At 43.3% G+C, this 60,948-nt stretch overlaps 1 protein-coding gene across 4 annotated transcripts; it reads right to left on the reverse strand.

The window, feature by feature from the left end:
- Positions 1-3,467: 3,467 nt before the first annotated feature.
- Positions 3,468-58,800, reverse strand: IRF2 (interferon regulatory factor 2). 4 transcript variants are annotated; one of them, XM_066632594.1, is made up of 9 exons: positions 58,640-58,800; positions 19,601-19,693; positions 18,656-18,755; positions 17,327-17,500; positions 16,787-16,833; positions 14,257-14,368; positions 12,975-13,139; positions 10,403-10,449; positions 3,468-6,714 (listed from the first exon to the last, which is right to left on the reverse strand). In XM_066632594.1, exons 2-9 carry the CDS (start codon positions 19,685-19,687, stop codon positions 6,397-6,399), a joined length of 1,050 nt encoding a protein of 349 aa, XP_066488691.1. In that variant the 5' UTR covers positions 19,688-19,693; positions 58,640-58,800; the 3' UTR covers positions 3,468-6,396. The 4 variants fall into 4 exon arrangements, with proteins under 4 accessions (XP_066488691.1, XP_066488692.1, XP_066488690.1 ...); XM_066632595.1 differs by lacking the exon at positions 58,640-58,800 and adding an exon at positions 58,457-58,524; XM_066632593.1 differs by lacking the exon at positions 58,640-58,800 and adding an exon at positions 58,024-58,393.
- Between the last annotated feature and the right edge of the window lie 2,148 nt (positions 58,801-60,948).

Below are 60,948 nucleotides of genomic sequence, written 5' to 3' on the forward strand. Positions count from 1 at the left end.
AATAGGACGCCACCAATTTTTACTATCCAAGAAAACTGCACCAGAACTGGGGCACCTTCCTAACTTGTTTCCAATAGAAAGGACAGTGCAAAACCAAAATACTGTGCAGAAAAATAGGTAAGATTCTTGTCTTTTTGGATTGACTTCTGTTGACCAAAAAAAAAAAGTATACCATTTGTTGAACTGTGTACAACACAGTTCTGTGTACAACACAGTATAACACTGTAACTGTTGGAATGATATCTAATTCTCAGTGATACATAAAACACACATTCATACACAGACTGAATATATTTTACTATTTAAATTCCGATTAATACCCAAGTTGAAAAAAGTAAAATCTGGGTTAAGTACCTGCTATTACAATCTCTCTTTTGTTGGTGCTACACAACAAACTTGGGATATGTTGTACTGTTATAGGGACTTAGGTTGTGCACCGGTAACAGGTTAAACAACAGGGAGCAGAGACTAGGAATGGAGAATTTTCACAGAGGGAAGTGGGGCTCCTCCAAGGATCAATTTTGGCAGTGGTTGTTTTTAACTTGTTCATAAATAATAATGGTTGGCAACCTTCAGTCTCGAAAGACTATGGTATAAGCCTACAGCACCCAGTATTCCCAGGCGGTCTCCCATCCAAGTCCTAACCAGGCCTGACCCTGCTTAGTTTCTATCTAGAGTATGAGATAAACAGCCAGGTAAGCAATTCTGCAGTTTACACCAACTTCAGCATAGTAAAAACAAAAGCATATTGTGAAGGGACTTCTCCAAACTGAACCAAATGGCAAATGTTAGTGGCTGCAATCCTATCCACACTTACCTAGGCGTAAGCCCCATTGACTATAATGAGACTTACTGCTGAGTAGACATGCATAGGCTTGGGCTCAGTGTGAAAGTAAATGTAAAGTGATACAGCTTAGGGCAAAAAATCTTAGCTTCACATATACACCAATAAGGTCTGAGCAGTCAGTGATGAACCAGGAAAGAGACTCTGGGGCTATGGTGAATTGCTCAATGAAAACACTGATTCAATTTGTGGCAGCTGCAAAGAAGGCAAATCCCATGCTACAATCATTAGGAAAGTGATTCAGAATAAGACTGCTAATATAACAGTCTATACAAATCTATGCTGCAGCCACATTTGGAATACCGTGTACCATTCCAGTTGCCACACTTCATGTAGGATATTTCAGGGCTTGAAAAGATGCAAGACAGAGCAACCAAAATGCTCAGAGATGCTGATGCGCTTTCCTTATGCATATAGACTTCCTCATGTAGACTCCCTTTTCCAGTCTACAATAGTTGACTTTTTTTAACTTGAAAAAAGACAATTAAGCCAGGTCATTATTGAGACATATAAAATCATGCATGCTGTGGAGAGAGAGAGAGAGAGGTCTTTCTCCCTCTTTCATACTGCTAAAGGTGGAGATCATCTCATCAAACTCATTGGCAGGAGATTTAGGGCAGACAAAATGGCGTGCATCTTTACAGAGCACATAATTAGTCTTTGGAAGATGCGGTGATGGCCACTAATTTGAAAAGGGATTGGACAAATTCATGAAGGACAGGTCAATCAGCATTTACCAGTCATGATGGCTATGTGCTATTTAGCAGCAGTATGTCTCTGAATACCAGTTACAGGGAGCAATGGTGGAAGAGCTTTATGCCTTTAGTTCCTGTTTGCAGGTTTCCTGGAGGCACAGTTGGTGGACCACTGTGGGAAATGGGACATTGACGTAGATGGGTTTTTGACCTGATTTTCTTATGTTCTTCAGTCAAAAGCACGCTGCTTAGACACCATCCCCAGAAATGGTATTACTATATCAACCAAAGTTGTTCCACAACCCATAAAAGGATAGATTTGTGGCAAAATAATAGCTTGTTCAGTCATTATCACTGGATGGACAAACAGTGCATGCTGGGGAGGGTAACTGAAGTGTGCTACCTCTGAGCCCTCATGCTTTGAAGCCTTGCATTAAGTACAGAGTTTGTCTGCTGCAATAAATGCTTTACCCAGAAATAAGACACACACACACACACACACACACACACCCTAATTTCTGCGCAGGATGCTCCGCCTTCACTATCCTGCGGGGAATGTCTCCCTAGCTATTGCATTTGTCACTGCAGAAAATGTACTTCCAGTAGGTGGGTGGAGGGCTCCACGTCAGCATGGGGCTTCTGTTGTTCCTCCAACCACACATTGTTTGTACACCAGATGATAGCACTTGAACAAAACTGTGACTTAAATGTGATCAATTTTTTAAATCCAAGAAGGGGTGGGGGCATGTTTTTTAGAGTAAGGAGGATGCAAGTGACTGCTCCCTTCCTGCGGTCTTTCCAAAGCAAGTGCCTCCCTTCCACCCATCATCATAGCTGGTGTCGGAGCTCAGTCAGAGAAAAGTGACTCGGGATCAGATTGCAGGAAAGCAAGCCATAGGTAAGGGGAAGCTGTAGCACACCCTCACCAATGCGCTCCTTTGCTCTAAAAATCAGGCCTTCTGTTTTATATGTGATTGGAATAGACCCAGGATTTAAAAGAGGGTATGTGTGTCTGCCACTTAGACATAATTGTTCTGTCTAAGACAGCTTTGACAGTTGCTAGTAATGGGAGTGTTTGTTTCCAGTGAGTAGGATAGTATTACACCCTAAGTCTTACTGAACACAATGAGCTTACTTCTGAGTAAACTAACACAATTTTTCAAACACCTCTAGTAATGGGTTGTTGGCATCCTTCAGTCTCGGAAGACTATGGTATCGTGCTCTGAATGGTGGTTCTGGAACAGAGTGTCCTCTCCAGTGCGCGAAGCCTGGGTGAAGTAGATATGGAGGATGGACTGTTTCCCATGCAGCAAATCCCCCCTCTCCACATCGCTGAAATGGTCCAATGGAAAGGCAGAGGCCAATACGGTTGGTTCCAGCGGCGTCGCAGGAGTTGCCAGAACGTGACTTCAGCCATGAACTGCCTCAGGGACTCCGGCTCCGGATTTTGCCTTGAGGTTGACTCCTGAAGCCTTTTCCATAACTGGATGTAGCCAGAAGGCAGTGGAGGTTTGGGATCAGAGTTTTCCTTCTCTCAGATGAGCTGCCTTCCCAGGCTATCGAGTCCCATCTACCCAGTGGCTGTTTAGTAGCTTCTTACGACAAGTACAGCCAAACTGAGGGCCTATTCTTATCCCCAGTCCCCAGGGGAAAGTAATGGGTTACAATGGGGCTAAAGAGGATCAGAAGCATGGAGAGATGGGCCTCTCCAAAATAATACTGGATAATAAGCACATGGAGTATGACTTTCAGAAAGGCAATTGACACATGGTATATAACAACAAAAGAGGAATAATATGCCTTGTTACACATATGTATGTATATGGCATTGGTTCCAAAATAATTGATTTCACATTTGAGCAATTCTGTATCTTTCAAAACCCTGCTGCAAAGAACAAATGGTATCAGAAGCCTTATCAATCCTTTATTTTCACACCGGGGGTGAGCAATATCCAAATTAAACTGATTGTGCACTTCTCATTCTGCCTGAAATTAAGGTGGAAAAAATTGGTATTTACGATGAATGTTAAAGCTATTATATTATGCAATTACAAAACAGCATTCAAAATGTTTTAGTTATTTGTATACTTATGTTTCCATGTTCTGCCACTAGCAACCAGCAAAGCAACTAGTTCTGAAGCAATTGCTTATCAGTATCCAGCAAGGTTTGTTAAAGGAGCACCTCCGGCCAGATGGGGATTAATACCACTGCTGTTTGAATAAGACTGGCAGATAGCTCAGACCATGCAGTCCCTGTTCAATATGACGTTTATAAAGTTGATGGCAAAAGAATGATCATTGCCACCAGGCCAGCAATCCTGACCACAACGGAATTTTAAGCAAACACTGGAACAGCAACTCCAATTTAGAACACTTACACAAATTTTAAATTGCCTTTGGGCCTCTTGTGCACTACTTATGTGATCATTGTGAATACAGAACAGAAAGCAGAGGCTGCATATCCAATGCAAAAGAGCATTCTGGTCAATACAGGCTTTACATTTGCATTAAAAATTGATATAGGTAAAAATACACTAAGCCTCATATTTGAAATGCCCATGAAGTACATTCACTTAGACTTTAGCCAGTAACAGTTTGCAGTTATACAGTACACTGAATTCTTAGGGGTTCAACTTACACTTATATCAGCCATCAGAAGCAAATGAGAGTAGGTCTAGCCTGCCCCTGTACTGAACCCCAGTTGTCTACCATTCAAAACAAAACACTGTTGTATCATTAGGAGAGCTGCAGGTATTTTCATAATGGCCCAATTCTAGCCGGCCAAGCTATAGAGCTGGCACAGGTCTGAGTAGACCAGTATGTTGGCACAGGCTTACCCCAGGGCAAGGGAACAAAGGTTCCCTTAACCCAAGGAGGCCATAACCCCTCTTGCAAGATGCAGCGAGCACCACATTGATGCTCCTGCATCACCACGCTGGAAGCTGTGCTGGATTGGACTGTGTTTGATTTTATTTATTGATTGTATCGTAATTGATGATTAATTGTCAGAGCCGCTTTGCAAACCATTTGAGAAATATACCACAAATACATTATACAGAGTCAGTCCAAACTTACTGTCTCGGATCACATAATTGATTCTGTATTAAGTTAACACAAATCAGAGTCTCCCTTGACTTGGGTTTCCTAATCAGCTTCAAAACCTGACTAATGGGTAGCCAGATAATACTAAAACAAAGATCCTAAACAATAGGATTACTTGTAAAAACCTTTATACTTTTTACTGTCTCTAACAAAGCATAAAATTAAGGCAGCTGTGGTGGCTGTTGGGGGTAGGAATAGCATCTTATTGCTATTTAGCTTTAAAATTGTTTTCTCTGTCTTAACCAAAGTTTTAAAACCCAAGTTCTAAAGGTAGTATGTGAAGGAACTCCATGTATGCACTGGACTGACTATGAAGTTCTAGATGAGAGTAAAACCTTGTAAAGCAATTTTGACACTGCATGCTCCATAGAGATGGATCACGTCCGACATTCTGGACTTGATCCACCTAAACTGAAGCATGATGAATTCTATTGTTTTCCAAATGCAAAGAGTGGAGCATGCAGTTAACTTTTTACAACAGGGTTTTAAAATATACTTAATTTTGGTTGGATTATATCCCTAAAGTCAAGCCTTCATTGCTTCCTGCTGCCTCCATCCTGTGTTGGCACCTGCATCCCAGTGTCTTTCATTTCATGCAAAATACACAGTACATTTCAGAATAAGGAAACTACTTTGAAAAAACAGAAATACAAGCATCACCTTTAACCTTCCATATACTCTGGAAGTCTTTTATCAGATTTCATTTTTTTAAAAACCCATAAATACAGACAAGGTGTTCATTTAAAAACTTAACTATATATAATATTTATTATCAATCCACAGGATAGTTTGATTGCTACATAAATTCATTAAAAGCTATTTCACCTTTACAAATTGTAAAAAAAAAGAAAAAAGAAAAAAATGTGCCACAAAGATGTAATAGTTGCTGACAACCAAGAAACTGAATTTTAAAATTATAAATTTGCTGTAGAAAAGATTTAAAAACCTGAAACAATTATATTCACTTTAGAATTTTACTTTGAATAAAATACTCACTGTATAAAAAAATAAAAAAGCTTGCTCTGGTTAGAATTAGAGTATTTTTTTTCTTTAAAACCTGGGAATTTGCATAATATATCTGTAATAGATTTTCTTCTTCTATTGTACCACACAGCTTTCAAGCATAGCAGATTAGACACATATAAGACAAGCACTCTTTAAAAAAATCTGTGAAATGTACATGGAAAGATTTTTACTTTCCCATTTAATTTATTTTTCCATAGTCCGAAGCCACATTAGCTAGAATAGCCTTGCGAAAAGTACAAAGTTGGGAGTGGGAAGAAGGGCTTTAAGTGTGCCATTAATTAGAACAAGTTAATGAAAGGCCTTTTTTGCAAGTGCGTTTTAATAAGGTGCAAAAGCAGACTGCAACATAGCTAGTACTGCGCTATGTACATATTCACAATGGATTCTGGGGCAAAAATCCAGCAAGTTCACATTTTCTCTTCTGTTCTGAGTCTTCGGTTCCATTGTGGCCTTGACTGCAACTCTATTTGTGGGATGTTGGTCCTCTTGATGAAACTCTGGAACCTACCATGGTGAGCCTTCTCTTCCTGGGCGGTAACCTTGGATCTCCATCTGGCTTCTTATCTACATTCTGATGGCTGGAGTCCTGAGTTTAAAATGCTCCAGTACTGGAGTTGGACATAGTTTTGTTCTATATCAAGGCTTTTCCCTTAGATTTGTTGAACGTACATTAGATGTGCTCCTCAAAGCCATGGTACAAGATCAGCTTAGAACATACCAGTTAATGGCTTAGCTGCTTTTGACCCTCGACTGAGTAATATCTGATGTTTTTTTGATGACACTTGCCCGGTTCTCGTGGTCTGGCCGGCTACTGTAACTGGTAGAAGCTGAACACACTATTTGTTGGAGAGGGAGATCTGGGAAAGGCGGCCATGAGCTGTTGTAAGGCAGAGGACAAGTTTCTTCTTTGATGGTGACCTGGAGGTCAGGCTTGTTAGAAGTCACAAAGGTAGCCATACCAGGAAGTGAGTAAGGGGGGTTTCTTGTCCCCAAATTGCTGTAGTATTGTTTGCCACCAATGTTTTCCTTTTGCCACTGAAGCTGACCCTGTAGAGAAGAGATGGTCAGTAACAGAGATTTTATGTAGTTTAAGTCAAAGCTCTAATAATATGGTTCAGTTCTCTGTTGCACAGCAGGTTGTGCAATCACATTTGCAGAGCTGCAGTCATCATACTAGTGAAAGTGCAGAAGAGGCAGAAAGAGGGACTCCTCCACAGGGTCACTTACAGCAGAACCTGGGGGAAATGACAGATTCCTCCCCGCCCCATATTCCAGTCTGCTTATTTTACTCCACAGACAGTGGGAGTCTACAGAAACTCTATCAACATTATCCTTGCATTTTCTGTTTCTCAATCATGTTAGAGTACACCAAAGAGCCAGTACATATGAAGTCAAACCTTGAGTACATACACATATTTTGGACACAGTCCAGCCAAAGTGAAGTACTTTGAACTAAAGGGGCATTAAAGTTAGGGGCAAATTGTTACATAAGGTGTTTTTTTTATATTGCTTTCTGTTACATTAAGGACAATGTACACATCTGATGCCAGGCAGCAATCAAGTCAACCATGCCTGCCCAAGCCAGGATTATGTTAATATAGAGACCATTTCATTGAAAACCTCTATACCTAAAATGCTCAGTATGAACTTTGGACACTGCTTGTCTTGAAACTCAGGTCAAGCCTCAAACCTCTTCCTGAATGATGTTTTCCTTCGAAGTCACAAACCCCGGGAGGAAGAAAGAAATCCTGTTTGTGCAACGTCCCGTCGCCATTGAATTATGCAACTCTTACAATGTAGAGCGTGTTTGCATGCTCCACTGAATGCAACCTCTCTATAATCTCTGCATCCTGCTTGCTAGTCTTTATCTCGATCTGTTTGGGCTGTCTCAACCTTTCCACGTACTCCCTGCAACCTGCCTGTTACCCACTGAGAAATGTACCTTGTGCATTTACATGTTGGCAGTCACACCTGCATTTTTACTGTTTTGTGGAGACATTCTGAATCAAGCCATTGAGCAACATGCACAACTTCCTCATGTAATTATGTGCCAGGATGATCATATCAGTATCCATCCAAACCTCTATTCACCTACCAGTTTACAGAGTTACACACTGATATAAGAGTCTCCAGAGTCCCCAGTAAGTTTCCAGTAATTAACCCCAGGGTTGCTTACAGGTAGCTTTCCAAAAACCCCTTAAATATTGGAGAATTTTGACCAGTAAATTTTTCTGCACTCTTTCTTAGTGCAACAACCCTCCGTGTATGTAGTGCTCAGTTGCTCTGAATTCCTGCAAGACTTTCCAAGCCACTTCAGAAACTCAGGTGGCTATAATTGAGCTTCAAACTTTTTCATCCAGACTTTTCTCTCTTTTCCCCACCACAGGGACTGGGACAAAACAGCAAGGATTCCCTTGTACACTTTCCATAAACATTATTTCCAATTTCTCCAGATGCACCTAATACATACCACATTTATATGCACCCACCACTGATAAGGAACATACTACACATTGGTTATTTTCTTTATTGATGTTTTGGTGAAAAGGGTATCTTTGGAGTATTATTTTAATACCCTTTTTTGTACAATAAATCCGTATTCCTTGAATGAAAGCAACTTTCCTCTTAGTCTCATCTTTTCAGGGAGTGGGGTTTTCTGACTGAACGTGACGTTGACTGAACCTAGTGAAAGATCCCTTTTATCAAACATAGCTGTGCATTTAATTATGGCTATATTCTCTCTCTCTCGCCCTCTGCAGCAAGGGTTAGGCCTACTGCACCTTCTAAAAGAGAGATGTTTATTAATAATTCCCCCTGACAGCTCTTTTGGTAACAAAATTACATGCAACCATGGAGTACCTGTGCTTAAAATGAAGGTTTGCCCTGATCACATGCAAAGCAGAAAAGGGTATGGGTGTGGACTGTCCCCTGGGATAATCTTTCTCCTTGCCAGGCTCTGATACCAGAAGCAAAACCAGCAGGCAGAAGAGTGGCAAGGAGAGAAAAATCCAGCACCTCTTGTTCAGTGTCCCCTTTTAATTTGTACCTCCTACTCTCTACCTCTCAATTTATGCACCTGCTACTGTTGTGTGTTGTTTAGCTAATATACATGTGCTTAGCAGTTTCCCATTGTGATAAATGGGAATAAAAAGTGCTTAATTTTGGTTGAATTATGTCCTCTTCTTTGCAGATACTCCAGTTCCAAAATCTCCTCACATTTTAGAATTAAAAACAAAAAATTAGCAACAGGAATTAGAGCGAAAATATGCTTTTAATCCTGATTTTCTCTCATGCAAGGCTGGACAAAAATACTTTTCATCTCAAAAGTATCACATGTACAAGAAGCTTTCCATCATGGTTAGGAGAGTTTCCTGCCATTGTGTTCAACCACAGGAAATCCAAAAGTGGCGGACTGTGAGCAAGATATGACAAACAGGCTGTAACTAATGCACACTTCCCACTGTAGTTTTTCTACCCACACACAGAGAAAGGTATGAACGAAAGCTGTGTATACAAGTTCCCAACTCTATTTTTAATTTCCCAATTAGGCTTTACTGCTAATTTTCACAGAGCAATGTAGCATTGTATACCCTTATCCTATGGACCAACTGAAATTGCAGTTAACACCATGACTGCTGAAATACGAGACTGGAAAAAAGCATATTGCATCAGAATAGCTTGCCCTGACTACCAGCTATGTTTTTGGCAGACATACATCATCTTCTATGGCTTTTATAGGTCAAAAAGCCTCATAGGTTTATGCACAAAGAAGCAGGAGAGGGCGCTGACCTGGCTTCCCTTGGAGTTCTACAACAAGCCCTGAGGAGCCTCCTGCATAGCAAGACTGAAAATAGCTGCTATAGTAGTAGGCTATTTCCTGGGCATTGACACTCTGACTCATTCAGCAATTATGTCACCTGCTGCCTCAGCACAGCCCAATTTGCAAGCCAGTTAGGCTAGGATTCTTGACTTTAGACTGACAGGAGCAATTCTAATGTTACTGTTATACGCGTAGCTGTCACCAAAAATAGTTTCCACAGGAGTTGTAGTAACCACTAGATTTCATTTCTCTTATGGGAAAGTAGCTACTGCAAAAGCTGCAGCAACGATTCCCAGGGATTATCTGAATACAAACACTGTCTGCTGTACTGTAGATGAGATATGAGAATGTCCCATCACTGCCGTATTTTTAGCATCAGCTCAGTGCTGCAAGCTGAAACAATTCTTACAACTGCTGGTTCCAAGAACACATTTATTTACTTACTACTTCTACGGTTCAGCAAAACTATTGTGAGTTACCTCACTAGCATCGCATCTTCTTGTCGACTTCTGGTTCTGGCATGAATACGTGCCATAAACTTTAAATGACTCACAAGTAGGGACCAAATGTTGCTGTTGCTACAGCTAAATGAAGCCCTTGCAATGTGGAAGCAATTTTTAGTGGTAACATTTGACTCAGCGTCTAAAGTCATGACACCTAAACTTCATATTCCAAAGTTTCGTTTACTTTATTGGCACTCCCCTGACATAAAGAGGTTTGGATAGAGAAGTCTCCAATCCTTGGGGCTGAATTTAACTACCCTTTGAAATTTGCTGTTCCCTAGTATCACACTGTAATTGGGTATCCATCTCAATATTGCCAGTATTTGAATTATAAAAGAAATCAGTGAAGCATATTTAGCAAAACAAAGAAAGGGAGGAAAACTTGTGAAATATTGTGCATGCCTTTGCTTACCTGCGCATTTTCTTCATCACTTGGGATGCTATCTGTTGTTTCGCTTTCTGTGAGGAAAAAATATGTCCAAAATTAACAGCAACATTACTTTTGAATTATTAGAACTTAGTAGGTCACATGTGTATCCAGGCGGTAGACAAGCCACACTTTAACAGCCCAATCCAATACTGCCCCAGTGCCAACTCTGTGACTGCAGTGCTGGCAGGGAGTGTTATAAACGTGCCATAAATCACATTTGCGCCACCCAACAAGTGAATGGCACTGATGGGGAGGCTTGCATCACCCCTTTGATGCTGCTACAGGAGCACCGGTCACCGGTGGAGAGAAGGTATGTACTGGGGCGGGGAGGGATGGACGGAGGGTGTTTGGGAGGATGGAGGGAGGGTGTTGGGGAGGAATTTCTGGGTGAGGGAGAGAGGAATGGGGGAGGGACCAATCCAGGAGGGGAGTGGACTGGCCCGGGGGTGGGTGGGACCCCTCTGCTGGATCCTATCTCCTATGTCAGGCTCAGAAGCCCAACACAGAGCTTCTCAAGTATGTGCAAGCAATTTAGCTGGCACAGATTTGAGTAGCCCCATTGACCAGGCTGGGGCGTTACTTGGGGTAAGGGGCCAAATATCCCCTCCCCCCGAGAAGAACTCCCTGCTTGAATCTAGCACTGGATCCAGTGGTAGTCATTTGGAGCCGACACTCCTGTGCTGGATAGGATTGGGCCATAAATGGTTGCAAAGTAAACAGGAATCTATCCTACAGTGAATGTTTTCTTTTTAAGTACATTTCATACAAGAACAGATTCCAAGGCAGCACTTCAAGGTTTACTGATAAACAGTTTGGTGGGAAACCACCTAGCAAATTAAATATCATGATGATTGATATCAGATGAATATACCATCATAACTGGAAGCAGGAGACAAGATTATATTAAAAGTCAGAAGCTGCTAAAGAAAAGCAGGTGTGAAACAGTGCCTGTCTGACAGCCAAAAGGAGATATTCTTGTCAGCTTCCTGCAGGAACAACAGCCCCCTTTCTCAAACAGCCCTGTATATACTACCTTAATCACATTACAGATCTCAGGGACCAAACAGCAAAGTCTGTGCACATTCCTTTGATACACCTCCAATGCTATCAACAGCCATACCCAAGAAGCAGTAAAACTTATCAAAGCAATTTGATCATGTTTATCTAGATTTCCAGGTTCAAGGACTTGTCATTTCTAAGTGATTGTATATTAGTGCACTGTTACTCAGTGTCCTCCCAGGACCATGCTTTTCTCTTTTGTATATTTACAGCTTATATCTTTCAGAAATTTCACTGCTATATGATGGGGCTTCATGTACAAGACTATATACTAGCCCATGATTCCTGGTGCTACAGCACCACCTCAAAGCACGAAAATCCCATTCTGAACTTCTCATGAAAGTTCTGCTCCCATGACTCATATGCCAAGCAGCTTTTAACAAACCACACATAACATGATCTTAGATGATGCGGTACATCATCTAAGTGACTTGCACTTAGGCTGGGATCCAAAGGGCTGCACATGGGACTGGTAGATGCATATTATGCCTTCTTAGCCCTCCTCCCAATACAGCCTAAGAAGCCACAGTTAAGGGGAGGGGACTTTCCCTTGAAAGTCACAGTTCTTAAATTTGTGACGTAACGGCATTGATATTTAAGAAACATAGCTTAGGAAACACACTGCTCAGGGTTCTTCACAAAAGATACAGAAACGAAACAACTTTAAGTAAAGCTTCTAGTGATCAAAGGCTTAGGGCATCTTTGTTCTTGTCTTACACAATGCTGTGATCAATGATGTATCCATTTTTGTTCATTCGCTGGACTATTTTTCCTCTAGAAACTTTTCCCCTATTTACACTTCATGTTGAAAAATCACCTTGTCCTATATGGGGGAGGAGAGGAGCTAGTATAGAACTAAAAGATAACTTTATGTCTTTTATGGGGCACTTAAACTGCACCTTATTGATTCCATCCATGTGTTTCCTCCACAGATAGGACTTATACCTCAGTGATAAGACACATGCTTTGCATTAAGAAAACTCTAATCTTCAATTTAAAAAAGGATCAGGCAGTAGGTGAAATGAAAGACCTCTACTTGACTTGAGAGCTACTGCCAGTCGCAATAGACAGAACTGGAGAGATGGACAAATGACCTGGCTCAAGAGAAGGCAGCTTAATAGTCTCTCTTCATGATAGTGTATTCTATGCAAGTATTATTTCTTCTCCAAATTGAATTGCACCTTGTACATTTTGTGTCTTCAAAATTTAGCAGTCAAATCAAAGCATTATATACCTAATAATTTTTTCATATACAGTGAGGTTTACTGAGCATATTTCTTCATACATTCAATTTAATTTTTATTCTTAAAAAGGTTAGCACTTTTTTTAGAAGGAAGAAAAACCCCATACTTCTCCAAACCCCTTTCCCCAAAGCACTAGGAAAATATTTGTAGACTGTCCAAAAACAGAAGAGAAAGGACCTGACAAAAAAGTTCAAATTCAGCATCTACTTAATTGGGGTCTCAACCTCCTTTGCCTATAGAATGTTACTTACCTTCACAGGAGGAGACTGGGGAGATCTGAAGTGGATATAGTTGACTCATACTGCTGGGCTGGTCATCACATTCTGTTGTCACTTCCACTACTTGGCAAACATCAGGAGGATTGGGAACAATCATATGATTCTCAGGATCACCCTCAAAGTGCGATTCTCCTACAACTTTGTATAACAAGAACATGGAAACATGAAAATTACTAGGCCTTTTAGCATTGTGATGCAGTAGCTTCCTTCCTAAAATGGATAAAGATCTAGTCTTAAAGCTGATGCATTATGCAGGAAGTCTGAGAGTGTAATCCTAAATCGTGCTTAAGCTGGTGCAATTTGCGATGGCTTCTGGGTGATGCGAATGTGCCATAAAGCATGTTCGCGCCACTGTGGGAATCAGGGAGACTGGCACAAGGACACGTACTGGCCTTCCTGTGCTGGAGCAAGGTAAGTGTGCACCAGTGACAGGCCAGGAATGCAGGGGTTTGGGAAGGATGGGGGGAGGGTGTTTCATGGGTGTTTGAGGCAGGGGAAGGGCTGGCAGATTGGTGGTCAGGCCAAGCCTGAAATGGGGGTGGGACTGGCCTCTGGCACTTAGGGCTGCTCTGATTTGCGCCAGAACCAAGCAGCCCAATTTGGTGGCTAGGGCAGTGCATGGGGTAAGGGGAAAAATTTTCCCTTACCCCAAGATATGCCACAGCCACCTCTGAGCCTGCCCTGGGTACAGCTCAGGTCAGCCAGTCAGCCTTTTCCAGCACAGGTTAGGATTGGGCTGCCACATATTCTGACTTCAAAAAGGTTTCATACTGTGACTAGTGATGACCATAGTATAGGTGGGCCCACATTATCCATGGGGGTTCTGATCCAGGATACTGAAACCTACAGATACGAAATCTGCAGATCTCAGAGGCCCTCAGAACAGCTGCTAAGGACTTTGAGAGGCCTTAGAAGGTCACTTCCAGCTTTGTTTGAAAGTGTCCATCTAATCTGAGAAATTTCTTTCTTGCTATGTGTTATAATACTATAGTTAAAATGGCCTTTTGGGTAGGACTTAGAAGTATTACACCTTTCTTAGTTAAATTGTTGCCTATGTTTCTGACATCTCCTGGTGACTTTTAATGGGATTGCTAATGAAACTAGACTATGATTAGGTCACCTCAAAATGGGATACACTGTTGCTATGGTAATTCTGTCATCTGATCAGAAATATAGTGAAACTGAACTTGACAACCAAAGGCTACTGTTGTAAGAGTTTACTAAGCACAAATAGGAACATGCTGGAACCACATACCTACAATGTTAATTGTACTGTCTTCAGATTTGATTGTGGAAGGTAAGCAGTAATCAGGAAACACCTGACATGTTCCATTACTTAGTACACTGAACGAATCATCTGATTCTTGCTAGACAGAAAACAGTGGAAGGATGTTAGCACTGTTGAGGGCATAGGAAGTATGTGAAAGCACTGCCTTGTTACATCTCATGGCCACATTCTCTCTTAATCCCATCTCTTACCCTTCTTAGTTATTATGGTGTGGCCAGAGTAAAGGCCCAATCCTTTCCAACTTTCCAGCACCGATGCAGCTGCAACACAACTCTGAGGAAACATTCCCTTACCTGGAGAAGGCCTCCATGTCCGCTCCCCACCAGCACAGGATGCAGCACACACCCCATTGGCATGGCTACATCAGCGCTAAAAAGTTGGATTGGGCCCTAAAACAGTTTGGCACTAGGAGTTTTACAAGATCACAGCTGAAACTGTAATCCATCTCAGCCCTCTTCATAAAAATTGCTTGCATATATAGAAAGCAATACGTGGCATTTATAACATGCCATCTAAGAAATGTTAATGCATGGCTTGTGATGAAAAATTTACACTGCAGGTTATGAGAGTGACGTACCACCTCAGAACATTTATTTTTATTAAATATTTATCACAGCTTACAAGTATGTTGAATACACAATTGCAATTTGGTACACAAAGGGTGCAATCCTAACCCCTTATGTCAGTGCTTTCCAGCACGGACTTAAGGGCAATGCAACTCCGAGGTAAGGAAACAAACATTGCCTTACTTTGAGGAGGTCTCCGTGACTGCCCCCCAACTGTAGGATGCAGCACATGTCCTACTGGCACTGCTATGCCAGTGCTGGAAAGCACTGACATAAGGGGTTAGGATTGCGCCCAAACTCACACACATTAAGCCTGCCCCATACAACCAAGTTCTTCTTAGGTATAGCAATGCTTCATTGCAAAAAACAAACAAAAACACATCTGATTTTGGGTCCACAAAATGTGTTTGCAGGGGCACAAGTTCTCCACTGAGAAACCTCCTTGCCCCTGAGAGCAAGAGATGCCAAAATAGAAAGGAGATGCTTTTAATCCCACAAACCTGCTGGTAAGAGTGTATAAGATTTTACAGTTCAGGTAAGGCATAAATATTCTTATTATGATGAATATTTATACCCCCTTAACAACAAAAAAGTCTGAAAGAAGTGGCTAGTGAGGATGTGAGAGAGCCTTCTGAGGGGTGGTGCCAAGACCGTGGAGTTCCCCAGGGAGGTCCAGCTGGCTCAGTCACTGCCTGTTTTTTAAATGTATCGTTCCAGCTAGTGTTTTACTGATTAACTTAATTTTTTTAATGCTCAGTTCTTGGGTTTGTCCTACATGCCATTTGTGTATTTGTTGCTTATTTTTGTGGCTTTGATTAATTTTGCTTGAATTAGTATGACAAATATTTATATAGCAGTTCCAACTAAAAGTCACAAAGCAGTTTACATTGCTAAATAAATAAAATAAACACAATGGTTCCCTCGCCTCAAAGGGTGCACACACACATACACACAAACTCTCTCTGTCTCTAAATCAAAAAAAGATGCAAAAGAGACACCAGCAACAGCCACTAGAAAAAACATAATGCTGTGATGAAGAGCCACCATTACGATTAAGAGGATACCACTTTAAAAGGTGCCTTTGGGGATGGATGAATAGAATATTTTCCACATTTTTATATTATGCTTCTTTCAAGGAGCTCAAGGTGGTATACATGGTTCTTTCTCTCCTGTCCTCAGAACAACCCTATGAGGTACGTGAGCCTGAGAGGATGAATAATAAATTGGAGATTCACAGTTCAATCTATCCAACACCAGTATAGTGTGGCTGTCAGACCCACACTGTTTCCAGCCTTTTATTGAAGCAAGCAGGAAGTAAATTTGTTCTCTTATCCCATGCAATGCCCCAGCCTGCTCAATGGGGCTACTCTGTTTGCACCAGATATTTAGCTGGCACAGAATCAAGTAGCCCGGTTTAGGTCTTTCAGACCTGGGAAAGGGGTTAGGATGCAGTGGAGGCCTGCTCCACTATCTTGCCATATTCCTGGCCCTGAAAGTCCCTTCCTTGCCCTCCCCTGCCCCAAAACACCCCTTTCCCCTCCAGAATGCCTTCCTGCCACCTTCCCTCCACTCCTCCGCCACACTAACCTGCCCTGGTGGCTGACAGACAGGATGCAGTGCCCGCAGGATGGTATAGGCCTTCCTGCCAGCACCGCATACTCATTGGGTGCTGGCAAGTGCTTTACGGTGCTTTTACAACAGCCTGCACTAGTGCTGCCTAACATTAGGATCAGTCTCTTACATAGCAAAAATAATGAGACAAATATTTGTTGTTCAAATTTACCCTAGTGTCCCTAATAAATTGGTTCCCTGCAGTATCTATATCTAAGTGCAAGGCGGTGATTATGTCATGGAAATATTTCCCATTACTTTTACAGAGTGACTAGAAAGCCGCAGATCTTAACATCCGCTCATAGAACATCAAAATATACCTTAATTTGTTTCATTTTGTCTTCCTTGTCTGACTTGGATCTCTTTCCTGTAAAAATGCAAGAAAAGTTTTTAATTACCATTTCCTGAATACACTGGCCAACTTTAATCACAGTATCAGTCAATCACCTCCAAATATCAGAAAGGCATTGTATTTCATATTGAGCATGACATCTGGAGTACTTTCCCATTCTATGCTCTCTATAGTACTTGAAAATAATGCTCCCTTTCTGTGACAGTTTGTTTTACTTTAGTATTTGACTTTTTATTATTATTAGTCTTTAGCTGTAATTATTAGGCATTATGTTTTAAACTTGTTTTTATTGCAGTCTCCCTTGGGTGCAACTAGAACTCAAACTAATCCATCAAACCTCATACCAACTGAGAAGGTTTGAAAGGTCTGAAATAGCCATCTGCCTGCAACTAAACCATTCTTTACACAATATGAGAAGCAGCCTGCAAATCAGCATGGATTTCCATGGTATCAAGTTTCATCACCAAATCAATTGCTACATCCACCCTTCTTCCTTCCTTCCATCTACCTTTCTTAGGCCTCTCAGATAATGGCAGCATCCGGTATACCCTGAAGGCATTGTCTCCTTTCTTCATGCTTTTGTCTTTGACTTCTTCAATATCAGGTAAAGAGTTCATAGCACATCGAAAGTTTGCCTTCCATGTCTTTGGATCTGCTTTATCAACCCCTGGCTGGTACTTTCCTAACAAAGAAGAAAATAAGATATTTATCAAACCAAGATTTCTTTTTTAGTTGAAAAGAACATTCTTGCCAAAGGCTTGATTTAAGTGAACAATACGTGGAATAAAATGCAACATTAAAACAAGAAAAATATTGAGAAAAGAGTACAAACTGAGGGAAATACTATAATAAAACAGGGTTGCCACTAAAATTTTATTTTTAATTTCCCTGACTTTCCCTGACCGACATTTGTCGATTTCCCTGACCACCATTCAAATATAACCACAAGTTAAAAAATGAATAGGTCATGTTGCATTAATCCAAGGCTTAAGGAAATGTTCCACTCTACAACTATACAAGTCTCAACTGCAAAAATATTTGTCAAAGTAAGAGATTTAATATCAGCTTCTTTCAACATTAACTGTAGCAACATCTGTTTTGCAATTGCACCAAAAATTACACCAAGATACAAACATATTGCGATGGACTGTTGACTTGATTTAATTCAGAGACAAACCCAATTAAGTTTTTTGTTATTCATTTATAAAATAAATCCTTCTCAATACTTATTTTGAAATATTATTAAATAGATCCTACCCATGCACTTGATTTAATGAAGAAACTTCAGTGTGAACCAAGCTGTACATTAGTCAAGCCAATCACCTATCTAAGTCAAGGCCAATAGGTCATGAATTGTGCCTGCAAAAGAATGGCAAAACTCTATCTACTGTGTTTTTTTTTTAATATTGGTGATATACAGTCCTAGAGGCTAATGTCAGTCAATAATTCTGGCTGCCATAATTTGAATAATATGTTTCCGAGTAGTCTTCAGCAGTAGCGCCATGTACAACATGTGGGTGAAATCATGTACAACCATTATTAAGGCAGGAATAATTGTAACAAAAGGAAGGCAAAGAATTTAAACCACCCTTTCACACTGATAGAGTTTACCAATTCACTTGACTGAAAAGCACAGCCCTGCATAGCCAAAGATTATGCATCTATGGCTCTGCTCCCTCCAATAAACAGGGAAAATCCGTATAGATGCAAGATCCACATGTGCTTCCATGGCACATGGCAGCAAGGTAATCACATAGAAAAGGAAAACATAAAATTATAGTTTTGAACGTGGAATATCCCACAGTATACATGCCAATCAGAAATAAGCTTCAGTTACCTGTGTGAATGGCCCAATTCCTAAATAAAGGAGCATCTCTTTCAACATCCCACCCATGGCGTGCAGCATGCATCCAAGGAATCTGAAAAATCTTCAATTCCTGGAAAGGAAAACAGGAAATTCCAACGTTTAACTATGATTGTCTTATAGCGAAATCCTAACCACTTGATGGGCCAGCGTAAGACACATCTGTGATAACTCCAGAGCTGGGGAGGCTGGTGTGAGGACAGGCACCACCCTCTCTGTGCCAGATCCAGGCTGGTAATGGGTGAATTAGCCCCAGCCTAGGCATGCTAACAGAGGGAATTGGGGAGGGTGGCAGGAGAGCGGCAAGGGGCATTTTGGGACAGGGGTAGGGTGGGCCAGTAGGCAGAATGATCCTGGGCAGGGGGTTGGGATCAGCCTCTGACGCTTAGGCCATATCCTAACCCTCCATCCTGAGCAGCCCGGTGTTACACCAGGCTGTTTGAATCTACACCACCAAATCTACCAGTGATTTTACTGGTGCAGTCCAACCAGACCCATACAGGTGGCTGCCATGCAAGATGGGAGCAGGTGGATCAGGCTCAGGAGGGGGGCAGAATCGGCAGTGCCAGAGCACACAGATCCTATCTCTCTTTCTGTCCTAAACCCCTTCCCGGGTCCAATCCATCTACATGGATCAACTCAGACTTGCACTAGCAATATTGCTGGTGCACATCCAAGCTGACCAACTGCTGCTGCTGAAGATTATCCTGGGGCAAGGGGACAAATATCCCCTTACCCTGAGAAAATCTCCAGCAGCCGAAATTCCCCCGCAGGATGCAGTGGACCTCATGCTGGCACCACAGAAACATCGATGCCGTTAGACTTGTGATTGCAAATCAAAATTATAAACTAGGGTGTGATCAACATGAACTGCATAACTGTCTGTATTACTCTTTTAAAAACACAGGCATACTTTACCTCATTTAACCATTTCAGGCCAGGTATTTTGTTTGAATATATTTGTTCTTCTAGCCACGGCCGCATTCGCATTCTCTCCACAGGCATTATTACCTTTGTAAAAGAGAAGCACTGATAAATTATCTCACAAATTAGATCTGTACACAACAAAAGAGAAAACGTAAATATTTAGCAGATCCTTTCTTTAAAAGCACATATGTGCAGACTTTATGGCAACGTTCAACATCAGATGGACAACTTTGACAACAAAGCTCCTGCTCATTCACAGAATGAACCTATCAAAGTTGACAGCAGCAATGCAAGTCTTCAAGGCTGAGCAGTGAATTAGGGAAACAAGCTGAAAGAAAAGACTATTATTTATTTTGTCTCTGTGGAAGTTGTACTTTCTTCAGTTTACCTTAGAACACTCTTCTGAAAAGCTGAACGGGTCTTCTTAAAAGTTTTCACCACAACATGAACTTTCTTTTTTGCTTACTGATTTATCATATTCCTGTTTTTAATTATGCATATTATTTTTTAATTAATTGTAAACCCCCTTAAGTTGCCTATAGGCAAAAAATAAAATGTCCCCCTCCCATGCTAGCTTTCCCTTGCAGTGGAGGACAGAATTGTCTCCAGCTGGGAAAGGTGAAATTGTAACCTGGATGCACCACCAAAAGAGGAAGTGACACCTCATAAAGTCAGCTGAGGAAGTTGTGTTGGGGCAGTGGCGTAGCTGGAGGGGGGCGGAACACCCGGTCTGGCAGGAAGCCTCAGTGTGGCGGGCAAGTGGCCCCTCCCTTTGGAGCCATTCCTAGTGGGGGGAGCAAAATGGAGCTGTATGGCTCTGTTTTGCTCCCCCCGCCGGGAATGGCTCCGAAGGGAGGGGCTGCTTGCCCACTGCGCTGAAGCTCCCTGCCAGACCGGGTGCTCTGCCCCCCCTCCAGCTATGCACACCACAGACATGTGGCAAAATGGTGGCTGCTCAGCTGCTCTTACCTCTAAGAGACCTCCAGCAACCAAAAATCAGCTGTGGGATGCAGTATAACCTGCACCAGTGCAGCTGCATCACTGTGTGGAGATTTTGTCATGATTGAGCTACCCAACACACACTTATGGTTCGGGCATAGTGCAATTTTTTTTTTCCAAATTCTTTTTAAGAAAGTGCAATATCTGGTGATTTGTAGTGCAATGGTAGTGGAATACAGCATAGGGTTAAGCAATATTTTCTGTATTAATTATGCTGCTCAAAGGTCATGTGTGCCTGTGCAATAAATTGAGCAGTATCTGATATGTGATGTGTTCCTGAGAGTACCTCAGATTCAAAATATCAATCTTCTTAATGCATAGTTATCTCCTTAATTTTACCTTTGAAAGCACTTTTGATATGAACAAGGTGTATGCAGTGATGATCAGGGGAAAATGTGGCAGAGGGGGAAAAAAGGGTGGTTAAAAAAGAAAATCCAAAAAGATGAGGACGAAAGAGTTACACTCTTTATAGTCCTTTAAAAACCTATTGAGTAAATAGAATCACAAAAAGATAGACTAAACCAAAAACCGAAGGAAAGAGATTTTAAAAATTGGAAGAGATAAAAATATAAAAGATTATCTAAACATGGGGGGGGGGGAACTAAATGACACACTGAAAATTATACAAGATAAGTTGGATAAATTAGAGGCAAAATACAAAGCACAGCCATCCTTGTGCTAGCTCCAAGTGTTGCAAGTGTGCCGTATAGCATGTTTCCAGCTACCTGTCAGCAGGCAGCAGCAGCCCAACGGCCTGCGCTGCATCCAGGAGCATTACCAGCTAGCACAAATAAGGTGGCGCAGGGGGAGAGAGGATGACAGGAGGGTGTTTTGGAGGCAGGAAGGGGTGCTTTTGGGTGGGTCAAGACAAGAACGAGGGCAGGATCAGCCAAACAGGCCTCTGCTGGACCCTAACCCCACTCCCGGCCTGCCCAGTGATACACTGGGCTTCCTGGATTTGCACCAGCTAAATAGCTGTCACAGATCTAAGAAGCCCCATAGGGCAGTGTTTCTCAAACTGTGCGTCGGGACCCACTAGGTGGGTCACAAGCCAATTTCAGGTGGGTCCCCATTCATTTCAATATTTTATTTTCAATATATTAGACTTGATGCTACCATGGAGTGTGACTGCATTTGGGGAAGTGTTACAGACCTGTACTTTTAACAAGCTACTATGTGTACGCTTTTAACAATGATAGTCAATGGGACTTACTTCTGGGTAAATGTGGGTAGGATTGCAGCCTAGGGTTGTTAAAAATGTTCCTACTTGATGATGTCACATGACATCACTTCCAGTGGGCCCTAACAGATTCTCATTTTTAAAAGTGGGTCCTGGTGCTACATGGGTGAGAACCAGTGCCACAGGAACAGCTGAGGCTTTACCCAGGATAAGGGGAAATAAATCACCCCCAGGAGACCTCCAGCTGTTTCCTGAGCTGCATTGGATAGAGCATAGGCCATGCTGATTGGAACTGGATTTGGAGAAATGTCAAGAGCCATGATTTCCACATATTTTAAAGGATCATAGAATCATAGAGTTGGAAGGGACCTAACAGGTCATCTTGTCCAACCCTAGTCAGGGTGACCAACTACAATGGAGGACAGAGTACCTATACTTTTAGCCATTGTATAGAAGAGGGAATTTTGACAGGTGCAGCTTTTTAAATCCTTCCATGTTCAACTGCACCTGCCAAAATTCCCTCTTCAATACAGTGGTTAAAGGTACAGGCACACTGTCCTCTATTGTATCTGGTCACCCTGACCCTAGTCCAACATCTAGTGTATTCAGATCCAGGTATATGTCCAAGATTCAGGTATATTTATGAGGATGCTCCAGATGTATGTTGGTAGTATAATTGCAACACTGCCAAGATTTTTTGTCACATCCTTTGGTCTTGGTCCTGCAATCCACCCTTATTGGGCAACCACATGGCAACTGAAGAGACAACAGATTATGGGTTCCCACTGGACCCTGTTTTACTGTGCTATCTGAAAACAGATCACTGATAAGTTGATGTTGAACTCTTGGTTAACCTATTGACAGAGGTCAGAATCTGTACAGCAAGTCAGTGGAAAGGTCCATCAGCACTATGTATAGAAGAGTGGTTTTGTAAAACATGGGGCACTGTGACTGCTACAAAGGTCAGTAATTACCCAAGGGCATGTGACCTGGTCCAAAGAATATGAGGAGAAATTGTAATATATAGTAATATATATAGTAATAATACATTTACTGCCCAATCCTATCCTTTCTCCCACCAAACTGCACCACAATGGTCTGCAATGTATGTTATGGGGGGCAGATAAGGAGGCTTGGAGGGAAAGGGAAGAAATTTTTCCCTTACCCTTTTCTAAGTCTCCCACTCACCAATGGGTCTCCTTGGACCTGCTGTTTTGCTGGTGCAGGTCCAAGGAGACAAAGAGGGTATCCTGGTTGCTATCAGAGGCAATAGCATCCTGCACAAGTTGCCCGTGCCGGGTGCCACTCACACCTGCCTCTGTCAAGCACTCACCCTCACCCACCCTGTTTCAGCCTTCTGCCAACCTAGCTGACTTGGCAGGCACTCCTATCTCCGCTATTGTTCACTGGACCTCTGCAGCCTCTCCGGCGACAGGTTGGAAATGTGCAGCTCTGTGCACTTTCAGTAGACCATTTACAATGACCATAAAGTGCTTCCAGCCACCAGAAAGCTAGTTCCAGCAGCCATTACAGCCCAATCCTAACATTCATTTCCTAACCTTAGGGTACGTTTCTGAACATAAGAACATAAGAACATAAGAACAGCCCCACTGGATCAGGCCATAGGCCCATCTAGTCCAGCTTCCTGTATCTCACAGCGGCCCACCAAATGCCCCAGGGAGCACACCAGATAACAAGAGACCTCGTCCTGGTGCTCTCCCCTACATCTGGCATTCTGACTTAACCCATTCCTAAAATCAGGAGGTTGCGCATACACATCATGGCTTGTACCCCATAATGGATTTTTCCTCCAGAAACTCGTCCAATCCACTTTTAAAGGCGTCTAGGCTAGACGCCAGCACCACATCCTGTGGCAAGGAGTTCCACAGACTGACCACGCGCTGAGTAAAGAAATATTTTCTTTTGTCTGTCCTAACCCGCCCAACACTCAATTTTAGTGGATGTCCCCTGGTTCTGGTATTATGTGAGAGTGTAAAGAGCATCTCCCTATCCACTCTGTCCATCCCCTGCATAATTTTGTATGTCTCAATCATGTCCCCCCTCAAGCGTCTCTTTTCTAGGCTGAAGAGGCCCAAACGCCGTAGCCTTTCCTCATAAGGAAGGTGCCCCAGCCCCGTAATCAGCTTAGTCGCTCTCTTTTGCACCTTCTCCATTTCCACTATGTCTTTTTTGAGATGCGGCGACCAGAACTGGACACAATACTCCAGGTGTGGCCTTACCATCGATTTGTACAACGGCATTATAATATTAGCCGTTTTGTTCTCAATACCCTTCCTAATGATCCCAAGCATAGAATTGGCCTTCTTCACTGCCGCCGCACATTGAGTCGACACTTTCATCGACCTGTCCACCACCACCCCAAGATCTCTCTCCTGATCTGTCACAGACAGCTCAGAACCCATCAGCCTATATCTAAAGTTTTGATTTTTTGCCCCAATGTGCATGACTTTACACTTACTGACATTGAAGCACATCTGCCATTTTGCTGCCCATTCTGCCAGTCTGGAGAGATCCTTCTGGAGCTCCTCACAATCACTTCTGGTCTTTACCACTCGGAAAAGTTTGGTGTCGTCTGCAAACTTAGCCACTTCACTGCTCAACCCTGTCTCCAGGTCATTTATGAAGAGGTTGAAAAGCACCGGTCCCAGGACAGATCCTTGGGGCACACCGCTTTTCACCTCTCTCCATTGTGAAAATTGCCCATTGACACCCACTCTCTGCTTCCTGGCCTCCAACCAGTTCTCAATCCAGTTCTCAATCTCAATTCTGCTTCCCCAATGGGTCTTCTTGGAGTTACACCAGTTATTTTGCTAGTGTAAGTCTGAAGAATGTAAGAGAGAGGGAACAGGTATAAGATCCTGGTGCAAGTTGCTACCGCCAGGATCTACCCCCTCCTCCTCCTGCTCTGCCTCTCGGTCTGCCTCCTCCCTACCCAGAAACTCTCATACACCTCCCCATCACCACCCTATTCCTCTGACCACCTATGCCCCATGCTTGCTTACCTGCACTCGCAGGGGTAGCCCCTAGCAGTAGCAGGCCGGCAACACGGTTTAGTGTCATTCAAAAATGGCTGTAGGCTGCGCACACAGCACACGGCCATAAGACCATATGACCTGTTCATTAGGATTGGGATGTAATTCCCAATTAGAGATGTAATTCAGCCATATGTGTTCTTTTCACTTTTTAGTTGAAAGAGTCAATACTATATTATTTTCCTCTTCTATGTTATTGTAAATAGAATTTATAAATTATTAATTAAAAAACAAATGTTCTAAAAGAAAAACATAGTTGATGAAAAGCTCAAATAATATATTTAACACAATATATTACAACAGTGACCAATGACCAAATCATACCATACAGTATATTACGAGCTTACAACGCAGTAAGTAAAGTGAAGCCAATGTAATTTTAGACAGCATATTCTTAATGTTAATGTTTTCATCTATCAGGAATGTGATAACCTCTAAATGGCTGTTATGTCATGCTTCAAGAAAGCAGCACAGTATTCTGACTGGTGATATCATGGCTAAATACAGAACAGAGTTCTGTAAGGCCAGATCTACAAATACAGGTGGGATACAAACAGGTGTGATTATAAGAGATTGGGCAGCCTCCTGGGAAGAAACTTAATGTTTTTTTCTTGTCCAGTCAATAAGATGCCAAAAGTAAACTCATAATACTTATTATGGCTCCCTTCTCTACCAACTATCCAAAGGGTCATGTTCTCCTCAGACAGAACTGGATGGCTTGCCTTGGCAATCAAGATCTGCTCACTTCCAATTAGCATGGGCCAAGGGTTCCAAAATGACTATTGCTTTTACATGGCTAGCATAAAAGCCATGGTGCTGACAATTGAGGCAATTTTTCAGGATGAAATGAGCACTAATGGCTGCTGTGGTGAGACAACAAATGTGTGAACTAGCACACTGTTATCAGTTACTTCTAACAAAATTATATAGTTATACAAAGAGCTATTTATTATACATTTGTATGAGCAAATTTATTAGTGCCGGCAAAGAACAACAAATTGATATATATATTTGAACTAAACAATGAACTGAAATGCAGACACTCTCCAAGAACTCCAACAAGCAGAATATTATCTGAGGATACTTAACTAAAAATAAGAAGCAACTTGCAAGACAGCAGACCAAATTCCACTGTTGGTCTAAGATGAACTCCACTATAGCAAGTCACAACCTTGCTTAAAGATAGAACAGAAGTGATGAGTTATGTTACCTGTTTATCTCCAAAAAGCCTGGGTCAGAGCTTCTCAAATACTACCATGGTAAATAAAGATTTAAAAAGCATTCTGGACTCACTCCCTAAACACGCATTAGTTAAATGGAGACTTACAATTTGTCACTTGCCTGGGCCAAGCAGCAACTTCACCCAGACAAGGACTTGAGTGACAGAACTACTCTGTAGGAAGAACAGAAAAGCCCCTGCAGCTGCCATGACACTGTGCATTGTTTAATACAATACAGAGATGTCATGTGCCACATTTTCCTTCACCCCTAATCTTAAGAGTCCCGGTAGCTAAAGGTAAATGAAAAGTACATGCATGAGGAAGTACTGTACAATAGTTCTGTGCTGTATTCAACACAGTTATGTTAGGCTGAGTCAATTAGCTGAGACAATCCTATAGTGACCAGAGAAGGAACATCAGCGGGACAGGGAGAATTAGCACAAGCAAATGTTGATTTCAGTAGGATGACAGCAGTGTTTGCTGCTGCCTTGCATAAAACCACAAAGGAAGGAAGAACAAGGCCTTATAGGTCTACAGTGTGCTTTAATATGAACGAAAGAAGTATCCTACCCTGGGGGAAATATAATTACCACTGTTGGCTGTGAGCAAAAATAATCTGATAGGTTCCTACATTTTAGAGACTGATAGCAAGGTAAATTAGCATGCTGTCTTTTGGCCCAGTCAAGAATCACCAGGCAACTGCCCATGTCTCCCGAAGAAGACAGCTTCATGGAGGATAACAACTGCTTTGTGGCAAGACTCAAAGTTGTATTTGTGAAGAGCTTGGGCCACCCCAGCTCCATTTGTGGCTTGCCCGCACAAGCCCCTGGGTTCTCCTGAGCCATCCAATCCTGCCTTTGAACACACACCAGAATTCGAATAAAAAGTTCTTTATTGTAACCAAGGTTAGTGACTTAAGCAGCTGCCACCCAATACGGTGGGCTCCTCAAGGGTAGCTGGAGATGTCAGTACATATATAGCTACAGAGAAAATAATAAACCTCACTAGTTCTACTCTACACATGCCTATATACACTTACATACTCCTTTCATCACCGTATTCAGAGAAGCAGAAATTTTCCTTGGCATTCACTAACCCCAGAGGGGACCAAGAGACCAGGCTTCGAGCAACTTTATCTTACCAACCGCCAATCAAAATTTTACAGTCTTGCTGAGTCATACTCATCCCACTTGTGCTGTTTGACCAATCATACACTCGGGTCCACTTTTGCCATCAATCCAATCAGAACCCCTGCACGTACTTCTCTTCCCTGGTGTGATCTCATCAATTGCACCTGTGTGTTTTCTCCGGGCCCTGGTGCTGCCCTTCTTCTTCCCAAGGCCATCTGGCCTTCTGAATTTCTTCTACTTTCCACTTCATAGTTAACGCTTCCTCCCCCTTCCTGCTGCTTCACACCTTTTCCACTCCATCACTCTGCCTAACTATGCAGTTCTAACTTCAAAGGCATAGCTTCCTTTCCCATGTTTACCCTCTATGTTAAGTACTCTTCCTCATTTACCTGTCCCATCACCCTCTTATATATTAAACAATCCCTTATAATTCCAATTCCCCTTAAAACTCCCTACACCTCCTTCACAGTATTGAAGTTCAGATTGTCCAAAACAGGGTTTTTCCATCTTTTAGGGTTTTGTTTTTGAGTGCCATTTTGTGCCAGTGATAGTACCACTGTCTCCAGAGATGGTTGCTGCATGGTACTGGATAGCTCACAGCTGTCACTCCTGTGGCACACATCTGCAGTTCTCACTGCCTCCTGGTCTCTCCTGAACTCTGCAACCTGTCCCCCAAATTGCATCTCTTTTGAAAAGCAAGTTTTAGGCTGCCACACAGCTGAACCTCACTGTCACCCAGTCACCTCCATTTCTGGGGTTGGGCCATGCAAGCAGTGCCATTGGGTTCCATGGCAGTGGTGGTGCTTCACAGACATGTGGAATAATTTACAAAGCCAAGTGTCCTTCGCCATACTATGAAGCATCAACAGCGATACTTGTATCACTGGGTGAAAAGCACCAGTTTAAAATTTGAAATGGACCTTTTGTAATAAAGTTTTCAAGCACTTTCAGAGTAGGATATGATACACAGCAGCACACATGTAACATGAGAGAGGAACCCCACACATGCAAATTTACAGAGTGAGTGAGTTGGGTAACAGAAACAGATACTTTTATTATCCCTTACAGAATTTCTTCCAGAATTATCTTCCTCTAGATCAGGGGTGCTCAAACTTTCAACTTTAGGGATGCTGGACCTTTAACAAGTGTATAGAAGGGAGAATTGCAGCAGGTGCAACTTGTCATCCTACAGATGACAAGCTGCACCTGCTGAAATTCTCGCTTCTATACACTTGTTAAAGGTCCAGCATCCCTAAAGTTGAAAGTTTGAGCACCCCTGCTCTAGATCAAGCAAAGCTATAGAGGATTATATGCAAAAGCCTACTGCACAATAGCCATCCTTTTACAAAGGGTCAGACGCCATGCCAGAATCCTTGCCCACAAGATCAACAAACCGCTGGCATACATGAGCTTCAGCAAAACCAGTCTTCTCACACGACTGCAAATACACTGCATGGAAGATATAGAATGCAGACCAAGAAACACAGCTTCTGTGTACAGTTTGAAAATGTAGGGCCTTTATCAACAAGTTGTGGAAGGCATATTTTTCCTTCAGTCTGTGAACAGTCTGTTCAGTTGGGATGACAGAGAAAAGACACAGCTCAGTATAAGTTGGTGTCACCCATTTCAAAGAGTCTCTCTAGAGAGAGAGAATCCTGAGGCAGATGAAGCATTCAACCCCAGCCCACCAAACAAGCGTTTTCATCACTATTGCATCCAAGAAAAGGGAGATAGCCCTGCTATGAAGCATGGGAGGGTAGGGAAAGTTCCAGGGAAGCAAAAGATCTTGTAGCAGCCAGAGCTCCTCTATTTTCAATCAGCTAGTTATGGTTTGACATTACTACCACTACCACTGGAATGTCCCTCCTCAAGGCAAAAATGCTATTATCTTTGCATTCACTTGACTGTGTGCAGGGAACTCTATATGTTCCCCCCAAAACAGGTGGCTGGTGTGATGTAGTCGTGGCAGGTAATACAGTAAGCTGGGGGATGAAGGCTGTACTCAAAAAAGTTGAAGAGACACTGGCTTACGCTATCTCTCAGACCCCTGCAGCACAATGGCAAAAGTGAGAAGCCACAGACTTCTACTGCTGCTGAATTTTAAACTCCAGGCTCTGAGTTAGGCATCGGGGCCAGGAAATATAACCAACAGCAGTTTGGTGCACGAGGTACAAATGTAAAAGCAGCTGAGTCCAGTCAACACTCTTAAACAACAGCACAGTTCCTCACAGTTTTTCAACATCTACCCGCCTGATACCTTAAGGCCTCTAAAGTAAGACTAACACATAAGGATTCTTTATATAGGAATGAAAATATTTTAAGTCTAGAGAGAGAAAACAGCCTTTTTCCCCAGGAGGTCCTCACTGAAAATTCAGACCCCTGTTCGAAAGCTGTGTTGCTTTCCTTCACAATCTTCACAAAAGTCCTACTGGAGACTTTCCACCACCAGGGATATCAAAATGGAATTTAAGTTTTTCTCTCAGGTCATTCCACAGAAAAAGGACATCGTTGTGTGTGAAAGTCAAGGAAAAAAAGGAATGAACTGGATATCATCTCAGAAAGCCAATAAAAGGAAAGAACTTTTTGAGAACTCACTCATCCCAGTTAAAATTATTTCTACCCTTGCAAAACTATCTAGCACAATCCTAACCAGGTCTACTCAGAAGTAAGTCCTATTTGGTTCAATGGGGCTTACTCTCAGGAAAGTGTGGTTAAGATTGCGGCCTATATATCACAGAGAAGAATTCTATCTGGGCTTTTGAGTAGACAAGGACATGGAGAGTATTGCAAGGGCAAGGAGAGTATTGATGTGGACACAAATAAACAATTTCCTCACATGCCTTCCAAGGTGACATGATGTGTCTTTCTGCACAACAGTGTTGGCTGTAAGGGTTTCTGGAATCACAGAATGATTTCACAATGATGAAATCATGGTTTACAGCTTAGATTTTCAGCAAGAATGATTTATAGCTTAGAGGTGAAGCCTGAAATTCATCGTGTAAAGCTTATTGTCATAGCAGTGAGTGATGGGAAAGACTGCACTTGCTGAATCTCTATCAGGCAGTTGTTCAAGACACACAGACCCTTAGTCAATTAGTTAACCCTCGTTATCTCTCAGAATAACTTTTCAGAATAACATATTCTCTAACAGAAGAAAGCACTGCTCCTGAATTTAATGGTAGGTTCATGCAAATAGCTATTAATTTAGTAAATACACTTTAACTCTGTTGAAGCCAATTCTGCCCAATGTTGCATACACACAACAGGGATCAAATGTGTACACCTGTGGGTTGGGCAGAAATGAGTTAGGGAGAGCTTCAAGGCAGGAAGTCTCTTGTTCAATTTTCCCTTCACCATGAAATCAATAGATCAGTGTTTCTCAGACTGTGGATTGGGACCACTAGGTGAGTTGTGAGCCAATTTCAGGTGGGTCCCCTTTCATTTCAATATTTTTAATATATTAGACTTGATGCTACCATGGTATGTGACTACATTTGGGGAAATGTTACACTTATGTACTTTTAACAGGCTACTATGTATATGCTTTTAACAATGATAGTAAATGGGACTTACTCCTGGGTAAGTGTGGGTAGGATTGCAGCCTAGGAGTGTTAAAAATTTTCTTGCTTGATGTCACTTTTGGTCATGACATCACTTCTGCTGGGTCCTGACAAGTTCTCATTCTAAAAAGTGGGTCCCAATGCTAAAAGTTCGAGAACCACTGCAACAGATGGCTTTTAGCAAGCCACTAATTATCTCAGACTCACTCCCACCCCATGTATGTGCATATTTACACACACACACACACACACACACACACACACACACACAGAGAGAGAGAGAGAGAGAGAGAGAGAGAGAGACTCTTTTTGTTTTTGCAAAACTTTTTGTTTGAGATGGGCATTAGGGGAGATGGGCATTAAGGGTGGGAAGATCCAATATACCAGGGCTTTTCAAACTGGGGCGTCACGACGCCCCAGCCTGTGGGCCCTGGCCACTTTCACCTTAAGGGGCAGGGGTAGCCTGGAGGCAGGGAAGAGGCAGTGGTGCGATCCTCAGGATCATGCCGCTCTGGTGGCTATATGGGCTTGGATCCACATACCTGAGCCTCCTGCAGCCTCCCAGGGGTGCGGGGAGACCTGCGCGACCTTCTGCAGGGCTCCTTGCACTTTGAAAGCAAAAGTGAAACTATTGCGTCCCAGCTCCATTAAAGCAGAAGTGGAGCGCGATCGCTCCACTTTCACTTCTGAAGCTGCAGGGAGCCCTGCAGAAGGTTGCGCAGGGCTCCCCACACCCCCGGGAGGCTGCAGGAGGCTTTTTCTTACTCAATACCCCCAAACACACACACACACACACACACAAGACCAAAACAAACACAATATTAAATAGGAGTCCATTAACTTGCCTATTTCTCCTTTCAGCTGCACACAAAACCTCTCCAGTGATTCAGTAGCATACAAAGAAATGTCCTCCATCAATATCCCTGAATGACCCAAACCAAACCATAGCATGCTTAAGGCAACCAAAGCTACACAAAGAAAGTGTGGCTTTAAAATTAATCATTCAGCAATAGTATAGTCCCATAAAACACCTTCCAACTATACAATTTTTCTAACAGAAAACCAGGCATTAATGTGGCCAGTTTTGTGCCAAAACTCTACCTCAGGTTTCTTCCTGCTAACCCACAAGCCAAAGCCCACATGCTTTGTTTGTTCCTGAACCTACTGGCAGGGTCAAATAGCAGCTCTGCTGCTCCAGTATAAAGAGAGTTTATACAATCAGCAGTGTCAGATGACAGAGGGAGAACTGCACAGCAGCTCAAGCCCATTGTGTAGCACCTTGTGAATTAGCAGCTTTCGTGAACTCTCTCAGATACATGAAGTATATGGTTCTGGTGTGACAAGTAGACAAAAAGAGGTACCAAGAAAAATGTAAACAGTAGGGACAGAAAAGTCACAAAATGCAAGGTATTGCCATAGTTCAGTGACATTTCTACACAGGGTCTAAATGTAAATAAAATAAGAACATGACTCAATCACAACTGGTAACAACAAGACCCAGTCACTGGTAATAATACTATCGAGTTACACTATGCTAATTTAACTCCTGTAGTGAGAAAGGAGCCTAATCAAGAGCCCAATCCTAAACAGTGTGCGCTGGCTCACTGCCAGCATGCACTGTCACAAAAGTGCCATAAAGCACGTTTGCGAGCCCTCATCTCTGGCCCAGTAGCAGAGCTAGCACTGATGGAAAGCTGGTACTCTGCCGCTCGGCAGTCACACGAACTACCAGGCAGTGGAGAGGTAGGTGGGGGCACAGGGGGAGATGGGAAGGAGGCATTCCAGGGCTAGGGGAGGTGGGGAAGGCTGGGAGGGGGTGGGGAGGAGGCATGCCGGGGGAGGAGGGTGGGACTGGTGGAGCTCAGCTCCACCAGATCCTGAGCTCCGTGTCAGGCCCTGCGGCCCTATACAGAGCTCTCAGATTCTGCAGCAGCTCCAAAGCTACTGTAGAATTGAGTAGCCCCATTGCAGGGCTACCTCCTTTACTTGGGGAAAGGGGTCAAATGTCTGCGGTGGCGGCTGTCTGGGCTTGCTGGTTGCAGCCTTTCTTCCTTCCGCGGCAGCCCCATGTTCCAGGCAGCTCAGGACTGGCCTGTCCATCTAAGCTGAACAGAATCAGATTTGTTAATAAATTCTAGTTCAATAGTTTCACACTGAAGTCTGACTCTGAAGAGTTTTTACTGAAGCACAAAGCCATTGAGATCAACTGCAAAACACCCTAGAAGACAAAAGTGTTCTCCCATTTGTTTCTGACTGCTGCAATTTTAATATCAGATTTATGCCTATTTATTCTCTTGCATGCAGACTGAAGAAAATAGCATAAGGACACTGTTGACAGATGAAGACCATTGATGAATGTGCTCCTGATTTTACTAGTTCCTGCAACAGTGTTGGCTCAATGGATTCACGGTGAGAATTCACTTCTGGTTTCTTGCATATAATAAGAGCCCTGCTTGAAGAAGCCAGAGGCTCATCTAGTCCAGTACCCTGTTTCCCACAACCACAGTGGCTAGCCAGATGCCACCAGGACATCCACGAAGAGGAAATAAAGTCATACTCCTCGTTTGCCATTGCTCTTCTGCAACTAGTTTTGACACACTGGGCTGCTGTGAACTTGAAGGTAATACACAGATATGATGACTAGTAGCCACTGATAGACTTGTCTTCCATGAATCTGTCAAATCAAAGACAAATTTAAAGATTTTTTAAAGTCCTCAAAGTCAGTGATCAATATTACATTTTGTGGTAGTTAATCCCATAGATTAGCAATTTTCAGTCTTTTTCATCTCAAGACACTCTAAGAAGGTACTAAAATTGTCAAGTCATGCCATTTTTTATTTTTTTTTACAGTTGGCAAGCACACTGCACTGCTGGCTGGAGGCTCACATCCCCCAATGGCCCTGCTAATATATGAACCCACCCAAACACTTGCAGACCATTTGACAGAATTGTTGAAAACCACTGCTATAGATAAATTATGTGTTATGTGAAAAAATATTTTCTTTCTAAGTCTTCTATTTGTATCTCAGGTGGTCTGCTGCAGGTTGCCTAGAAGTCCCTAATGTGGAAATTTTCAGAGGAGAGATTTTGAGGCAGAGGTGCAGTGTGTGATCTCACACATTTCTTCCAAGATAGTTAACACATATGCCTTATGAAACCATGAATCACTTTATGGTCTTGCAACTTACCAAATCAACAGTTTCTTCAGCTTTCAAACTAATTTCCAGCACAGCTTTAACACTATAAATTGCACTTGCCATTGTAGTCATCATTACCCAGGAATGCAGAATTTCAGGTAATGACTCAAAACAAAGTCATCAACAAAGTTAGTGGGGAATTTTTCTTAAGTCAGGCATAAACAAAAAGTCTTTCACTACATGGCACTTAAAAAGCCCAACAGTCAGAATTCTGCACAGTCAAGCTTGTTTTCAGAAATTCAGCCACCACTGTCATGGGTCACTAATTAAAGTGACCAAGCATGCTGTTGCAAAGTATGCTAAACAAATGACCCCATAGCTTTCCTTCCAAAATCACAAATAAAATACATAATTTTAAAATCTTGTTTCATGTTATGTCTTATGAAAAGTGGCTTTGTAATTATTTTGTGCATCTCTCTGTGCTAGCAGAACATTCCTATAAAACTCCATTGAACGGTAACTCCTTGAAATAGTCCTACTTTTGACTCTACAAATATTCCTCATAACTTTAACTGAATGTATACCAAACAGAGATAGCGTTTTTGATGGACATAAGACTTTTATAATTAGTCCTTTGCAGCTTTTGGTTTTCTGCTTAGAATTTTAGACAAATCCTGAATTGCATGCTGGAGTATCTTCGAAATACCTCACAGATTCCACCACCATGGAGGCTTCTTTGACAGCAACCAAAGACAGGCGACTGGTCACTCTCTCAGTGGAGACTCCCAGTCTGTGAAACTCCATGTCCCATGAGATGTCTTCTCTGCCTGTCTTTTGGCACTGCCCACCATACCCCTTTGTCTGAACAGGCCTTCACTCACTTATTGCAAGTACTCTGTCTTGTCGTGGCATGGTTTTAGTTGGTCTCTATTCCTGCCTTTGTCTTATGTATTGTGATTAATTACTGAGCTGCTATTTTATCATTTTATTATGTTATTGCAAGCTGCCTTGACTTCTAAAATAAATAAATAAATAAATAAATAAACACACACACACACACACACACACACACACACACACAGGTTTGCTTAAAAGAAAAGTGCATTATAGAAACAAAAACCAGACTATTGAAGTATTACCTATCAGAGTGTTGAGTTACCTTCCCCCATTTTTCAGCAATTTTTTAAACAGGCAACAGAGCTATGTTTTGATGTCATAATTAAATACTTACATTAAAAATTAGCATGAGAATACACAGTAAGAAGGGCACGGGGTACTATTCTGTATAGCAGATCTGCATCTATTCAAGTGAAATAAAAGATCCCAGTATCAGGAGTTGATTTTATATCCAAATTTGTTCTACCACTATGAATGTCATTTTAAAAAATCAAAAAGAGAGATGCAGTTGCCAATTCTTTACACCCTCAAGGCAAGACGTTGTTAGCTAGTAATCCTTATGAAATACAGAAAGTGTAACTTCTGGAACGGAACATCGTCAGAATAAAAAACAAGACAAAAACTGAAACTAGTGCAGAGAATAAATTAGAAATGAAACTGGAGTAGGTATCTTGCTCAGAATAGTTTCAATTTATGTCAGCAGCTGGGAAAAATATTTAAAGCAGAACCACAGAAGAAACCGAAGAACACTTAAAAAAAATTTGTACTCCTTATGTTAACTTTGTCATTTTTGCCGTTTTCTCTCAGGACAGTCAACCTCCACATTTCATTACTAAAACCTGTTGTCCTTATTTTTAGGTAGGACAGATGGGCTAATTGGAAAATTTTCAGTGATATACTAAGGTAGAAGATTCACAACTGGAAATATATATATTACAACAGGTTAGAGCAGCGATTTTCAACATTTATCATCTCATGGCATACGAAGAAGGCACTAAAATTGTCAAGGCACACCGTCAGTTTTTTTACAATTGACAAGGAATATCACACTGCCGGCTGGGGGTTCATACCCCCAATGGCCCTACTAAGATATAACTCTCCCCCAAACTACCAGTCAGCAGACCAGTCATGGTACATCAGTATGCTGAGGCACAGTAGTTGAAAATGATTGGGTTAGGGGCTTCAACATAAGGATGAGAAACATTTTTTGGATTGTCAATACATTATCGAATGTTAATCAGTAGCTGCACTTCCCAGCTACATCTCATATGCTTAGGTCTGGTTCATTTCCACTGAATCTAGGGTCACATTCATTTGGAAACCCGTCACAGATATAGCCATGGATTCTTCCTAGTAAGAATCCAAGTAACTGAAGCTGAAGGTTTTTCAGATGTCAATGATCATGTGAATCATGTGAAACACAGGTCACGGGTCAGGATGTAGATTCACCTCCTTGCACTGCAATCTTTGCGCATGAACTGGAAGTTGTTCATGACTTTGTGTACCTTGGCTGAATGATCTCCGACATTCCTTCCCTCGATACCAAGCTAAACAAACGCATTGGCAAAGCAACTACCACGTTTTCCAGACTCATAAAGGGAGTATGGTCCAACAAGAAGCTGACAGAACATACCAAAATCCTGGTCTACAGAGCTTGCGTCGTGAGTACACTTCTGTACTGCAATGAGTCATGGACTCTTCGCACACAACAGGAGAGGAAGCTGAACGCTTTCCACATGTGCTGCCTCCGACGCTTCATCAGTATCACCTGGCAGCACAAAGTTCCAAACAACATAGTCCTGGAACAAGCTGGAATCCCTAGCATGTATGCACTGCTGAAACAGAGACTCCTGCATTGGCTTGGTCATGTCGTGAGAATGGGCAATGGTCGGATCCCAAAGGATCTCCTCTATGGAGAACTCGTGCAGGGAAAGTGCCCGATAGGTAAACCACAGCTGTGTTACAAGGATATCTGTAAAAGGGATCTGAAGGCCTTAGGAATGGATCTCAACAGGTGGGAAACCTTGGCTTGGAGGCAGGCTGTGCAGCATGGCCTTTCTCAGTTTGAAAAGATACTTGGCCAACAGACTGAGGCAAAGAGGCAAAGAAGGAAGGCCCACAGCCAGGGAGACAGATCAGGGACAGACTACACTTGCTCCTAGTGTGGAAGGGATTGTCACTCCCGAATCGGCCTTTTCAGTCACTCTAGACGCTGTTCCAGAGCCACTATTCAGAGCGCAATACCATAGTCTTCCAAGACTGAAGTTTGCCAACAAACATGTTAACTGTTCTCCATATAAACATGTATCTCAGAACAGGCAGCTGCATCACATGGAGTCCCAGTTGATCACATGACAATCTTCTGGAACGTTTGAACCAACTCTAATAGTTCCAGCAAAAGTTTTCCTGTAGTGACAACTTCAAAGGAAGTAGGTGAGCCATCTACTCCTCATTCCCATGCAAGGAAAATCTCACTAGCTTTAGCAGCAGTGGCTTACTCCTGAGACATTTCCTATCAGCTCCTGAAGTGGGTCCCATTGGGATTTGCCCAACAAAGCTGACCCAGTTTCTAGTTTTGACAGACCTGTGGAAATTGCCTGCAACTGTCCTGGATTTCAAACAAAAAACAACCCAGAATTACTGTCCAGACAAGCCTCCTTGCTCCTCAAGAACAGCAATTTTCAAACTTTTTCATGTCATGGAACACTGAGAAGGTGCTCAAATTGTCAAGGCACACCACCAATTTTTTGACAGCTGACAAGGTACACTGCACTGCCAGCCGGAGGCTCACATCCCCCAATAGCCCACAGCACACCTCAGGTCATTCACGACACACCAATGTAAGTTCACCAGGCCAATACTGTCCTCCCTCTGGATCCTTAACAAAACATTTTTATTCCAACAAGTGTTCAAAGGGGAGGTAGAAGTCAGACAGCTTCGTGAACTGAATGGTAGCATTATGTTCATTGCAGTGTGCTGTTTTGTACTTCTAATAGGTTGTAAATATTGACGTAATTGTGGTCTCATAATTTGTTAATTATTTGTTTTTACTAGCTTTCAAGCTGGTGGGGGGTTGTGTGACAGAATATAAACACATACACACACAAACACACATTTACTTCCTCTGAGTAACCTACGTGTAAAATGCTCCTACTGTATCTGCCTTTCAGCTGCCACCATATCCATATGCATGTCCGCCCTTCTCATCAGCAGTTCGTCCATCTGCAGGTTTGACTCAACGTGGATAGCCACCTGGTACAGGAAGGACTCTGCTGATCTGCTAAAAAAAATGTGCCCCTTAAAATTGTGGTTTAAAAACTGCTTTTCTTACCATGTAGTCTCAGTAAGCAGTCTCAGGTTATTAGAACTGCTATTTCCAGGTTGTGCAGAGATCGTGTACCCCTCCCTTTGGCCCTTGGTTGCCCCAGAATGCAATGTGGAAGTGTTTGATCACTTTCATGTTGCATTCTTCTGCATGCCAGGGCCAAGAGAGGGGATCACTTGCCTTGGCATGACCTAAAAATAGCTGTTCTAATCCCCATAAACTGCCTGTCTGCCATTCTGCTGCTCCACTATGATAAGAAAAGCTGTTTTAAAACCACAATTTAAAGGGACACCTTTTTTGTGAATTTGACCATCTGTGGTTTGCTGCATCTGTGATAGTTCATGGCCAAATGCTTCCCACTTATAGTTGAGTGGTTAGTGGCAAATGGAACGGTACAGTGGACAACTTCCAAACTGTTACTGAAAGATGAGAATAACCTGCCATCATTTTAAACACTAACAGCAAAAATATTTCAGTGTACTAACACATTTCCAACTCAAGAAATAGGCTCAAGAAACTGTCTTTAAACATCTCCTATAGATCTCCCAAATCATTTTACAGCTTGCTGGGTGTATCTCAGCTCAGTTGCTCTACAAATGGGAAAAACTCATGTTTGCCCTGATGTAGTCTACATCTGACTTGATGCAGTGAAGGCAATTGGGGGCAGAGACAGAAAGGATACGTCCAAGAAGGAGGTTGAAGTGTGTTCACAGAGGTACAATAAATGACCTGCATGAGTTTTCCTAATTTAGACAAACCTCTAGAGTTCTCATCGCTAAATGTGGATCAGCTTTCTTCCTCTGACATTCACATTAGCACTCCAGAGACTGCTTGTTTCATCATGTTTCTGTTACAATCCTAATACCGTATGTTGCTTTTTTAAGTAGAAAAATTAAAATCAGTATCTTTTCTGAACGCTGAATTTCCATTCTAACCCAAAGCAAGAGCAAATGAAGAATGGAAACAAAAGTTACCAAGTTCAAAACAAAATACAACAACAAAGCAGTGCATGTCATATTGCTCACATAATATGATAAGAATTGCTTATAGGGGATTCAGAGCCCAATTCTGTGTTAACTGCGCCAGCCCTCAGCCAGTGCTGAGTGTTGCAAATGTGCCAAAAGCCATGCCTGTGACACTCAGCACCTGGTCAGTGCTGGTGCCACCTCAGCGCCAGTCCACACTGAGCCAGCACAAGCTAGAGGCTCACCACCCAGAGCAAGGGGCAAGCTCTGGGCGGCAAAAAGGTTGGGGTGAGTTGTTCCTGGGTGGAGGGAGGTGGGGCAGAGCTCTGCCGGATTCATAATCCCGCATTGGGCCTCCCAGCCCAACACAGGGTCTTTCCATTGTGTGCTGGCAAAATAGCTGGTGCAGGCTTGATAGCCCCATTGTGGGGTTTGGGCCTTTCCCACAGGGGAAGGGGACCTTGAGAAGACTCCAGCAGCTGCATAGGATGCTGCAGTAGCTATTCCTCTGTGCGCTGGGCAGCTCAGGATTGGGCTGTCAGATCATAAACACGTAAACCACGTAAACCGACCAATTTCGCCCTATCTCTGTCCACAGAGTACTGTATTGACAAAAAACCAAGCTTTTTGCCTTTGGTATCTTTGCAAAAGTCATACTGTTCTCAGCTTCAAACGTGCAGGGTGCAGTCCTAATTTCTCAGCAAATGCAGCTCTCCCAGTGAACGAACAGGTTGAGCCAAAATGTGAATAGAGGAAAACAACTTTGTTATTGCAGAGACAAAGTAAGAAAGATCAGGCTAGTGCCAAATGTTACCAGACTTTCCAAATGACTTCCTGCAGGCACTCAGATACAAAGAGAGAAGTGCTAGTCTATAAAGAGCTATTTATACCACTTTATGAAGTCTATAAAAAACTATTGCTACTCTTCTTGTCCAGAAAAGGATGAACTAAGGACACATGGGCTGTTGCCTAGTACTTTCCTACTGCTTCCAAGGGAGCAAGAGAATTCTGTTCTAGAACATTATTATAAAAACAAATTTTACCCAACCTTTCTCCTTTTGGGGGAGTCAAGGTGACATATACTATCAATTAATTAAAAACACAAACTATATAAAAACACAGTAAAAACAAGCAGCAGCAAACTAAACAAAATGACGAGGAGAATAAAGCAAGTTGAGGAAACATTTGTTTGAATAGTCAACTCTTCAGCCTCTGGCAAAACACCAGTGGGGAGGGGGTAACACACTGGAGGGCAAGATACTCTGCATTTGGGAGGCTGCCATTTGGGAGATTATGCATTTGGGAGAACCAAGAAGGTTCTCTTGTTCATCACCGCCAACTGAAACACAGAGGTCAGTGGAAACCGCAAAAGGGCCTCCCTTACTGTCTTGACAGGTAGATTCATATGGAAGAAGGCAGTCCTTCAGGATCATGGCCTCAAGTTGTGTAGTAATAACTAAAAAGTAATAACACCTTGAGTGATCCCTGGGAACAAAATGGTAACCCACACAGCTGAAAGAGTAACAAGAAGGCATGATCAAATCATCATGTACCAGTAAACACCCTAGCAGCTGCGTTTTGAACCAGTGGAACTTTCCAAAGAGCCTTCAAAGGCAGGCCTACATGGAGCATGTTAAAGTATTGTACTACAATTGTGAGGTGACTGATGCATGGGTCACTGTGACCAAGTATGTCTGACACAGAAATAGGTATGCTTGGTGCAGCAGCCAAAGCTGGGCAAAAGCACTTCAGGTCAGTCACCACCCCACCACCCAGATATGCAAAAGTAAAGCCAAGTTCAGGAGCACTCCCAAACTGCAGGTGTGTGCCTTCAAGGGGAGAGCATCCAAACCAGAACCGATTCATACCCTATTGTCACATCAGCAGGTCTCATGCCCAGAAGGACCCCTGTTTTGTCCAGATTTAATTTTAGTTTGTTCACCCACACCAAACCCTTCACTGACTCCAAACATTGGTGAAGTGAGCCCCATCAAGAAAAACTAACAAATCCTCTGAGAGGGCAGGTCACTCCACATTTAACTATGTATCCAGGTATGTGAACAAAAATGACAACTCTTGATAATGCAACACTTGTTGGAAAGGGTTTATGGTATAACTTGTTAAAAAGAGTATTCCTTCTTTATCATGGACTTCTGGAGGACTACTGAGCATCATACTATAGTACTGGCTTTCATCAAACAGAATACTTTAATACGTCATACCCAAAGCCAAAAGGGCTCTGAAAAATTCCCATTGTTACTTCCACATATAACAGAATTAAAGATTAGCTTGTATATCTGAAGTATTACAAAAGATATCTTTACAAAATCTTATGTGCATTAAATTATGAGTACCAAAACCACTATGAACACTACAACAAGCTCAATTCAGTAAAAGCATAAATGTACTAGTTTTGAGAGATTTATATTGAGTTGCATTCATGTGTTTCAAAAGATTGTCAGAGTGAGCTTCTTCCTCTAAAGGAAAAAAAATGTTCAGTTTAGTTCAAAATTCACAGAAATACATTTTCATGTGTTGAATTGACAAAAACACACAATACACTGACAGCTCATACTTTTGTTACATATGGACCCTCTGATATCACAACCTAGTTTGCACTTGAACAGGAATACCCAGATACAAAATATATTCATAGTATGGAGTGCAGTTTATACTTTTATACAGATTATACTGGCCAGCTCTGCCATCATGTAATTAGAATGTGAGCATCCTGTAAGAACACATTCCCCTCCAGCTACAGAAGGGCACAGCCCTAAGTTTTGCAGGGCACCTCAACATGGCATTAAAGCTGCCCCTGCCACTCCCCTTCGCTGTCAGATACTATTGCCTGACTGTTGGGGAGAGGGTCTGAACTGTCAAGTGCAATTTAAATACTATGTAGTATTTAAATCATGCATGGAGGGACAGTTCAGACAAAACGTCACCTCACAGGATTACGCAATGGTGCTTGATTGTGTTTGGAGGAGGTGTAGGATGTGAGAGCTCATATCATAAAAGTATGGAGAGAGGACTGGTCAGACAAACATCATTCTAACTGGCCCGTTGTCAAATATGGTGTACATATGTTTCACAGTTTTCCCTTTTAAATCCACATAAGCGGAACAGTAGAGATAAATGCTTTCTTAAAAGAGCATGGCCTCTTCCCCAGTAAGTAACATTATATAAAGGAGAGAGACATGTTTTCATTTCTGAATAGGAAGCTGGAAAAAAAGCACACAATATGTTTTAATTGCATTAACCTGTGGAAAGTTTCAGGGGACCTGGGTAGAAGCTTCACAGGATCCAATTGTCCTTGCTATACACATCCAGCTTTGTTTATGTAAAACTGTAATCAGAAGCCACCACTATTTGCACAGTGCACTAAAAGTATGCAGTAATATTTGATTAAAAGAGTTTGTTTTATGACCTGGGTGTGATCGTTCTAGCAATCCTGTTCAAACCTAACCTTGCCTGTTCTGAAAACGGTCAGTTGGCTCTGGGCTACAGACATGCCCCTCTTTACAACAGCTGTGCCAACACAGGTAGACAGAAATCAAAACCAAGGTATCTTTTCAAACTGAAGTGCCCCCCCCCCAAAAGTCTTCATCTTTAAGGAACTGGAATATTCCCAAACATGAAGCTTTTATGGTTGAATGCGTCTATATTGTTGTAATTGTTCATATGTGCTCTTCTGTTAAGTCTTGCTGTAATGCTGAGTTTCCAAAGAGGAGTATTCTGGCTGTCCCAGATTTATTTTGAACAACCTAAAAACTATAATGAAAACATACAATTCTCTGAAATTGCACAAAAAATGTCAAGAAGCTGTGAAAAGGATATTACAATTACTTGCTTATTGCAAACACACAAAGTTCAAGTCACAAGGAAATTTAGTAGAAATGGGTGCCTTTTCCTTCTAATTAAAATTTTGCATAAAAGGAAGTATTGATTAATACTTGGCCAAATGTGGCAATGAAAATGTATGAAGCAAGCATCGTTACTATCAGAGCAACAGTGCTTGCTTCATCCATTTAATACTCAACTATTTTAACCATTACCAGAAAAGGTTTCTTTCTTAATGTTAAGATGCTCAAAAATGTACATAGTAGTCCACCAACCAGGAAACTCAGGAGTTCTTCTGCAAAGAACAGTTTTTAGCCTGAAGCACAACTTACTAAAATACCTAAATGCTTTAGCTTCATTTGTCTTTTTTATCATAAGCTTATACTTTCACTTTAACAGTTTTGCTTGCATGTCTGCCTGCAATACCAAAGTCATGTTGTTATACATGGAAAAGCAACCCCTTACATTATAAATGGAAAGGCAACCCCATTTCCCTAGCCAGGTTCACTAGGTAATATGACCTGGCTGAAAAAAACAAGTTCTTGATCCCAAATACTCTTAACATGTTTGTTAGACCAAGGGCATCAGCAAGCCCTGTTCACAGTTACCCAAAAACAAATATTTGGGGAAGTACACAAATTATCTGTCTCTTGCTGTGTCATTCCACAGTATAGCAAAGGTAGAGAATACCTTCCACTCCTATATGCCACTACCCTAATATACAATGCAAGTTCTTCTTCAGTTCTTAGTTGGTGCTTGGAGAGCTGGTTATCCTCTCAGACAATACGCTGTGGTAGGTGCTGCTGGGATCCATGTGTCATCTATTATTATTATTAACAGTATTTATATACCGCTTTTCAACTAAAAGTTCACAAAGCGGTTTACAGAGAAAAATTAAATAACTAATGGCTTCATGACGCATTTCCACTCTTGATGATTGTTGGCAATATTTCTTAGCATGTCAATTTTCAAACACTGGTTCCTTAGGTCTTCCTCAATGTGTCTGAGCTACCTTTTCTTCGGTGCTATCCTTTGAACCCTCTAAGGTTGCTCTCACCAGAGGAGCTTGTGTGGCAGCTGACTGGTGTTCATTCTGCAGATGTGGCCAAACCACTGCAGTCTGTGTTTTTGGATTTGCTCTTCAAAAGATGGTCGATGATTGCACCTTATCCGAATAGTCTCATTACAATGGCAATCACAAAAAGAGACACCCAGGATCTGTCTCAAGCATCTCATTTGGAAGACCTTTCACTTCAAGTCTAATCTGAGCGAAGTTCATGTTTCCAATACATATAGAAGATTTGGCAAGATCAGTGTTCAGAAAAGACAAATTTTGGTCTGATGGAAATACTGACCTTCTTCCAGAGGCACCATTCGAATGAGGCAAATGCTGTTGCTGCCTGCCCAATGCTGTTGGCCAATCCATCAGTGATGGATGCCAATTTTTTTCCTGTACCAGTGATCCCAGGTATTTGAATTCTTGAACCTGCTTGATTTGGACTCCATCGAGATGAACATTGGTCTGTGATCCATCTGTGGTCATAGCTTTGGTCTTATCCACATTGATTCTTAAATCAAGGCAATATGAGCATTGTGGTAAATGATGTTGGTGGCTTCTGCATCTGTGTTGACAAATATGGCACTATTGTCTGCAAACATCAAGTTGGTCAGGGAGTTGTTTTTGTCATCCTGACCTCAGCGCCTATCCTCAAATGGCTTTCTTATAATGGCATCAATCATGACATTGAAAAGCAGGGGAGAAACAACATCACCCTGGCAGTCTCCAGTTTGGATGGGAAATTGGTTGGATAGTTTGTTTAGGATATGCATGCTGCTAATTGAGCCACTGTATCATGCTTGGGGAAACTGGATGATCTTTAGTAGCACATGCTCATTTGGTAACACCAAATTCTCCAATGACAATGCAGGTTAATGGATATGAAGAAGTTACCAATTAACTGCTCTGTCATAAAGTTGACTAGACTACCAAACAGCAACACAGGATAAGATGCATTAACTGTAATGTGGACACAATGAAACAAAGCATGATGTTAGGCTAACATTACAGCAATATTCCAAAGGCATGGCAGGGAGATGCACCTGTGTAACTGCTTGAATATGAAAGTATGCATTCAAGCTGCAATGTACCATCTTTTAATATTAAGATGTCAGCACCCCATTAAAAAAACTCAGGCCCCTAGCACAGCCCTTGTCCCAGGTGTGATGTCAGTTTTTTGGAACATACACATTTGCCCATGTTTAAAGTCTGCAAGTTGTATACAACTTACATCCATGCATAGACAAAGGGCTGTGTCCCCGTCTTTTGCTTTCAGGCTCAAAAATGACTTGTGAGTTCCCATACTGCCTCTCATAGGGTTTAGGCTGAGCCCCAGCAGTGGTGCAAGGGTATGAACAGCCTGCTCATACCAGTATTAAGACCCTTACACCCAATCTTGCACATCACTGACTTGCAAAGATGCAATGCCAAACTCTAGCGCTCTAACAATGAGCCTCCTTCTCCCATCATGCATGGCAGCTACCTCCTCTTTTTATTGGTTTCAGACAAAGTGCAGTCTCCATTCCATCTGAACTGGCAAACTGAGGTTTGCTCCAATCAGGAAAAGGAGGAGGAGATCACCAGCACAAGGAAAGGAGGAAAAGCATGAGTTCTTCAGGGTTCTTCAAAAGCCTATTTGCTCAGCACCAAACCACGGTTTCTCCCATTACTTCTCAACCAAGCCAGGCTTCATTCTGCATTCATAGAATCAGGACACAAAATACCAGATACAAGGTTACAAGATTACAAAGTTCTACAAGTAACAAGGTTCTATAAGTAGCAAGGTTAACAAATATTACAATGTTCCAGGCAATTTTAAAAGTGCAAATCACAGGCTCTCCACCAGTTCCACTGACTTTGATGGAGCTGTATTGAAGCAAGTTGTTTGTGAATGAGGACTGGTAAACTTGAAGTATTGCCAGTGAAAACATCATTGGTACCACCATCACAGACAGACTGGAGAAAGACAGAAGTCCAGGACTGTGCTTTACAGAACCAACACTATAAGCTTAATCTTGCATGTCATATACCGTTTGAAGTGGCAGTTCGAAGCCACAAAGGGGAATTTTGTTTGACAAGGTGTGCCGGACTTCCCCATGATTAAGCAGCTGTATTATGAGCTCAGTTTATTTTACATTTATAGCATTTCATTGTTGCTTTGTGTTCTGCCATTGGGGATTTCTGTATACGTACATTGCCTCATTTTTGTGGGAGTTGGGGGCTATTTGGACAATAAAGGCTGCAGTTATGCTCAGTAAGATCAGAAGTACAGGGTGGAACATTGCACACTTCTTTTCTTAAAGATCTGTAGCCCTTTGGTGAGAACATAAAATCAAGCCCATCTAGTATTAATCAGAGGCATTGCATTCTGAGCTTACAGCATGCTTTAAAATCTTAAAACACAAAAAAGTCAACACAATTTTGCGACACAGGGCACTAGTAATACTCACTTACTGGGTGGAATAAGAGACGGAAAATGAGGATGTTGCAAAGCCACGATCCTAATAATTCATATGTAGAATAAAGTCTATTTGAAATCACTTGAATTTAACTTCCAAGTAAAATTGTTAGAGCCAAAGTTCTCTTGCTTCAACGGAAGGGAAACTGCAGATACTATTCACTGGAAGACGAATCTTCCCTGTACAGTTCCCCCCTTCTTATGCCGTGATTACATTCCAGAGCCAGCAAGTAAACCTAAAATGGCATACACTCAAAATTACTTTCAAAATCCCTTAAATTGGAAAAATAGGTACTGTCTCTTTAAAAATTACAAGAGACGGGGGGGGGGAACTGAGACAGTCTAAGGCAGTGATTTTCAACCTTTTTCATCCCATGGCATGCTGACAAGGTGCTACAATGGCCAAGGCACACACACAGTTTTTTTTCCATTGACAAAGCACACCATCCTGCTGTAGGGGACTCAAATCTCCCAATGACCCCAGTAATAAATGTCCCTCCCCAAAGTCTTGCGGTGCACCTGCAAACCATCTGTGGCACACCAGTGTGCCACGGCACAGTGGTTAAAAGTTGGTGGTCTAAGGGAACAGCATTATCCAATCTTATGCTCAACTCTCAGGCATGTATTTAGTAAGCAGAAGGACAGGTAGAATCACCTGCACTATTTAAGCTTTTGCTTTTTCTCTGTTTTTTGGGTGGGGATTGCTGAGTGCATTTACTTTAATTCACATAAGTCAACTGTAATAAGACAAGGGGCAAATATATAAGCACAAGATTCAAGTTTACTTACTAATAAGTTGCAAGAAAGCATTAGGACTGCTTGTATCCCATGGAGCTGAAACCAAGCATAGAATCTGACAGCCAAATCTCAAAACACATAGATGAACAGGCCTTGCTGAGGGAAAATCAGCATGGCTTCTGTAAGGGTAAGTCTTGCCTCACAAACCTTATAGAATTCTTTGAAAAGGTCAACAGGCATGTGGATGTGGGAGAACCCATAGACATTATATATCTGGACTTTCAGAAGGTGTTCGACACGGTCCCTCGCCAAAGGCTACTAAAAAAACTCCACAGTCAGGGAATTAGAGGACAGGTCCTCTCATGGATTGAGAACTAGTTGAAGGCCAGGAAACAGAGAGTGGGTGTCAATGGGCAATTTTCACAATGAAGAGAAGTGAAAAGCGGTGTGCCCCAAGGATCTGTCCTGGGACCTGTGCTTTTCAACCTCTTCATAAATGACCTGGAGACAGGGTTGAGCAGTGAAGTGGCAAAGTTTGCAGACGACACCAAACTTTTCCGAGTGGTGAAGACCAGAAGTGATTGTGAGGAGCTCCAGAAGGATCTCTCCAGACTGGCAGAATGGGCAGCAAAATGGCAGATGCGCTTCAATGTCAGTAAGTGTAAAGTCATGCACATTGGGGCAAAAAATCAAAACTTTATAGGCTGATGGGTTCTGAGCTGTCTGTGAAGATCAGATCTTGGGGTGGTGGTGGACAGGTCGATGAAAGTGTCAACCCAATGTGCGGCGGCAGTAAAGAAGGCCAATTCTATGCTTGGGATCATTAGGAAAGGTATTGAGAACAAAACAGCTAATATTATAATGCCATTGTACAACTCTATAGTAAGGCCACACCTGGAGTATTGTGTCCAGTTCTGGTCACCGCATCTCAAAAAAGACATAGTAGAAATGGAAAAGGTGCAAAAGAAAGCGACTAAGATGATTACTGGGCTGGGACACTTTCCTTATGAGGAAAGGCTATGGCGTTTGGGCCTCTAGAAAAGAGGCGCCTGAGGGGGGACATGATTGAGACATACAAAATTATGCAGGGGATGGACAGAGTGGATAGGGAGATGCTCTTTACACTCTCACAGAACACCAGAACCAGGAGACATCCACTAAAATTGAGTGTTGGGCGGGTTAGAACAGACAAAAAAAATATTTCTTTACTCAGCGTGTGGTTGGTCTGTGGAACTCCTTGCCACAGGATGTGGTGATGGTGACTGGCCTGGATGCCTTCAAAAGGGGATTGGACAAGTTTCTGGAGGAAAAATCCATTACGGGGTACAAGCCATGATGTGTATGCGCAACCTCCTGATTTTAGAAATGGGTTATGTCAGAATGCCAGATGCAAGGGAGGGCACCAGGATGAGGTCTCTTGTTATCTGGTGTGCTCCCTGGGGCATTTGGTGGGCCGCTGTGAGATACAGGAAGCTGGACTAGATGGGCCTATGGCCTGATCCAGTGGGGCTGTTCTTATGTTCTTAAATCTAAAAAGTTAGAATACAGCATTCCCCACAAATCCGTGGAAACTGTATCCAGTTTCATTTATCTGCAGTTCATAAACTCCCCTCCCCGTCATGCTCATGACTCACCTCTCTTCATTTGTCAAGGCTTTAAAAAACGCAGCTTTTTTGCTTTGCTACTGAACGCTGTGAAAACAAAAAGCAAATACTGAGAACACTAGATGTAGAGCTGCTAAACTAACACCAGTGAAGGCAACATAGCAGTAGTGTTGCAAGCAGGGGGCGGGGGCAGTGTGCCCCAGGGGGATGATGCGTGAGCCACCTGAGCCCCTGTCAAGTTGAGCATCATTTGGTGATGGATGGGTGCTCCCACCCAGCCACCCCCGAGGCTCTGAACAGCTCTGAACAGCTAGAAGTGGCCACCCTAGAAGCAATTCAGTGGTGTGGGCAATGATTCAATGACATCATCATGTCACGGCTGAACCACTTCTAGGTGCTACACAGCACTTCTGGTGAGTACATGGGGTGTCAAGCAGTGCAGAGGGGTGACACCCCCCCCAGCAGCAGCCAATCTTGTGATGTCACTGCAACAGAGAGAGCTAACAGGAAGTAGTGTCTAGAGTTCTCTGTCTGCTTCCTCTGCGGTCTGCTTCCTGTTCATTCACTCTCTTTTGCCTCCTAGAGCATTAGATTAGCAGATCTTCATGTTCTCAGTGTTTGCTTTCATTTTCACAGCATCCTGTAGGCAAAGTAGTTTGTCTTATGGCCTGAAAGATGGAAAAAAGGAGGTAGGCACCCACACAAAAATACAAAAAGAGAAAAGGAAACATCTAAGGTGCACAAGAAGATTTTGCCCTATGTGTTTCAGTAGTTTTGCCAGGAGTACTACAACTACACAAAAATAAAATCAATATAACTCCATTTACATAATGAAGCTACTTGAAGAACTGTCATTCCCCACGGACATCCATCTATCTCTGAGACCACCTGGAGAGGCTCTCCCACAAGTGCCATAAATAATGGAGGCTCAACTAATGGGAATGCATAGGTGGGCCTATTGTGTTGCTGTGCCTGCTTTATGGTGCTCCCTGTTAGAGGAGATCTATATAGCCTCCTCCAACTTTGGTCGTCTGTCATAAGAATGGGAAATGATTTGTAATTTGCAAAGAACTTTGTTTGGCCTAATTGTGTCCTGAATGCATTCTTATTACTTACTTTGCTGTAGCTGGTTTTACTGTTGGTCGCTGCTTGTTTTAACGTCATCATTTTGCCATGTGTGTGTTTTTTTTTCATTATTGTGGGCCACTTTGATTCCCTCCCCTGCAGGAAAATAGTGACCTATGAATACCTGCATAAATAAATAAAATCACTGATAAAGCCTGTGTAGAAAATCTGACGAACGCATGGTGCAAAGTAGCATCATCATAATCACATTATAATTCCCTCTCTATGGAACTCATTGCCCAGGAGATTCATTGTTCTGCTTCCCTTTTTCACTTCATTGCTCTCTGAAAATGCACCTATTACATTTTACCTGAAAATGTACCTATTACATCCAAGTTTTCCTGGATTAAGTTTAGTTTCTACTTTTGCTCTCACTCTTGCGTTGTTTTATATAATTTTTTCTCTTTGTTTAATGCCTGCTTTTAATGTTTCATTGTATTTTTAAATAATTGTTAGCTGCCTCGAGTCTCTCTGAGAGTTAGGTGCAATATAAATTTTCCAAAATAAATATACGGTAGTACCCAGGATGCCATGGCAAGCACTACAACTTCCTCCCACCCACAGCAACATAGTAAAATGCCACTAAACAAAAAATAAAACTCATAAGGCACTTTAAAAGAAGGAATTCAATACTATAAGAGCAGGCACTGATTTAAAAAAATCACTGAGAGCATGTTACGATAAAGAACATCAACAGCATATTTAGAGCACAGTTTGTTCTTGGTTCAACACTAGAAGAATGAACCATACCTGTCAATTAGTGGTGCTTCTAGAAGCACTTGGACCAGTAAAACAGAATAGACATCAATGCAGTTTAGAAGTCACAAGGCTTTCTAAAACTACAGCTCAGTAGTACAATCCACATTATATCCCTTCAGTAAAAGTCATACTGAACAGAATGAGGTTTCTACAAGCCAGGATATATAGGGGTCCGGACCTCCAACTATAAACTCATTCCACTATTCCAGTCACAATGTGTTTATAGTTGGAGGTATTGACCCCCATATCCGTCACAGAATCATATAGCTGGAAGGGACCCACAAGGTTGACTAGTCCAACTCCCTGCCTGTAGCAGTAAATCCTCCAAGAGGTGCCTGTCAAGCCTCTGCTTAAGCCATTTCTGCCCAACATTGCATATATGCAACAGGAACCAAATGTGTATACCTGTGGGCTGGGCAAAAATGGGTTAAAGATCTCCAGTGAGAAAGAATCTACTACCTCTCTTGCTAATTGATTTCACTGCCAAACCAGCCTTGCTGAAGAATTTCTTCCTGATGTCCAACTTGATTTCCTCTCTTGCAGTTTGTACTGGATCTAGTTCTACTCTCTGACACAATTAAGAGCAAATTCGTTTCTCATAGATACTGTCCTATGCATACCAACTTTGAACTGAGTCCTCTTGAATCCAGCAGGACTTACTTCTGAGCATATTTATTTTTTAGGTTTATATCTCACCTCTCAACCAAAATAATCCCAAGTGTGGCTTAGTTGGCAACCTCCAGTCTCGAAAGACTATGGTATCGCACTCTAAAAGGTGGTTCTGGAACAGCGTCTAGTGTGGCTGAAAAGGCCGATTCGGGAGTGACAATCCCTTCCACACTGGGAGCAAGTGCAGTCTGTCCTTGGTCTGTCTCCCTGGCTATGGGCCTTCCTTCTTTGGCTTACAATAACAATAACAAAACACACTGACATGGTACTAAAATTGTCAAGGCACACCATTAGGTTTTTGACAATTGATAAGGCACACCATGCTGTTGGTGGGAGGCTCATATCCCCCAATGGCCCTATTAATAAATGGCCCTCCCCCAAATCCCGAGCTCCACTCCACCGGATCCTGCGTGATCATGTAGGGCTCGGTGCCCTACATGAACGCCTTTACCCTATGCCGACCTTTTGGTTGGCAGTAACTTGAGTAGCCCCATTGCAGAGTTACTGTTTTGCCAAATCCCAATCCACTGGGCCTTGTAAGCCAGTCTAATCAATCAAAGTTGCCAATAAAACAAGTTACAGTCCAAAGTCAGGTTCCAGGTAGGTCAGTCCAATCCATCAGGGTATCCAAATCAAAGTCCAGTCCCAGTCCACAGTCTGATTCCCAATTCAATAAACCAAGTTAGTCTCCTTTCCAACCTGCACTCCTTCTATCACCCACCAAACCCTTTCTGCCTCAGGTGCTCCCTATATACCTGAGGGATCTCCTTATGCTCTAGTGGCTGCAGTTGTGCAGCACACCTCCAGCTACCACCTTAATCCTGCATTTACTCAGAGCAAGGGGCACTGTGGACACCACACCCTATCTCCTTGGTAATATCTTCCGCAATTCCAGTACAGTTACTTCCCTTACCCAGGTGAAGGGGACATAAGGTAATAACTGAATATGCCTCAAAGAAAGTAGCAAAACTTACATCACATCCCAAAGTAATGCCCTAACATCTATCAGCTGTTTGGGGACAAAAGGGATCTGAAAACCACCTTTCTAACCCCGATCTGCACAGCCTGTGACCCATCAAGCTTGATTCAGCCCATCAGCCATGCAATATGACCTCCCTGGTGCTTCAGAATGCCACCTTCTTTTTGCAGTCCTAGGTAGGCAGCAAAAACAGGAGGATTATTGAGCCCCTAATGGTTACTTTATACAGCCAGCAGCCAGAGGTGTTCTACAGGTGAGGCCCATGTCCATGCATGACTCACACTTGTGCCCAACCAACTCCTGAAGTAGTGAGTGTCCCCTCCTCGTCGTCATCACCCAGGGCCCAAGGGAATACCTGCTGGGCAATTGTGGAGGAACAGCAGATCGTCTTCTTTCCCCAGTGCCATTTTACAAGGACATCAGGGGTTGGGGCATGTAGGAATTGTTAAGCCACTGTGGAGAGAGAGAGAGAGGAAACCTACTGCCAATGTCTGCTTTGTACTGCTTCCTGGTAAGCCTCACCAGTGGGTGACCCCACATGGCCCCCCAAAAGCTGGAGCTTCCACTGGGGTTAGTTCTTGAGTTATGCCAGCCTGTCTTTACCAAATCATTGAGTTGCTGTCAGTTCTGCAAGAGGGTCATCACCTGAAAGACCACTAGAACAACTCAGAGCATCTGCCAAACCCCTCTAACAGCCACTTCCCTATTTCTTGGAAGGTCATTAGCCTGGTTCAGAGACAAGAAAACAGTTTGACTGAGGATGCCCCTTAAGCATATGACTTCAAAAGATCATGAGAGTAACTTAACTGTCATGGGATACTATCACTTTTACACATATCTGCTATATACCCTATATGTTGGCCTATATACATTTTACCTATATTTAGAATGCAAGAACCTTCATGGCTGCCATGGGGGGAGAGAGAGAGAGCATGCCAATGTCTAAAACTTTACAGGCCCTGCAGTCCCAATGGAATGAAAGAGAAGCTGTCCCCTAAACTTGTACCAGTGATTTCAATAACAGCACAATCCTACACATGTTTACTCAGAAGTAAGTCTCACTGAGTTCAATGGGACCTACTCCCAGGTAAACATGTATAGGATTGCAGCCTTAAGCATAATTTCCTTGGGACTGGAGCCATAGCATTCCTTATTACTTAATCTTCACATTTAACAAAACAACCTTTCCCAGACAAAATAAAAACGGCAATAATACTTAAGGGACTCAGTATTTTGAACTACAACATAATGAGTCAGACCACTGATTCACATAGCACAATACAGGTGGGAACTCGGTATCCACTGAATATGTGAATTGAAAATTAAGGGGGGAATGAGAACGTATGACCGTATAAGGAATTTTTAATTGTTCCAGGAAGCTGAGTCAGGAAGCTGAGTGTCACGCTCTAATCACATGAAGCCTGCCAACGTGGCACAGCTTACGCGCAAGCGCGCTGCTCTCGCTTATGTAGAAAGTGCCACGTTGCAGATCTATTGCACACGCCCAAGGGCAGACTACCTGTATAAATGCTTGCTACAAAGAATGCTCGGGGCCATTTTGTCTCGTTCAGACTGATGGTCCTCAAGCTTAAGTAAAGTTGCTTTGAACCTCACTCCACGGCTGCGCATAATCATTGAGTCATTGCTGATAACTAGGTAACATTGCTATCCACTAATTTGACTCACCACTGTTACCGAGGTCCATCTTAAAATGCCTTGTAGCAAGGGAAAAAAGCACCAAAATTCAATTTCCTACCTTCGCGCTGTTAAATAATTATTTCATTTCATTAGATTCCATTATTCACCCCATCTAGTGGTACAGTGTCTATACCAATGCATTCTGGGGTGACAGTATAGGAACAAGAAACCTGGAAATGGGTCATTAAAGCTATTTTTCCACTGATTTGGATTCCTATGATGTTTTTTAGGAGGTCTGGTCTAGAGAGTCTAGAGCAGGGGTGCCCAAACCCTGGCCCTGGGGCCACATGCAGCCTTTGAGGCCTCTCAATGCGGCCCTCAGGGAGCCCCCAGTCTCCAATGAGCCTCTGGCCCTCCGGAGATTTGTTGGAGCCCACACTGGCCTTACACAACTGCTCTCAGCATGAGGGTGACTGTTTGACCGCTCGTGTGACCTGTGGGATGAGGGCTCTCTCCACTGCTTGCTGTTTCATGTCTGTGATGCAGTAGCAGCAGCAACGGAAAGACCAGCCTTGTGCAATGCCTTTTATAGGCCTTGAGCTATTGCAAGACCTTCATTCATTCATATAAGTTCATCTTTAATACAGTAGAACCTCTTTAAGTTGACTACCCAAGGGACTGGAGGAATTGATAAACATAGGGGGTGGTCAACATATGGAAAAAAAAGGCTACAGAAAATTAGGTCTAGAAAAACCCAAGGCTCTAGAAAATTAGGTCAACTTAAGGAGGTGGTCATTATAGAGAGGTGGTCAACTTTGGAGGTTCTATTGTATATTCATTTATGTAAACTTATGTAAATTTATTCAAATTTTAAATGTAAATTAATTCTTTTTTCCCTCCGGCCCCCAACACAGTGTCAGAGAGATGATGCAGCCCTCCTGCCAAAAACTTTGGACACCCCTGGTCTAGAGGGCAGGGGGTCTAGAGGGCAGGAGGTCTGGTCTAGAGGGTAGAACCTCCGTTAGCCCGAAGATAACACCAGAAGGTCGCCAGTTCAAGGACACCAGCAGCTCCCTGAATGGCTAAGAATGGTGAGACCTTCAAGCAGCTGACAAGCCAAGCTGAGTGATTCCACCTGCTCTTGGTGTGAGCAAGAAGCGTCTTGGCTGCCCTCCATGTGAGAGATGGAGCTGCTTGTCAGCCTGCATGGGAGAACTGGAGGCCAGAAGTGACGCCAAACCAGGAAGATCCATTCTGAAATGTTGTTGGTTTTTGAAAGAGAGAACCTCTATAATTGTAAAAATCCCCTTGAGGGATTTAGAAATGCCTGCCTATGTAAACCGCCTTGAATAAAGTCAGAGGAGTGATCCGATGACCAGAAAGGCGGTATATAAATACCTAGTTATTATTATTATTTTTTATCTACTGGGGATTCCAGAATGACCTGTACTGTCAACACTGACTGGCAGCAGTTCTCCAAAGTCTCAGACAGAAATGTTTTTCTGCCTTAGCTGGAGCTGCGAACTGAACCTGGGACTTCACCTGCAAACCGTGTCCTCCACCACTGAACTTTCCTTGCAACTGAAGCATGCAGGCTCAAGTTCATTTTAATAATTGTTGTCATTTAATCACCCATTTAATATCACAATAGCTGAAAAAGCAGAAATCCAATCCACAGATGATGTGGGGCTGTGATACTCATTTCTGCAATGTTCATTTCAAGACTGCCTGCAATAAAGCAGTCACTGCTGATTTTTAGGTGCCAGCATCATACCCCAAGGCAGTCAAAGACAATGACATGTGCAAACACTGACTTTTAGCACTCCACTGTGAGAGTTTAAAAAATGACCATTTTGAATAGGGTGCTAAAAGTCAACTAATGCCTGATTCTGCATGGGCTGCATATGGCTGCCTCCAGGACATGACTGTCAGCTAAAAATAAAGTGAATGATGGCTGTGATACCAACCACAGTTTGCGGTTAGCATGAGGCCTCAGAGATGGCAAAACCTAAAACAGGAGTGATAGTTATTCTAGAGTAGAATAATCCAGAGTAAAATGGTACAAAAGGAACAGTCAACAAAATGTTGCATTCCTCCAGCCTAATGCCCAACTGGCTCAAGCAGGTCCATTTTCTCTCCCTGCCCTACCCCTCCCTAAGCCCTGGTGGTGATGGTGTTTCTAGTAAACACCTTAACAGCTTGTGGCTCCTAGGTGCTACTGAGCATGCTTAGTTTGCATCAGGCTGGTTTTTGTTTTTAATTTTCACACTTATCTTTTTCTGCATACTTAGGAAGACTTCTGGGCAGTGGAGCAGCTACAGGAGGGGTGGTGGGATAACTACTGTAGGTGCCACCATACACCATGCATGCAGCCCCTCCCACTCTACATCAAAACCAGGGGTCTCCAAACCCCGGCCTGGGGGCCAGATGCGGCCCGCACCAGGCCTTTCTCCGGCCCATGGCCAACCTCGTCCCCTCAAAGCTTCTGGCCCACTCAACTGAACATGACCAGAACTGTGCTCTGATTGTGTCTGGAGGGTGTTCTGAGGGCCAGAGAGGTTGAATGAATGAGCCCATTCATTCATTTATTCACTCATCTAAGTACCATCTCTTATTTATTTGAATTTTATATTTAAATTTTTTTTCCGGCCCTCAACACCACGCCAGATATTTGATGCGGCCCTCTGGCCAAAACGTTTGGAGACCTCTGATCTAAACCATCCAGGCAGCAATGGCAACATAAAGGACCACTCCTGTGCATTGCCATTCCTGCCGGGAGTGGCTCAGCAGGCAAGCAGGAAGGGGCCGCTTACACTGTGCATTTCGGTACCTGCAGTACTTACGCTGCTGCTCATCCTGTGGCTATGCCACTGTCTCTGAGTAAGTAGAAGATCTGTGGGAGGCCCCACTTTCAAACTGACCAGCACTCATTTGCCTGAGTTTACTGCTAAATTAAAAACTATATTACATAATTATTAATTATGAGAAGGCTCTGAGCTGGCTGCTCACAGGGAAAAGGAGGACATTTCAGTTCTTTTCCAGGAGGCTAAAAAAGAGCTCCTGCCCTGGGAGAAGAGGGCGCCTGGTCAGCCTGGCACTGGCCTCCAAGAGCCCCTCTCCACCTTCATATTCTAGGGCTCTGTTTCCTTCCCGGGAAACCTCCGATCAGGGCATCGTAAGGGCTGTTCAGGGATCCTCAGGGGAGCCTTCCAAGCCAATGACTGTCTGTTCCACCAAAGAGGCACCGAGGACGGGCGCTCCGCAGCCCCACCTTCCAGGACCACCGTCGATCAAGTATCTCCCCCCTCCCCCTCTGCAAAGGGATCAGCTGGCGCGTCCTATTGCCGTGTCCGCTTCCCCATTGGCCAAACGTCACGGTTTGACCCAGCCAGGAGGAGGAGGAGGAGGAAAGGAAGTGGCCCGGGCAGGCTTGTGTAACCACAGGCTTTGCAGGGTGCAAAGGGGGGGGGGGGTTGGAGGCTGCTGGTGCAGGCGCGCCTTCTGATCCCGTTAAGGCACCAGGGAAGTGGCCTTATTTCCTCCCTGCTCTGTGGGTCTGGCCAAGACCGCCCCCAATGCGAGCTCCTGCCTTGTTCTTCCTTGCAGAGGCTCTGGGGAGGGGCAGGTCAGGTTGAGATGGCAGCTGCAAGGCCTCTGTGCGGGGAAGGGCGGAAGAGGCAGCATCGCAAAACAACGCACCCACCCCCACCCCACCCCCGCACGGTACCCAGCAAAGCAAGCACCCACATTCGCTGCCTCCTCCGGGCCCCGATCCTGTGCGTCTCTCAGCACCTCTGGAAAAGCGAGGCATGCCACACGTCAGCCGCCAGGCCTGGGGAGGCAGGGAGTTGCCCGAGGCGGTGGGGCACAGCTCCATCCACCACCAGGCTGGGCTCAAAGTCCGGGCCAGAAAGGCACCTCTCGCCTCCCCAGTTTCACGCGCCCTGCAGCCCAATCCGCCTCCTATGCAGGTCTACTCAGATGTCAGTGCCCTTCGAGTCAGTGGGGCTTGCTCCCAGGCACACGTGGATAGCACTGCAGCCCTGGTCCCGCGGCGGGGCTGACATTTCTACTCGCTCACCGATTGCGCACCCGCGAAGGCAGATCCCCAGCAAGGAGTCTGAATAACATCCGCGTCGCCCAGCGGAGTAAACAAAACCAGCCTCCGGCTCCAGGAGCTTCCGTGGCCGCCTGGGCAGGAGTTGGAGAAAAGTTGCTCCTCGGAGATCCCCCTGGTGGGATCTTCCCTTGGCCCCACAGCCATCCTGCACTGTCCCGAACTGAGGTCCTTGGGTCACCTCCAGAGCTGCCGGGGGGGGGGGGCCCGAGACACCCCCACTCCCCGGCTGGGTTTCTGCGGCTGCTGTTCCAATCGCCCCCTGCGCGTCCATCCGCAGATCTCCCGTTTCAGAGCCCCCCACCCGGAGCGACGGAGGCGCCTGCATCCAGCCGATCCCTTCCATGCCTCTGCCAATCCAAAAGTGAAATCAAAAGCCCGGCTTGCTTTCTCTTACCAGGAGCTGCAGCACCTCCAATCAGAAGACCCGCCTGGGATTTGGGTTGTCCACCAGCATGAGTCTTCGCAAGGTGGGGATGCCACAGGGGTGGGAATGCCAAGCCAAGAGAACCCCCTCCCCCCGGAAAGCGGCCTTAAAGGGACAGGCAGAGAGGTCTCGACCTGGGTGGTTTCGCTTTACCTTACGCAGAAGTTTGTTTGGCGAGGCTGCTGCAATCCTCCGAGGTTGCCAAGAGACGCCAAATGGAAAGGGAAAGCGAGGCGGAGGGAGAAATCGTGGGAGCAAAACTAAAAGTGACTCCCTGCTCTGCCTTTTTGGCGGACAGCAAGCCCAGATCGAAAGCAAAACAAGGCGCCTTGGAAATCCCCCCCCCTCCCTGCCTGCCTGCCTGCCTGCCTGCCTCCTCCGCCCCTTCCAGGCCTGTTTGTGCAGGAGAGGGGAGGTGGGGGCTGGGAAGAGGCCCTGGTGCGGAAGTTTTGCCGCAGCCTCTCATTGGCAGGCTCCTCCGGCGCTTGCATCATTTCGCAGCAGAGTCGATTTCATTTTCACTTCCCTCCAGCAGCAGCAGCAGCACACGGTCCAAGCGGGTGCAAAGTGGGGTGGGGGAAAGAGAGGTTTCAGTTCCTCGCCAAGCAAGGCTGAGCTCGGCAGCAGCTCCCTCTTCTTCCTTCCTTCTCCCGGTTCCTCTGGCAGTCCATCCTCACACCCCCCCCCCCCGCACCGAGGCGGACAGCAGTGCCTTGGGGAGGGCGTCGCGTCTGAGCATCCTCCAGCCCCTTTCGCAGGAGCCAGCGATGGGGGCTCGCGGCAGCTGCACGCACAGGCCCTCTGAGAGAGAAGGGGCTCTCTCCCCACCCAGCCACCAGCCCCCCCCCCCGCTCCAAGAAGTCCTCCTGCGCAGCCACACGAATTGTGGGGGTTGGCTGGAGTGGGTTTTGCAGATTCAGGTTGTTCCATCACGACAAGAGCCAGTCCTGGCTGCCTTTGTGGGAGCACACTGAAGGCTTGTCAGGAGATCTTCGCACAGTCAGGTAGATGTCATGGCCTGGTTTGTTTGATCCTGGGATCCAGACATCAAGTCCAAGGACCCGGGATGCCTGCTTTTTATCCTATCATTGCAAGATGTAAGCTGTTCCCAGTAAAGCTGCTTTTTGTAGTTGGTGAATCATCATCATCATATCATCCAACTTTTGCATAGTCATGTTGTTTTTAGCTGGGTTTTGTATATATCCACCTGTCCTTCCCAAGGGCCTAGGATAGGCTATTTGTTTTTAGGTTGTTGTGTTACAAATATCCCCATAGTGTATGAGCTGTTCCTAGTAAGGTGGCCTTTTGTAATTGACTGATGGTGCTTGCGCTCATTGTTGTTGTGGCTGCTGCTGTAGCTTTTATTATGAGTTTCTCGCACAGTCAGGTAGGTGTTATGGACATTTGTTTTATCCAGACACAGAGACTTTCCCAAGGGCCTGGAATGCCTGGCTTTTGTTCCTGTTTTGATATTATAAACACCGTCACAAAATGTAAGCTGTTCCCAGAACTACTACTACTCTTCTTCTTCTTCTTCTTAATATTCTTTTTCAACGAAAAGTTCACAAAGTGGTTTACGGAGAAAATCAAATAACTAATGGCTCATGATGATGATGTCAGCAAGAGCCTGCTCTTTAAATTGATTCATAAATTAAACAGTCATATTTAAACACCTGGTTTTGGTTGATTTTTCTTCATTCTTGCTTAATACCTCAGTTAGTTTGATATATCTGGCACAGAGTTAAAAGAAAAACCCTTGAGAAATTATTCTAATAGGCCATGTGTGTCATACGAAGGATCTATCTGCTCCAGTACTGTTTTCAACAGTGCCTAAACTTTGAGAAGGTCACAGTATGAAGCCCAGTTTGTTTCCAGTATCTACTATTCAGGTTGTTGAACTGAAACCACTTTATATGAATCAGATCTCTGGTCCATCTAGCTCAGTATTATCTACACAGGGTTAAAGTTGTCCCCAAACTTTCAACTGCCAGGGCCGTGTTTTGCTTGTATGGTGGGCTGGGGTGATTCAATTTTTGAAAAGAATACAGATAGATGTAGTATCTGGCACACAAAGGGAATGAGGGTTGCCAGTTAATCAAATGTGCTGGCTAATTGTGTGAACACCATAAGAAAGCACAAATAACATAAAAGAAGAAAAAAGGACAAACAAGCATGAATGCCACAAAAACAAAAATCACAAATGCTAGCAACAAGTGCAAACACCATGAACAAGTACAACATGCACAAATAACTTTTCCAAGTACTGGAAAGCACTCGACAGATGGCTATTGGAAATGTTTAGCTTAGATCAGTGTTTCTCAACCAGTGGTACAGGTAACACCAGTGGTACTTGAGGTGGTGTCTGGTGGTACTCAGGGGACACCTGCCACCCAGCAATGAGACTAGGAACATGGCGCAACAAACAGCGGTAGGAAGCTCAGCGAGCAGAGTTCCAAAGCATG

The sequence above is a fragment of the Tiliqua scincoides genome, chromosome 6 (assembly GCF_035046505.1).
Source record: "Tiliqua scincoides isolate rTilSci1 chromosome 6, rTilSci1.hap2, whole genome shotgun sequence".
Taxonomy (NCBI): Eukaryota; Metazoa; Chordata; class Lepidosauria; order Squamata; family Scincidae; genus Tiliqua; species Tiliqua scincoides.

Coding starts and splice junctions, on each gene's coding strand:
- IRF2 (XM_066632593.1), bottom strand. CDS start 58,206: ATGGCTGTGGGGCCAAGGGAAGATCCCACCAGGGGGATCTCCGAGGAG. Junction 17,501..18,655: donor GAATTGGGCCATTCACACAG/GTAACTGAAGCT, acceptor CTTCTTTGTTAG/GAAAGTACCAGCCAGGGGTT. Junction 16,834..17,326: donor ATCTGAGAGGCCTAAGAAAG/GTAGATGGAAGG, acceptor GCATTTTTACAG/GAAAGAGATCCAAGTCAGAC.